Below are 72089 nucleotides of genomic sequence, written 5' to 3'. Positions count from 1 at the left end.
TGGTTGACATGTCTGGTGAGTATGCAGGCCATGGAAAAACTTGGACATTTTCAGCTTCCAGGAATTGTGTACAGATCCTTGTGACATTATCATGCTGAAACATGAGGTGATGGCGGCGGATGAATGGCACGACAATGGGCCTCAGAATCTCGTCAAGGTACACTACCGTTCAAAAGTTTGGGGTCACTTAGAAATGTCCTTGTTTTCGAAAGAAAAGCAATTATTTTGTCCATTCAAATAACATCAAATTGATCAGAAATACAGTGTAGACATTGTTAATGTTGTAAATGGCTATTGTAGCTGGAAACGGCTGATTTTTTAATGGAATATCTACATAGGCGTACAGAGGCCCATTATCAGCAACCATCAGTCCTGTGTTCCAATGGCACGTTGTGTTTGCTAATCCAAGTTTATCATTTTAAAAGGCTGGCCAATAAAAATAAAAGATTAAGGCAGTCTGAGATTTGGCTTTTTCTTTGCAACTCTGCCTAGAAGGTCAGCATCCCGGAGTCGCCTCCACTGTTGATGTTGAGACTGGTGTTTTGCGGGTACTATTTAATGAAGCTGCTAGTTGAGGACCTGTGAGGCGCCAGTTTCTCAAACTAGAAACTCCAATGTATTTGTCCGCTTGCTCAGTTGTACACAGGGGCCTCCCACTCCTCTTTCTATTCTGGTTACAGACAGTTTGCGCTGTTCTGTGAAGGGAGTAGTACACAGCGTTATACGAGATCTTCAGTTTCTTGGCAATTTCTCGCATCGAATAGCCTTCATTTCTCAGAACAAGAATAGACTGACGAGTTTCAGAAGAAAGTGATTTGTTTCTGGCCATTTTGAGCCTGTAATCGAACCCACAATTGCTGATGCTCCAGATACTCAACTAGTCTCAAGGAGGCCAGTTTTATTGCTTCTTTAATCAACACAACAGTTTTCAGCTGTGCTAACATAATTGCAAAAGGGTTTTCTAATGATCAATTAGCCTTTTAAAATGATAAACTTGGATTAGCAAACACAACGTGCCATTAGAACACAGGACTGATGGTTGCTGATAATGGGCCTCTGTACGCCTATGTAGATATTCCATTAAAAATCAGCCGTTTCCAGCTACAATAGCCATTTACAACATTAACAATGTCTAACAACATTAACAATGTCTACACTGTATTTCTGATCAATTTGTTGTTATTTTAATGGACCAAAAAAAATCTGAAAACAAGGACATTTCTAAGTGACCCCAAACTTTTGAACAATAGTATGTGTGTTCGAGAGTAGAGAGTGTTCCAGAGTAGAGCGCAACTGTAATTGAGTACTGGTAGTATCTACTTTCAATGTTCATGTCAAAGTGCATCAAATTCATGCATTTAGCTTATGAAATTCCTTCTTTTTTTTGCTGGGGGAGAATTCCCATGGACCCCCCTACTGGCTTTGGGCTAAGCCCCAAATCTCTTCAATCCTAGAAATGCCCCATGTCAGTATTTGCTAAATGTTTCAGTAGATGTGAGATTCTGATTGTTGTTATGCTAAAAATATGTAACTCAAACTAGCAGAGATGTTTGTTTTTCTTGTCTTTAAACAACAACTGAGACTGAGCGCAGATGGATGGCCACATTTTCTAGTCTAAAAGCTGGGTACCCAATATGTTTGAAAGTTAATAGCATGTTAATAGCACTAATCTTGCTGGTTCTCAGATTGCAATATATACAAAACACTAATTGACCATAGACACTCAATGACAAGGCTGTTTGACAAAATGAAAAAGCTAAGACATTCATTTTAGTTTATATTGGTAAATAATCAATAAATGTGACAAACTTATTCACAGGCCAACTGCAACAACTCTCCTGCTCACTTTGTCCTCTGGAGTGTAAGGTAGAAGTTGCCCCTAACCACTGATACACGATCAGCTATTTTTAATCCTGAAATCGATCGGTTAGATAGGGAGTTTGGGCTCCCGAGTGGCGCAGCGGTCTAAGGCACTGCATCTCAGTGCTTGAAGCGTCACTACAGACCTCCTGGTTCGATTCCAGGCTGTATCACAACCGGCCGTGATTGGGAGTCCCATAGGGTGGCGCACAATTGGCCCAGCGTCGTCCGGGTTTGGCCGGTGTAGGCCAGACATTGTAAATAAGAATTTGTTCTTAACTGACTTGCCTAGTAAAATAAAATACAAAATAAAAATCTAATCCTAGATCTGATGTTAAGGGCAGTTTGCTTGGCTAAAGCCTTCACCTCTCTCCTCATGTAAGACACCTGATCAGCCTGTCCAATTAGAAAGTAAATACAGAAAAACTTGTGGGGCTAAAAAAGGAAAAATAAATGTCAGACTTCTCTGTCACTATCCCCCTCTTACTGAATTAACAAACCAGTCACTGGAGTTCTGCAAACGTTTTGAGTTTTAGTTCAACAATTTTCTTGAGGAGACGTAACCAGTTGTATTTGTCATACCATGATTAAAAGGACATTAGGCTACACGCTTGTCTGATGTTTTCAGACCTCAAAAGTGGTCTTCTGTTGGAGATAGGTCCACGTCCCAGGCAATATGTTTTGTAGCTCCAGTCACGTCCCACAATCCAAAATTAATTTATGCTCATCTTTCCATTCATTTGGGGTTGAGGGGCAATGGGCATATAGCTGGATCTACACAAGGTTGAAGGGCATATACAGTAACTGGATCAACGCAATGGCGTGGGACGTGGATTCATCTTGACATTACACTACTTTAATTATTTAATCTGTTGTCTAATGCAGAATATCTCAATTTCATGGTTGCTCATTTAATCAACCATGAAAATCTGACACACATTTTTTCATTAGATACTAAGTCAGAAAGATAACATTCACTTCATGCAGCTCAATTTTAAAGTGCAATGAAGTCAATGCAATGATTAGGTTCTATCAAGGTGCAATTTAGCTCTATATGCATTCATGAATTAATAATAGGAAAAACTTGTACCCAATTGAATACAGAATAAGGAAAATTTACCTTGAGTCTCAGTGCTACTATGTAGACTTAAAACAGCTAGGCGAGGAAGGCTGTAGGACAGTCTATTTTGGCTTCTGTTGTAGAAGTATTTTGCTGGAGAAGAGTCAAATTGAATGAAGCCTTTGAAGATTGTCCGTCAGAAGGCCAACATAACCTGGCAGTTTTTATAGGCATCTGTTAAATATTCATGACCGGGTAACCACAGCCCCCATAGAAGACAACTTTGAATGTTGTTTGAACACTGTTGCACTTTTTGGCACTGATGGCAGTGGCTTCTCTTTGAATGTGCTCCTCTTTGAATGTGCTCATGTATGTCAATGATGTTTGATGTGCTTCAATACAAAAATGTTGTGCTGTATTGCATTACAACCCTTTGCTTTCACTGTAGATGTTCTCGTACAAATGTATTGTCCTATTTGTTAAATTCCATTTTCAGTTTTAACTTAAGTTGTGATGGGAGTTTACATTACAGTTCTGTTGCTTGGATTTGGTCTGTCTACTGACATACTTTATCGTGTATGTACATACTGCCACCTTGTGGAATTAAGGTAAGAAATTAGACATTTCACATTTCTCAAATTCAGCTGATTTAGAAAATAATCTGGGACCTCATAGTGCTGATAAAATGTACTCACGAATTTGATTTGTTTTTGAATATTCAGTGCCTTGGAAAGTTGCAAAATAGTTTAATATAATGAATTGATCACCAATAAGAGCATATAAATCTACAACAAATCTAAATAGCTCTACACATTTCATAAAATAAATGTATTACGAATGATCATCATTAAAATCATTAAAATTGGCACATCACGATTCTGAATACATAATACGATCAAACAATGAAGTGACATGACCTCTATGATTTCTAAATCGGAGTAAGTAAAAACCAATATGAAGCACAAGGGATAGACAAACTGCTCTGTTTACTTTATACAGCTGTTTCAATACATTTCGGGGGCAAAATTGAAAGGCTATGACATAGTCAATCCATAATACACATGGTACCTATTCTGGTCAATCCATCGTCACACACTGTTGAAAGGTCCACCTTCATTGATAAAGCTTGGGACTGCCAATGCACAGAAAAATAAAAGTTGAAAGGAGTGGAACCAATCAAGTCTCCGCTTTTCAACAGCCGAGTGAAATCCTAGCCTTTAACTGGCCCACCACCTAACGAGATGCAACCAATTAATAACGGAAAGAAAAACAAAACCCGACCCACTCCAAGTTTCAAAACAGCTTCCCTAACAGAGATGGCCAGGGACACGTCTCCGGTTGTCATCTGAAGGACTGACAGCTTGTCACTGGAAGGGGAAAGAAGCGGCTTAGGAGGGTCACATTTGCTTGGACCTTTCAACAGCACATGGGCACATAGGAGCTATGGCCCCAAGTCTCATTGAGACACGCTAATAGCCGAGGCTCAGTGTCACTATAGTGGGGGGGCCCGGCCAGCGGCCACACAAACAAACAAAAGCCCTGGTCAGTACATGAGATCTGATGCCCCGGTGTTCAAGTCCGACTCTTTGGCCTCCTGGAAGGGGAACTGGATGCCGGCCACACGGATCAGCAGGATGTTAAGGCCATGGACGAGGAAGGTGAGGAAGATGAGCCAGAAGGAGTGATCAAATTGCTCTGTGTGCGTCTTGTACACAAACGTGCCCTCGTTGAAGTTGGCGATGTGGTCGGACAGCCGGTGGAGCTTCACCTCAGAGGCAAACAGAATCATCACCAGGCAGCTGCAGAAGCCTATTCAGACAGACAGAATGGCAGACACAGACAGACAGACAGACAGACAGACAGACAGACACGACACACACACACACACACACACACACAACATTATTACATTATTACAGTTGACATCACTTCCCGCCCACGCCACATTAAAAGGAAATATGTGAACGCTACAGTAGTTGCAATCACAAACAGGTTACCAAAACAATTAAGCGTAGGCCATTTACTGCTACGAGAGATTTTAATTATCATGGTGACATGTTTTACATCATTGTAAATATAGGTTCACTGATCAGATGAATCCAATCTTGCATTCTAGTGTAATAACTGTTTTGTTTTGCCCCTGAAACCTGGTAAGCGGTTTTGATTTAATAGGCCCGCTAAAGGTAGGGCCTCAGTTACAGATAACTGAGAAATAACTCCTTTAACTCTGGTGCTGTTTCTTATTTGGATGGGAGGTCAAGTAGCCCACTGTCCTGATTAAATAGTGGGTAACCGGATACTGGTTTTAAAGCTGAAAAAGGCAATAGGAAAGTGGATAATTTTCTCAATGATGTACAGCCGACCACTCATGGCTTGACTGTTGTGTTTGAACGTCTCTGATATGCATTTATAACTAATGTTGAAGTGTTGAAGGACAACTTTGTTGGACCCCAATGTTCTCTACAGCAGTGGTTCTCAACCTTTTTTGGTTACAGTACCACAAAGTACATTTTGGTCTGTCCAGAGTACCCCTGAAGTACCCCTTTCATGTGCATTTTACCAGTAAGCATATGGTCTCATGAGTCTTCTCAAGTACCCCCTGTGGATAGGCCAAGTACCCCCAAGCGGTACGGCTGTCCCGTGTAGCTCAGTTGGTAGAACATGGCGCTTGCAACGCCAGGGTTGTGAGTTTGATTCCCACGGGGGCCCAGTATGAAAATGTATGCACTCACTACTGTAAGTCACTCTGGATAAGAGCGTCTGCTAAATGACTAAAATGTAAATGTAAAATGTACTAATACCCCTGGTTGAGAACCACTGCTCTATTGCCCCATTAATACCTGGGGCTAACATGCGTCCTGACCTTCTCTATTGCCCCATTAATACCTGGGGCTAACATGCGTCCTGATCTTGTCCACATTTTGATTGGGCCCACATTTTCAGAAATTAGTCTACACACTGTGACCAGAATTCCTGGTCCCTTCCTGTATGCAAATTATTTGACAGCTTTTCTTTGAAAATAATATGTATTTATTTTAAGACACAATGGTGCCACCTGTCAATGATTTGAGGGTGGGATAATGATTATTTAAATTATTTCACTGTCCAGATCCGTCTACACTTGTAAGATATCCAGACACATATGCGTGCCTGACTACATCCAGAGGTGGTCAGGAAAATCTGATCACAATCAGATCACAATGCATCTTTTAATCGTCTACACCTTTCAGAAAATGTGGGCACAATCAGAATGTGGACAAGATCCGGACAAAGGATACATGTTAGAACCAATAAACGTGGCTCCATTATCATATTTATATCTGAAGATGGAATGCATGTGTGTAAGAGAGAGCTGTTTGCCTACATCTACCTGTGATGTGAGCGGTATGTTAGATTTTGTGCTTATGTTGCAGAGTATGGGGCCTTGTGCTTAGCCAATGTTCATATGGTAGGCTGCTGGTTCACAGCTTAGAAGGGGATTCGGCTACCACATGAAGGATAGGACAGCACTCTAGAAAGAAAAGGTTAAGATGTTGTTTTTTTATGACACTATTACTTTTATGTGCTTACAGCAGACGAAGTTCCAGAGGTAGAGTCCCAGAGGTCCGTGCAGAGTCTCATAGGGACTACCAAAGGCATTGTACATAAAGAAGCCTGTGGCCACAGAGGAGAAGAGGATGATCACGCCGCAGAAGAAGATCACAGTGACGTGAAGACTAGCTGGGATGACGTCCACCAAGTTCGGAAAAACTACAAGGAGAGGGACAATATAGAGAGGTGTGGGAATGTTCTATAATTATTAAACAGTAAATAGTATTTTTTTCCCCCCCACAACTTTCACATGATGAAACACTTACATGCATCTCTGTATTCTATTTGTTTAATGTGCAAGGCAGATGGAACAAACCGTCAGAGAACAAAAAGGCCTCATCAAGCCTGCTGGTCAAGCGAAAAGAAAAATGTGTGTGCGTGCCAAATCTCATTAGTGAAAAATTGCTGATGATGCATTGCTAATGATTCACTCCATTGTGCTTGTGTAGGATTCTTTTTTACTGCACCCTCAAAACATTTACTGCTATTTAGTGCTACTTGCTGAGTTACAAGAGATGTCCTCTTATGAATAGCCAATGAACCAAGTTGAAGGCAGTTGGGTTTCCTGTAAATGCCTACATGATTTTGATAACGGGGTTTCTATTTACTCCATTTACATTTATCTCACTTTGTTTGATTTGAGTTTGTTGTTAACACTAAATAATAATGGTCTTCTGACATTTCAAAATTGGTCAACTTCATATTCATAATCTCCAGCATCTGAAAACGGCGGAGTTCTGTTTTATAGTCAAAAAGATTAACACCAGATAAAAATAACGTTTCTGTATGTCATCATTTAAGCTTACCGGAAATAGTTTTGACATCACTTTTACATCATCTGGGGTGATTTTAACCAACTATGAGTCGGCAAAGGTTAGTAAAGTATTATGTGATTTTCCTCTATCTTTTTGACTACAAAAAGAAATAGAAATGCTCAATTTTCACATACATTGATGTTGGGGTAGTGATGTAGATGATGAATATGAAGTCACATTTTAAAATACATTCCTTTAAGGTATTTCTACCCCCTGAGAGGGTAGTCTGTGTGCACATTTACACGTGGCCATGTCTCCATGACCCACATTTGTGTTTACTGTATGTGTAGCGTAGTCTAGTCTCAGATGTGACTGTTCAATACATTTTCCAATACCTTGAACAGCTGAGAGGTCGATTTTACAGCAGCGTTATGCATCTCCGCAGCCTGTAAAACCATTATCATAAAACAGGTTGTTTGGATCCAGGATTCTGATTGGTTGATAGCAGGGAGTTATAGCACCACAATCACTCATTCTCCAGGTAATGCCTGTTAACAGTTCCATTAGATAGTCCATTAGATGACACTAGGCTAGCATTTGTGACCAGATTCAGGATCTATTCTTTTTCTCCTACTTGTCTCTAGTGGGTTAACACGTTTATCAAATTTCAAAGAAGCATAACTTTCCCATGTTTCACCCAACAGCAGTTTATGAAATACCATTTTGAAGTCTGCACTTTTATAAAATGTTTGGTTTGCAACACTTGGGGTTTGTCTAAACCTTGCCATCTGCCTCTCCGACCTGTGGAACAATGTTGCTGTTTTTTTAGATTTACACTGTGCCATGCATATAAATGTGACAAGATTGACAGCTTCTCTGAGCCAGGTGAATTCATTTCTCAGGATCATTATAATGGATATATCCAAATAAATGTCAATAGAAACAAAGGTAAAACAAACAAAAGTGCACATAGTTTGCTGTCATTTCAGTTGCTTGATGTGATTGTGCGCATAGTTGGTTAGCTAGCAAAGGAGAAGTAGCTAGCCTGCATAGCTACAGTGGCTTGCTCAAGTATTCACCCCCCTTGGCATTTTTCCTATTTTGTTGCCTTACAACCTGGAATTAAAATGGATTTTTTGGGGGGTTTGAATCATTTGATTTACACAACATGCCTACCACTTTGAAGATGCAAAATATGTTTTATTGTGAAACGAACAAGAAATAAGACAAAAAAACAGAAAACTTGAGCGTGCATAACTATTCACCCCCCCCCAAAGTCAATACTTTGTAGCCACCTTTTGCAGCAATTACAGCTGCAAGTCTCTTGGGGGTATGTCTCTATAAGCTTGGCACATCTAGCCACTGGGATTTTTGCCCATTCTTCAAGGCAAAACTGCTCCAGCTCCTTCAAGTTGGATGGGTTCCGCTGGTGTACAGCAATCTTTAAGTCATACCACAGATTCTTAATTGGATTGAGGTCTGGGCTTTGACTAGCCCATTCCAAGACATTTAAATGTTTCCCATTAAACCACTAGAGTGTTGCTTTAGCAGTATGCTTAGGGTCATTGTCCTGCTGAAAGGTGAACCTCCGTCCCAGTCTCAAATCTCTGGAAGACTGAAACAGGTTTCCCTCAAGAATTTTCCTGTATTTAGCGCCATCCATCATTCCTTTAATTCTGACCAGTTTCCGAGTCCCTGCCAATGAAAAACATTGGTGTTCTCGGGGTGATGAGAGGTGTTGGGTTTGCGCCAGACATAGCGTTTTCCTTGATGGCCAAAAAGCTCAATTTTAGTCTCATCTGACCAGAGTACCTTCTTCCATATGTTTGGGGAGTCTCCCACATGCCTTTTGACCAACACCAAATAATAAGTATTCAACCCCTTTGTTATGGCTAGTCTAAATAACGATCAGGAGTAAAAACGTGCTTAACAAACGGCATAATAAGTTGCATGGACTTATTCCGTGTTCAATAATAATAATAGTGGTAAAAATTATTTTTAATGACTACCCCATCTATGTACCCAACACATACAGATAATTGTAAGGTCCCTCAATCGAGTAGTGAATTACAAGCACAGATTCAACCACAAAGACCAGGGAGATTTTTCAATTACTCGCAAAGAAGGGCACATGCTGATATCCCTTTGAGCATGGTTAAGTTATTAATTAGGCTTTGGATAGTGTATCAATACACCCAGTCACTACAATGATAAAGGCGTCCTTCCTAACTCAGTTGCCGGAGGAAGGAAACCGCTTAGGGAATTCACCATTAAGCCAATGGTGATTTTAAAACAGTTAGAGGTTAATGGTTCTGATATGAGAAAACTGAGGATGGATAAACAACATTGTAGTTACTCAACAATACTAACCTAAATGACAGAGTGAAAAGAAGGAAGCCTGTTTGCAACAAGGCACTTAAGTAATACTGAATACAAAAGCGTTACGTTTGGGGTACCACTCTTCATATTTTCAAGCATGGTGGTGGCTGCATCATGTTATGGGTATGCTGGTCATCGGCAAGGACTAGGTCGTTTCTTTGGATAAAAACAAACAGAATACAGCTATAAGCACAGGCAGGGGTGTGAAACCTTATGTAAATTCATTATATCTGTATTTCATTTAACACATTTGCAAACATTTCTAAAAATGTTTTCACTTTGTCATTATGTGGTATTGTGTGTAGATTGGTGAGAAAATTCAGGCTGTAACAACAAAATGTGCAATAAGTCAAGGGGTATGAATACTTTCTGAAGGCACTGTATAGGTTACTCATTAAAGAGCTAGAGAGAGGGGAAAGAGATAGGCCAGTGCAGTTGCCAGAAGAGAAGACAGATGTGTAAGTTAGAAGTTCATTAATATCGCATCACAAACAAAGTAGCCAACGTTATCACAGATAATGCATCAAATATGAAAATGTGCATTCAAAGTAAGTCAGTGATGACAGTGAAGATGGGGAAACTGGAGGATGTGGGAGGATGTATCATGGGATGAGGAGGAGAACATCGACCTCCTGAGATCCAGACAGCGACTCTCCCATTTTGCTCACTCCCTACAGCTAATGATACATGATGGGATTCCATTAGCCATTGCCAAGACATCAAGGTTCATTCAGTAAACTGCTACATAGTAGCACTCCATTTAAAGACAGGTTAGAGGCTGTGTTTGGCATGGGAAAGTCTGTTCCGGCAGCAAATACTACTCGCTGGAATAGCACGTTCAAACAACTGCAGGCCCTCACAGCTCTTGACCACAAGGCCCTCACAGAAATGTGCAGCATGGACTTCGAGAATGTAGTTTTTACCACTCATGAATGGAACCAACTGAAAGAGTTGAGTGCAGTCCTTGCACCGTTCTCCAAGGCAACGGAGAGAAGTCTGTCACCATCAATCAGTATGGTGCTTCCAACTGTCTTGGATATGAACACTCACCTGCTCCAGATGAAGGAGTCAAGAAGTCAGTGCCGGCCATTAGCAGTGCATGGCCCTTCGACAGTCTCTACTAAAAAGATTCTCAGGAAACTTTGTGAGAACGAAAATGGCCAAGGAGAGTGAGGGAGAGCAACCCTTTGGCCATGACGTGTACTTCCTTGCCGCCATGCTGGATCCACAGTTTGGCCTCAGCTGGGTTGATCTAGATGTTACCAACAATGGGAATGGAACGTCGCAGAAGTAGTTCAGAGATGATCTGAAAAGGATACTAATGGATAAGTACATTATTTTATCCCGTCTTGATTGTAGACTGCTTTTGTGCTCTGAAAAATCAAAAAACTTGAATCATGAGTGGACTATCCTTTTAAATGTATTCAGCATGAAGTCACTCATTTTCAATAGTTACAGGATGATGTTCTGTGATAGTTAATAGATAAAAATAATAATAATAGATAAAATGATAGATAAAGGAATAAAACATTAATTATGTTTTCTAGACACCTTGATCACTGAAGTCAAGACCATGGTGGATGGGGCCACTGGATTTGGTAGCTGGCACCGATCCATCCAATGATTCTCCCCCAATCAAATGTCCTCTGCTCCTAGTCCGTTATCAAGCCTACAGGAACCAGCGCCACTCAGCCCGGGATGCAAGCATCTCAACTCAGAATAGCAAATACTTTGATGTCATCCAGGACTTTAAACACAGATGCTGCACTCATCTTCTGGGCTAAAAACAAGGAGATTCCCACAACTACACACATTGGCAATGAAGGTCTTGTCAATCGCTGCCTCCTCAGCACTGGTAGGGAGGGTTTTTAGTAAAGGGGGTCTCATCATGAGACCCCACCGTGCTCGTTTAGGTCATAGAATGGTCACTGCACTTGTATATCTGAAATGCAATCATGCCATGTTGTAGTTGAGCTCTGGAAAGGCCATACCCATCCATTCACTTTACTCAAGCAATTAAAATTAGGGGCATAAGTTAATGTGCGAGATGCATACAATATCAGTCTCAAACAGTTCGACCTGGTATGAAATGGCTTCATTAATACTGTTAATGTGATTTGAAATGCCAGCAGTATGTATGTACAGTATATACTATCTTGTGAAATTAAAAGATTGGATTTATGATGTGAATATATAAAAATAACATCAGATAAATGTAATATTGAGTTGGTGCTGAAATTACTTGCAAAAATCTTGTTCCACGTGTGTTTTATTGATCATTAATGATATGTCATAGTAGTTCCTTTTTGCCTTATAAATCTATTTAAAATCAGGACTGTTGTTTTTCGATATGATCACTACAAACTGGTCATTCGTGTCACGTATGCCTAGGCTGCGTTTAGACAGGCAGCCCAATTCTGGTCTTTTTTTCCACTAATTGGTCTTTTGACCAATCACATCAGATCTTTTCATATCGGATCTTTTTCAGAGCTGATTTGATTGGTCTAAAGGCCAATTAGTGTAAAAAAGATCCGAATTGGGCTGCCTGTCTAAACGCAGCCTACGTAGCATAGAGGTCTGATGTGACTAAATCAGAGTAAAGGCTCAATTAGTCTGTCCCCCAATTTAAAAGGCACACCAGCTGCCAATGAAGTACTGATGGGGAAATGTTATGTACAGTATGTAGTGGCACTGGAGCAGGTTGAGAGCAGTTCATGACACAAGTCAGTCATTTGAAATGCAATTTACGATAAAAAGGATTGGCTTCTGTCATTTAGTAAACAAATCAGTTTAGTGGATTTAGTGTCTAAAGAATCCATATGTTCTTCTGAAATATTAACACAGAAATACTGTAAATTTTTAGCTCTTATTATGGTGGTGATCTGACAATTACAATCATGGTCTTGAATTGGACTTGCATTGTTCTGGTCTCAGTCTTGACTCGGACTCGCTTTAGGTGGTCTCAAACACAACACTGGAATGGGAACTATATCAAATAAGGAACATGGCATTATCTCGCCCTCAGCTCGCAGGCCTGCTCCTGCCCATGTCAAACATGTAGGTGTACTAGCCCACTAGTCTAGCAAGTAACACAGTGCTGGGCGTGGCCCAGTGAGTGGTGCTTTCCACCCGCTGGTGCTTGATCGAGGTGAGCGCTTTTCTTCATGATGGATCGCATAGCTGTCCATTTGTGCTCAGTTTTAATAGGCACAATCTTAATTACAACACCGCTCTCGTTATCGCTCCCCCTCACACACCCCCCTTGTAATTATGCAGTACAAGAAATATGCACTCTGTTCACAAAAGGTCTATTCCTAGGCGGCACGTGACTTTCAAGTTCTACCGATCTGCGTGCCAGTTATGATTTTCATATGCACATTTTCGGGGAAAAGTTTAATTTCTCTCTCCTATGCCTGTCTGCCTCCCTTTCTATCAGTCTTGATTTGAGCTATCGCTTATGAAGTGCAACATTGTATCAAATCAATCAACTGGGTGGGTCCGGCCCAATGACTGTATATTCTATATGAAGGTCCGGCCCAAAGCAGTCACTAGCGAACTTCCAACATTGTATCAACTAGCCTATTCCGGGCCCTCAGAGTTTCCTGCGCCAGTGAGCTCGGGACAGACAACAGTTTTTTTCGCAAAGGGAAATGTGTTCAGGTTTTTTATGAAGTTTCCACTTGATATATGGGATCCTCAGAGCATGACATTTTGCTCTTTCACACTGAGGCCTGGTAATTATCAAGGGGGAGTGTGTTGGAAGGATTTTTCAAATACTGTGAGGAACTATTATTATTATTATTCACAATGGATTTTAAAAAATGACTGACTTCGTTGACTTACTGAGTGAGGTGAAGAAAAAAAATACTGAGCTCAGCTTATTAGTGGTGGTGAGTTAAGACAATCCGAAATCAGACATCCCCAAATCACCACTTTCCTACATTTGTGTGCAGCAGCAGGCCAGTTAGACTACTTCTATGCATGCTCAGGCACGCACGCTCCATCGACATTAAGAAGACAGAGAAACCAGACACATGCTCATCACTCACATGGAGCGCTCCAAACAAAGCACAATTACCTTTTTCTTTGTAATGATATTTAATAAAACAAAACTTGTTGTGAACTCTGCAAACAACGTTTCCACTCCGAGAATGAGAATGTTAAAAGAATGCAGACCTAATTAATCCATGCATTAACATACATTTATGCAACCAAATGTAACCAAATGTATTACTGGTGACATACTGTATGTAATGGGGAATTGATAAAAATAAACAATCAAAAGGGCAAACAATTAACACAATAAAACTATGAATGTGCAAGAATTGGCGGGAGGCAGCTCAGTGCATTCTGGAGAACTGAGCACATTCTGGAGAGATACACCAATATCTTCGCCACACACCCCTCCCCTTCTTCTCTCAACATTTCAAATTGTACACATTATCTTCACACATATTTTAGATGCATTGCTTTTCACTGAGAGCCGCAAATTGTGGGCTTCCCAACTAGTCATATAGGCCTACACACTTGTGATTTGAAACAATCCACAGCTTTGAAAGAAACTAATGATTCTCTGTGGCTAAGTCATGCTCTCTGGTGAAGTATTTTAAATGACTATTTATTTCTGTATAGGACTTGAGTAATTATAACATTTTGGCAAATGTATTTCAGGCTGCAGTAACTACGGTTACCGAATCTTGTCCTATGCTTAGGTTACTACCCAGTGGGCAAAACCTGGTTGAAAATGTATTTTTAATGACGTCTTTTTCTGGTCGTAAACTGGTTGAAAAAGACTTTTTTTTAAACATATTTTTACTGACCAGAATATGACTTGTTTTTCTGACCACCATACGACCAGTGGCCAAAACCTGGTTGAAAAGACATCAGTATGATGTATTTTTATGACGTCTTATTCTGGTCGCAAACTGGTTGGAAAAGGACGTTTTTTAAACATATTTTTACTGACCATACAACCAGTTGGTCATAACTGTGACTTCTATCTGACCAGCTGGTCATAATTCTGACCACTATATTATGTGCTATATTATGTAGCCTACTGGTCATAGTTAAGGCCTCATCATAACCTGGTAATGACTACCTGACTACAGCTTATTACCTACACTCTTAGAAAAAAGGGTTCCAAAAGGGGTCTTCAGCTGTCCCCATAGGAGAAGCCTTTTTGGTTTAACGTAGAACACTTTTGGTTTCCATGTAGAACCCTTTGTGGAAATGGTCCTACATAGAACCTAAAAGGGTTCTACCTGAAACAAAAACGGTTCTACTTGAAACCAAAAAGGGTTCTTCAAAGGGAACTGCCGAATAACCCTTTTAGGTTCTAGATAGGAAAAAAAAAGGTGTTCTTACATTTAAAATAGATCAAGCAATGTCAAAAACAACTCTACATCACCATTTTTCCTACATCTGCATACAGTAATTGTTTCATAATTCACCCACAGACATTACATGCATAGAAAGACTGGGACGCAGAGTATATAAAGCCCATTGTTTTATTTGATTAATTATTAATAAGAGTGGTGTGATGGGGTAGATCCTCATCAAGGACAGAAGGTGATATGGAGCGTAGTGTTCATTTCCCTCATTAAAACACAAATCAATTTATAACATTTTTTACATGCGTTTTTCTGGATTTCTTTGTTGTTATTCTGTCTCTCACTGTTCACATAAACCTACCATTAAAATTACAGACTGATCATATCTTTGTTAGTGGGCAAACGTACAAAATCAGCAGGGGATCAAATACTTTTTTCCCCTCACTGTACATACTTTGCATCCTCCACCACAGTGGTCAGGGGCATATTTTAGGACTTTCCAGACGGCCCTCAACACATCAACCTCCTGAGTTTTCTGGCTTTTCATGACACTAACTGTAAGCATAAAAAGAGAAGAAAATAAATTAACGATTGGCATAATGTGGGCATGCAGGACACGACAGAACAGTAAAGTATCTTTAACAGTCATAATCTACTAAAAGTGGTAGCAAAGGCATGTTTGCTTCTCTGTCCCTTCATATTGAAGTGGGACGTTAATTAATTGGTCAATCAATCTGAAACATATTAAGAAAGAGGATATCAAAATTAGACAGTGGTTGGATAATTACCATTGTTAACTCATCTCTAAATAGTAAAGTTTTTCTTAATCCTAATACATGTTGTAATATTCAAACAACCATTTATAAAAACACACTGCTCCATAATCCTGAGGACATTGTCCCAGACAGAATTTCCCCCAATTGAGGACAGCTTGCAGTCTTAAAAAAATAAAGCTAAATGCAAAGATTTAAGTATGAGTAAAGAGGCAATAGAGACAATAAAATAGTATATTGTTCAAAAGTTGTGTCTGTCATATAATTCCTGCAACAAACATTGTTAGAAATGGGTGTAATTCGCAAATTGTGAGTTTGAGTGACAGGGAGAATGAGCAAGACAGAAATGGGAGAAACTTTACATGACTCAGGACAAGGGTTTCGCACCTGAAAAAAAAAGGTGAGTTAAAATAGGATTGTATTTGCTTTACAAACTTATATTAGAAGCGGTGCTATTTCAATTGGACCTACTTACAATACACGCTTAGAAAAAAAGGATTCCAAAAGGGTTCTTCGGCTGTCCCCATAGGATAACACTTTTTGGTTCCAGGTAGAACCCTTTTGGGTTCCATGTAGAACCCGCTGTGGAAAGGGTTCTACATACCCAAAATACTTCTACCTGGAACCAGAAAGGGTTATTCAAAGGGTTTTCATATGGGGACATCCGATGAGCCCTTTTAGGTTCTAGATATCACCTTTTTTTCTAAGAGTGAAAGATCAGGCAATAATGGGCAGCTGAATAGCATGTCTCTTGGGGAATCCAGTCTCAGTGAGACCTGATGCAATGAAAAAAGCTAATGATCATCAGCATAGCTAGTACAAACCTAGCTCTTACAAAGCTGGTTAGTAGGAATCAATACACACTGAAGGTCAGAGTATCAATCCCGAAAAAGAACAAAAACATTTTGCACACAACTTACTGTCAATGACTATGGATTTAAGGAGGAGTGGTTCTGCTCTCTCCTTTCCCTGGGATGTGGAAGAATAGGTCACTGGTAACTGGGTGTGGCCAAGCACTACTGTAGAGGCCATGCATCAGGTCTTTGACATGTTTCAGAAGCTGTAAAGACAGACGAATCATGATTAACCATTACCTAAAGTCTTCACAAAGTTAGACTTAGACTAGCAAGTACATTGGCTATGTTGCCCCTCAGCAATCTGGCAGTTAGGCAGACAGATGGAGAGAGATAGACAGCAAAACATAGGCTATTTACATTTCTTACTCAGCAGACTGGATTACATCTATACTCATTCCCTTTGTTTCTTCCTCCATTCTTCCATCCAAGCTAGAAGATTCCTGCAAAAAATGAGAATCAAGAATTGAAAAAGGCAGTTGAGGTGTAACTTTAGAATGAGTGTTGAGGGGGAGCAGGCCAAATGTATTGTATTGTCAAATACAAAATACAAGGACCTCTGATGAATCAAGAAAATCTTCACATCCATATTGGGGGTACACGTTTCAAGTATTAGGCTAGCTTACTGTCTCACACACACACACACTGTTTCCAAATGTGTATTCATTTACCAATCTTTTCTGTAAGTTATTGTGATCATAATCATCATCTCTCTCTCACACAGAACACCGAACACACACACACACACACAGCTAGCATGACAACGTTGACATGACAATGTTTTCAAAGGTTATTGCGATCATCATCATCTCACACGCAGAGAACAAACACATACACACATTTACTATCATTAACTAAACAGATATCAAAATGTCGGCTAGCTAGCTAGAACCAATGCTTACAAAAGGTAAAAATGTAAACTTACCATGTCCATGGAGGATTAGCCAGAGAGCTAACGTTAGCTAGCTAGCTAAAATTAGCCAGCTAAGTTAGCTAGCAAATTTTTCCTTGGAGTTCTTCTCCCCAACAAACCGCTGCTTTACTCACAAAAGTAAAACAAGAATGCAGGAGAACAGGGACTACCACTTAGCAGTCAAATGTTTTCAACGTTTCTTTTGTAAATTGCCTGAAAATGTATTTGTTTCCAGCTGTGTCTGTCCCAACTGCTATGGAATTTTGACCGATGCGCTCGAGCAGGCTGCCTGCACACAGAAATCTATTGCTGCTCGTGAATCACATATTCCAATCCAAGTTTTAGCTGGAACTGATATGCCTAACTCCTAATTTAGCTAATGAAATTAAAATACAATTACTGCATGCATTATGTTAATTACTTAAAAGCTTTAAGGAAAAATATAATAGTCATATTTTCTGGGTGAAATTCAGGTGCAATAATTTCTGACTAATTATTGATGGACATAAATGTGATAAAATAGCATTTGTAAATCCTGGTGGATTGTAGTAGGATATTGAAATAAAATGTTATTTGTTAAATTCTGAAAACAAATTTAGTTAGTCATAATAGAACATCAAAACAGCATTCAGTGGAACAGAAGAAAAAGTGCAGCACAATAATCAGTGCAATTAGCTAACAAAATATTACCATTAGAAAGCAAAGCTACCAGATATAATTAATTAAATAACCATTACTTAATTGTGCTGCAGTTTTACTGCAATTTAACACGTGACATTTTGTAAGGGTATCGTGCATGTTTATCTTACATGCTTGTAGCCTAGAACAAATGTTATGGAAGTGAATGTGCACTTTTCAATTGGGTGGACTGCAACTATGGAAAACATAGCCTGTAGTAAAAGCAAAAGCATTTATAGCATCGGAGATTCTCTAGATTGTGGAGAGGCTAGCTAGAGGGGGAAAATGGAGTCCCTTGAGAAGGCAAGAACACAATGTATGTTAGGAGAAATGCAGTATTATCATAAGGAGACGTATACTTGGATGACGGAGGAGGAATGGAGGGAAAAAGAGAGGCAGAGGAGGTCTAAGAGAGAGAGGGAGGAAGACTGTGAGCTTGAGTTTGTTAATAAATGGCAGAAAAAGGGAGAAGGGTTGTTAAAGAAGAATGGTAGGAAATGTAAGCAAAGTGAGCTGAAGACAGGAGGAGAAATGGAAGTAAAGGAGGGTGAAGTATCGGAGGTGGTAGGTGTGGTGAAGTTCTCGGAGCCAGAGGCTTGCACAGAGGGTCAGGATAAAGATGAGTCAAAAACAGTAGGAGTGACGTTTTTGGAAAAAGTGGACCCTTGCCTTTTGGCTGATCCATTTGTGGTTTCAAGATGGGTAAAAAAAGCATTGGGTATAGTGGAATCGGTGAGGGTAACCAGAAGTGGTCTAGTGATAATTGTTTGTGTTTCTGTTGGGCAGAGGGAGAAGGCGCTCAGAGTTAAACAAATGGGGGAAAGAATTGTGAATTGTTTCGCTCTCAAGAAAAGGGCGCCATTGAAAGGAGTGATTACTGGGGTAGCAGTAAATGTAAAAGTGGACCAACTGAAAGGGAAGATTCCCAGTGTGTGATGCTCGTCGTTTGGTGCGACGCAAACAGGGTGGCGAGAGTGGGGAAACAGAAGTCATTGTCTGTTCTTTTGAGTTTTGAAGTTGAGTCTTTGCCTGACAAAGTGAAGTTAGGATATATAAATTATCCTGTATGAGCTTATGTGCCGAGTACATTACGATGTTACAGGTGTCAAACTTATGGGCATGTGGCAGCAGTATGTAGGAGGGAGGTTCCAAGGTATGAGAAGTGTGCAGAAGGGCATGAGACAAAGGAATGTGAAGCATTGGGGAAAGTAGTGGTATGTGCTAATTGTAGGGGTGGCCATGGGGCCGGGGATCAGACATGTGCGTGCGAGAGAAGCAGGTTGAGGTTTCCAGGGTAAGAGTAGTGAATAAGTTGTCATATGCGGAGGCAGTGAAGAAAGTAGAGGAAAAGGGGTCAAGGGGGGGGGAGTGGTGAGAGTAGTAGATATGTACTAGTACAGAGGGATAGGCAAGCAAGTGATATATGTTTCAGTAAGATTGGATTTTTAGCGTTTATAGCAATGGTTAATAATTATACTGCAGGGATGGAACGCAAGTCGAAGAAAATTGAGTTTGTGGTGGCAGCCGCAGAGAGGTATTTGAGTGTGCGAGACTTGACATCAGAAGAGTTACAGGGAGTGTTAAGTGGTGATGTCCCATCATTTCAGGTTGAGGGCATGAGTTAGGCTTGAATATATTTAAATAGTGGAGAAGGGTGGGGTTAATTATAAGTAATAATTTTGAATTTGTGAGTGTAGTGTTAATAGTGTTAGATGGAGGATATTTATTTGCTTTGGTTTATTGTATTTTTCAAGGAAAGATAAGGGAGTTGAACTCCAGTCTAGTAGGTGGCAGTAATGCAACAAATTGGATACCAACCGCCGTTAAACCTCATTGAAGCTGATTAATTTAAATGATTAATGTAGTTTTTAATTAATTTAGTGGGTGACTGCTTGTCAAATTGCTATTGACTTTTCATAATAGATGCGCAAATGAGAACGATGTTTCAACCCAGCAGTAATCTTTAAATACACAGTTTTTCACAAACTTTTCATGCAATTCACAGGGACTTCTACTCACATGAAAATCTGAAGGGTCTTCCACCAAGTCCACATTGCTTCACTCTCTGTCCGTGAAAGAGACCATAGTTAACACTACCGACAAATTTATCCAGCTCTTGTCCTGTGGCATTTACAAGTTGCGCCCCTGTTGTACACAGCACAGTCCCCTGGACCCAAAACTGCGTCCCCATCGCGGCCGCAACAATGAGGACGCAGCCGAAACTCAACACTCCGGCAACAGAGAATATAATTTTCTTTTGACGATTTGGCATGGTGAGTCTGAATAGTGTGGGAAAATAATTAGTCTGACCAGTCCATGGTGTTCAATTCATCTCCAGTTGGTAGCAAATTCTTTTTGAGGCAAATAATCCAAAACCAATATGCTAAATATCTGTGTTAGGCTATTATGACAAGTGTCATAGCTAAATGTGTATACCGTATTGATGCTGTTCTAAAATGGCCGTTGCGTATTAAGTTACATTGATCGTTTTCCCCCCTTGCTCATTGTCTCCAAGTAACCAAGGTTTTACATTTCCGGAGAGCGCTTCTCGAGGATAGCGAGACATTTCTAGCCCAATTACCTCTCAAAACCCGCCCACAAGGCATGAAGCCTAAACATTTTTTTCGCAGCAAGAGAGGAGTTTCCACATTTATCCAATAAACCCCTTTTCCATAACGTCATCGAGGGAATTAAGAAAGAATATCGACTTCATTTGTAGAGGTAGGAGCCCTATTCGTACGATATTAGTTTTACTGGGGAGGGCGGGTAATGTAATTATGTCCAATATATATATATTTTTTTCATCCAGTCGGATAAACACTCCAACAGCCTACCCGGACTCTGGGAGGCGTCCGCATGGTCATAAAGCACACCACAGCCTAGTTTTGTAACACATTCCAATGATAAAACTGGGGGGGACAAAAATGCAATTTCACAATGTCCCAACCACCACCCCCCTCCCCAGTGAAAGTTGCGCCCCTGCCCAGAATAGCCTACTGTTTTTTGGCAAACTCCAAAGTCCCCTGATAATACTAGTCCCGTGCGAATCGACATCCTTGTGTTTTGAGAGAAATGTCTGTTTGACAGGTGTTGCTTGCGGTTTGTGCAAGAAAACAATAACTGATTCGATCAATTGAACCAAGTGCTGCGCATAGCCTATATGAAGGGCCTACATGTATCAACTTTCACAGTGAATCCTTTTGTTAATACGTTTTGTGCGAATTTATTCAACATCGCCAAATGCAAGTTCAGCAAGTTCACTTTCTCATCCATAGCCTAAAAACGCATATCAAGTGCAAGTGCGCTGTTTGTCTCACATCTGAAGGCTGGGAAGCATTTAGGATGTCTTCTTCTGCGGATCGTTAAAATATCCTAATGATTATGATCACACTTCCTCAATTGAAATATTATGGAGACACTATACCAAAGATGGTTTAGAAACTTGGGAACCAAGCTCGAGTTGTCAGTGTAGCCTGTTATCGCCTGAAATACAGTATCTTCATGCCTAGTCGAAAACCTCCAGGCTTCCATCATAACTGTCAATTTATTGGGGAGAAAAAGAAAGAATTACAGGGGGCAGTTTGGAAAAAAACGAATCCCGTCCGAATCGTCCTCTGGAATAATGGACATTTTGGGGTAAAAATTACATAACAAACGTTCTCTAGTAATACTAGTCCCATGTGAATAGGGCTTTAAGAAGCACATTTCGGTTTTCCATCAAAATAATTATTATTGTGTGCTTAAGAATATGTAGCAAGAAAAAAGATAATGGCCCTTATTAAACTCGCAAGATCATATTCCATCAATGGATGTCCATGTAACTTTTCTTGACCACTGCTATGATTAAGCAATAATGCCCGAGGAGGTGTGGCATGTGGTCAACATACAATAGCTAAGGGCTGTTCTTAGGACACAGCCCTTAGCAGTGGTATAGGCTATGGCTATATACCACAAATACCTGAGGTGCCTTATTGCTATTATGAACTGGTTAGCAACGTAATTAGAACAGTAAAAATAAAAGTTTTGTTATACCCCTGGTACATGGTCTGATATACCATGGCATTCAGCCAATCAGCATTCAGGGCTCGAACCACCCGGTTTATAATTGTTAATAAATCCTGTTTGCGCATGTGCATAACTATAGATAAATCCTAGGATAGAGTTTGAGTGATGAAAGTTGAACAGAGGATCTCGAAATCTCTGTGCAAGAAACACTTGGACGAACTTCAAAAAACGAGTGTAAGGCTATTTTCTGGCAATTTTGCCGTTATTATGTGCCAGATGTTAAGACTACAAACCGTTATAAGTGGCCTATTTGTGAGATTGACTTATTATTTCAATAGGCATAGGCTATTGACTAAAATCTGAGTTTATAATTGCAATTCTACTTTCCCATGGTTTGCTGAGCTAGATACAGGTAGCCTATAGCCCCTAATAGGCCAACATCTAATTTCAGGGAAAAGTCCACACTGAAACTGAGATAAAATGTGGAGAATGATACGTTGAAATCAAATCAAATCAAATTTTAGTTGTCACATGGCCCGAATACAACAAGTGTTGACCTTACCGTGAAATGCTTACTTACAAGCCCTTAACCAACAATGCAGTTCAAGAAATAGAGTTAAGGAAATATTTATTAAATAAAATAAAAAATAAAATGTATCACAATAAAATAACAATAATGAGGATATATGCAGGGGGTACCGGTACTGAGTCAATGTGCGGGGGTACACGTTAGTCGAGGTAATTTGTACATGTAGGTAGTGGTAAAGTGACTATGCATAGATAATAAACAGCGGGCAGCAGCAGTGTAAAAAAAAAGGGGGGGCTTTAATGTAAATAGTCCGGGTGGCCATTTGATTAATTGTTCAGCAGTCTTATGGCTTGGGGGTAGAAGTTGTTAAGGAGCCTTTTGGGGGGGCTTTAATGTAAATAGTCCGGGTGGCCATTTTATTAATTGTTCAGCAGTCTTATGGCTTGGGGGTAGAAGTTGTTAAGGAGCCTTTTGGACCTAGACTTGTTGCTCCGGTACCGCTTGCCGTGCGGTAGAAGAGAGAACAGTCTTTGACTTGGGTGACTGGAGTCTTTGACCATTTTTTGGGCCTTCTTCTGACTGCCTAGTATATACAGTGGGGAGAACAAGTATTTGATACACTGCCGATTTTGCAGGTTTTCCTACTTACAAAGCATGTAGAGGTCTGTAATTTTTATCATAGGTACACTTCAACTGTGAGAGACGGAATCTAAAACAAAAATCCAGAAAATCACATTGTATGATTTTTAAGTAATTAATTTGCATTTTATTGCATGACATAAGTATTTGATCACCTACCAACCAGTACGAATTCCGGGCTCTCACAGACCTGTTAGTTTTTCTTTAAGAATCCCTCCTGTTCTCCACTCATTACCTGTATTAACTGCACCTGTTTGAACTCGTTACCTGTATAAAAGACACCTGTCCACACACTCAATCAAACAGACTCCAACCTCTCCACAATGGCCAAGACCAGAGAGCTGTGTAAGGACATCAGGGATCAAATTGTAGACATGCACAAGGCTGGGATGGGCTACAGGACAATAGGCAAGCAGCTTGGTGAGAAGGCAACAACTGTTGGCGCAATTATTAGAAAATTGAAGAATTTCAAGATGACGGTCAATCACCCTCGGTCTGGGGCTCCATGCAAGATCTCACCTTGTGGGGCATGAATGATCATGAGGAAGGTGAGGGATCAGCCCAGAACTACATGGCAGGACCTGGTCAATGACCTGAAGAGAGCTGGGACTACAGTCTCAAAGAAAACCATTAGTAACACACTACGCCGTCATGGATTAAAATCCTGCAGCGCACGCAAGGTCCCCCTGCTCAAGCCAGCGCATGTCCAGGCCCGTCTGAAGTTTGCCAATGACCATCTGGATGATCCAGAGGAGGAATGGGAGAAAGAAATGTGGTCTAATGAGACAAAAATATAGCTTTTTGGTCTAAACTCCACTCGCCGTGTTTGGAGGAAGAAGAAGGATGAGTACAACCCCAAGAACACCATCCCAACCGAGATGGAAACATCATTCTTTGGGGATGCTTTTCTGCAAAGGGGACAGGACGACTGCACCGTATTGAGGGGAGGATGGATGGGGCCATGTATCGCGAGATCTTGGCCAACAACCTCCTTCCCTCAGTAAGAGCATTGAAGATGGGTCGTAGCTGGGTCTTCCAGCATGACAACGACCCGAAACACACAGCCAGGGCAACTAAGGAGTGGCTTCGTAAGAAGCATCTCAAGGTCCTGGAGTGGCCTAGCCATTCTCCAGACCTGAACCCAATAGAAAATCTTTGGAGGGAGCTGAAAGTCCGTATTGCCCAGCGACAGCCCCGAAACCTGAAGGATCTGGAGAAGGTCTGTATGGAGGAGTGGGCCAAAATCCCTGCTGCAGTGTGTGCAAACCTGGTCAAGACCTACAGGAAACATATGATCTCTGTAATTGCAAACAAAGGTTTCTGTACCAAATATTAAGTTCTGCTTTTCTGATGTATCAAATACTTATGTCATGCAATAAAATGCAAATTAATTACTTACAAATCATACAATGTGATTTTCTGGATTTTTGTTTTAGATTCTGTCTCTCACAGTTGAAGTGTACCTATGATACAAATTACAGACCTCTACATGCTTTGTATGTAGGAAAACCTGCAAAATCGGCAGTGTATCAAATACTTGTTCTCCCCACTGTAGGTCCTGGATGGCAGGAAGCTTGGCCTTATGGTCGGATGCCGAGGAGTTGCCATACCAGGCGGGGATGCAACCGGTCAGGATGCTCTCGATGGTGCAGCTGTAGAACTTTTTGAGGATCTTGGGACCCATGCCAAATGTTTTCAGTCTCCTGAGGGGGAAAAGGTGTTGTCGTGCCCTCTTCACGACTGTCTTCGTGTGTTTGGACCATGATAGTTTGTTGGTTATGTGGACATCAAGGAACTTGAAACTCTCGACCTGCTCCACTACAGCCCTGTCGATGTGATTGAGGGCCTGTTCGGCCCTCCTTTTCCTGTAGTCCACGATCAGCTCCTTTGTCTTGCTCACGTTGAGGGAGAGGTTGTTGTCCTGGCACTACTCTGACCTCCTCCCTAAAGGCTGTCTCATCGTTGTCGGTGATCAGGCCTACCATTGTTGTGTCATCAGCAAACTTAATGAGGGTGTTGGAGTTGTGCTTGGCCACGCAGTCGTGGGTGAACAGGGAGTACAGGATGGGAATAAGCATGCACCCCTGAGGGGCCCATGTTTTGAGGATAAGCGTGGCAGATGTGTTGTTGCCTACCCTTACCACCTGGAGGTGGCCCGTCAGGAAGTCCAGTATCCAATTGCAGAGGGAGGTGTTTAGTCCCAGGGTCCTTATCTTAGTGATGAGCTTTGTGGGCACTATGGTGTTGAACGCTGAGCTAATAGTCAATGAACAGCATTCTCACATACAGTGGGGAAAAAAAGTATTTAGTCAGCCACCAATTGTGCAAGTTCCACTTAAAAAGATGAGGGAGGCCTGTAATTTTCATCATAGGTACACGTCAACTATGACAGACAAATTGAGATAAAAAAATCCAGAAAATCACATTGTAGGATTTTTAATGAATTTATTCAAGAACGGTGAGCAGAAATCCCAGAACCACATGGGGGGACCTAGTGAATGACCTGCAGAGAGCTGGGACCAAAGTAATAATAAATAATAATATGCCATTTAGCAGACGCTTTTATCCAAAGCGACTTACAGTCATGCGTAACAAAGCCTACCATCAGTAACACACTACGCCGCCAGGGACTCAAATCCTGCAGTGCCAGACGTGTCCCCCTGCTTAAGCCAGTACATGTCCAGGCCCGTCTGAAGTTTGCTAGAGTGCATTTGGATGATCCAGAAGAGGATTGGGAGAATGTCATATGGTCAGATGAAACCAAAATAGAACTTTTTGGTAAAAACTCAACTCGTCGTGTTTGGAGGACAAAGAATGCTGAGTTGCATCCAAAGAACACCATACCTACTGTGAAGCATGGGGGTGGAAACATCATGCTTTGGGGCTGTTTTTCTGCAAAGGGACCAGGACGACTGATCCGTGTAAAGGAAAGAATGAATGGGGCCATGTATCGTGAGATTTTGAGTGAAAACCTCCTTCCATCAGCAAGGGCATTGAAGATGAAACGTGGCTGGGTCTTTCAGCATGACAATGATCCCAAACACACCGCCCGGGCAACGAAGGAGTGGCTTCGTAAGAAGCATTTCAAGGTCCTGGAGTGGCCTAGCCATTCTCCAGATCTCAACCCCATAGAAAATCTTTGGAGGGGAGTTGAAAGTCCGTGTTGCCCAGCGACAGCCCCAAAACATCACTGCTCTAGAGGAGATCTGCATGGAGGAATGGGCCAAAATACCAGCAACAGTGTGTGAAAACCTTGTGAAGACTTACAGAAAACGTTTGACCTGTGTCATTGCCAACAAAGGGTATATAACAAAGTATTGAGAAACTTTTGTTATTGACCAAATACTTATTTTCCACCATAATTTGCAAATAAATTCATTAAAAATCCTACAATGTGATTTTCTGGATTTTTTTCCCTCATTTTGTCTGTCATAGTTGATGTGTACCTATGATGAAAATTACAGGCCTCTCTCATCTTTTTAAGTGGGAGAACTTGCACAATTGGTGGCTGACTAAATACTTTTTTCCCCCACTGTAGGTGTTCCTTTTGTCCAGGTGGGAAAGGGCAGCGTGGAGTGCGATTGAGATTGCGTCATCTGTGGATCTGTTGGGGTGGTATGCGAATTGGAGTGGGTCTAGGGTTTCCAGGATAATGGTGTTGATGTGAGCCATGACCAGCCTTTCAAAGCACTTCATGGCTACAGACGTGAGTGCTACGGGTCGGTAGTCATTTAGGCAGGTTATCTTAGTGTTCTTTGGCACAGGGACAATGGTGGTCTGCTTGAAACATGTTGGTAATACAGATTCAGTCAGGGACATGTTGAAAATGTCAGTGGTGTACTCCTCAATGCTATCGGAAGAAGTTTTTTAATGTCCCGTTGGTAGGATAACCTTAATCTTTGGTCGTCCAATTTATTTTCATTGGCTAATAGGATTGATGGAAGAGGCAGTTTACTCGCTCGCTGTCGGATCCTTAAAAGGCACCTCGACCTACGTCCATGATATCTCCGTCTCTCTCATGCGAATGACGGGGATTTGGGCCTTGTCGGGTGTCTGTAGGATATCATTCGCTTCCGACTCGTTGAAGAAAAAATCTTTGTTCAATACGAGTTGAGTAATCGCTGTCCTGATATCCAGAAGCTCTTTTTGGTCATAAGAGACGGTGGGAGAAACATTATGTACAGAATAAATTACAAACTATAGAGAACATACAAACATGATATGGTACAGTGCCTTGTGAAAGTATTCACCCCCCTTGGCATTTTTCCTATTTTGTTGCCTTACAACTTGGAATTAAAATTGATTTTTTTTGGAGGGGGTTTGTATCATTTGATTTACACAACATGCCTACCACTTTGAAGATGCAAAATATTTTTTATTGTGAAACAAACAAGAAATAAGACAAAAAAAAACAGAAAACTTGAGCGTGCATAACTATTCACCCCCCAAAGTCAATACTTTGTAGAGCCACCTTTTGCAGCAATTACAGCTGCAAGTCTGTTGGGGTATCTCTCTATAAGCTTGGAACATCGAGCCACTGGGATTTTTGCCCAGTTTTCAAGGCAAAACTGCTCCAGCTCCTTCAAGTTGGATAGGTTCCACTGGTGTACAGCAATCTTTAAGTCATACCACAGATTCTCAATTGGATTGAGGTGTGGGCTTTGACTAGGCCATTCCAAGACATTTAAATGTTTCCCCTAAAACCACTCGAGTGTTGCTTTAGCAGTGTGCTTAGGGTCATTGTCCTGCTGAAAGGTGAACCTCCGTCCCAGTCTCAAATCTATGGAAGACTGAAACAGGTTTCCCTCAAGAATTTCCCTGTATTTAGCGCCATCCATCATTCCTTCAATTCTGACCAGTTTCCAAGTCCCTGCCAATGAAAAACATCCCCACAGCATGATGCTGGCACCACCATGCTTCACTTTGGGGATGGTGTTCTTGGGGTGATGAGAGGTGTTGGGTTTGCGCCAGACATAGCGTTTTCATTGATGGCCAAAAAGCTCAATTTTAGTCCCATCTGACCAGAGTACCTTCTTCCATATGTTTGGGAAGTCTCCAACATGCCTTTTGGCGAAAACCAAACGTGTTTGCTTATTTTTTTCTTTAAGCAATGGCTTTTTTCTGACCACTCTTCAGTAAAGCCCAGCTCTGTGAAGTGTACGGCTTAAAGTGGTCCTATGGACAGATACTGCAATCTCCGCTGTGGAGCTTTGCAGCTCCTTCAGGGTTATCTTTGGTCTCTTTGTTGCCTCTCTGATTAAAGCCCTCCTTGCCTGGTCGGTGAGTTTTGGTGGGTGGCCCTCTCTTGGCAAGTTTGATGTGGTGCCATATTCTTTCCATTTTTTTATAATGGATTTAATGGTGCTCCGTGGGATGTTCAAAGTTTTCGGATATTTTTTTATAACCCAACTCTGATCTGTACTTCTCCACAACTTTTATCCCTGACCTGTTTGGAGAGCTCCTTGGTCTTCATGGTGCCGCTTGCTTGGTGGTGCCCCTTGCTTAGTTGTGTTGCAGACTCTGGGGCCTTTCAGAACAGGTGTATATATACTGAGATCATGTGACGGATCATGTGACACTTAGATTGCACACAGGTGGACTTTATTTAACTAATTATGTGACTTCTGAAGGTAATTTGTTGCTCCAGATCTTATTTAGGGGCTTCATAGCAAAGGGTGTGAATACATATGCACGCACCACTTCTCCGTTATTTATTTTGTAGAATTTTTTGAAACAAGTTATTATTTTCATTCCACTTCACCAATTTGGACTATTTTGTGTGTGTCCATTACATGAAATCCAAATAAAAATCAATTTCAATTACAGGTTGTAATGCAACAAAATAGGAAAAAACGCCAAAGGGGATGAATACTTTTGCAAGGCACTGTAATACAAAATGTAAGTTTACACACTCCCAGGAATGTCATACATGATGGATCATTAGCTTATACACTAACTTTCACACATCTAGATGGCCGTGTGGGGTGGGTGTGGAGTCAGAGACAGCAGGGGTTCAATCTGTAGAACCCAGTTCGTACATTTGAATATAAAAATGGATTTTATCAAACCAAACTATGCTACATTTGATCTCTGACAAATCAGAGCAAGACTACTGAATGTAAGTACATTATTTACCTTCAGAGGTGAATGTATCAAACCAGTTGCCGTGATACGTTTTGTTGTTGTTGCGCACTCTCCTCAAACAATAGCATGGTCTTTTTTCACTGTAATAGCTACTGTAAATTGGACAGTGCAGTTAGTATTTAAGCTTTCTGTCCATATAAGACATATCCATGTCCTGGAATGTTTGCTGTTACTTACAACAGTCATGCTAATCACATTAGCGCACGTTAGCTCAACCGTCCCGTATACAGGACACCGATCCCGTAGAGGTTAAACAAATGAAAATATATTTTAGATTTTAGATTATTCAAATAGCCACCCTTTGCCTTGATGACTGCTTTGCACACTCTTGGCATTCTCTCAACCAGCTTCACCTGGAATGCTTTTCCAACAGTGTTGAAGGAGTTCCCACATATGCTGAGCACCTGTTGGCTGCTTTTCCTTCACTCTGCTGTCCGACTCATTCCAAACCATCTCAATTTGGTTGAGGTCGGGGGATTGTGGAGGCCAGGTCGTCTGATGCAGCACTCCATCACTCTGGAGGTGTGTTGGGTCATTGTCCTGTTGAAAAACAAATTGTAGTCCCACTACAATTGTAGTCCCACTAAGCCCAAACCAGATGGGATGGCGTATCGCTGCAGAATGCTGTGGTAGCCATGCTGGTTAAGTGTGCCTTGAATTCTAAATAAATCACAGACAGTGTCACTAGCAAATTACCCCCACACCATAACACCTCCTCCTCCATGCTTTACGGTCGGAAATACACATGCGGAGATCATCCGTTCACCCACACCGCGTGTCACAAAGACATGGCGGTTGGAACCAAAAATCTCAAATTTGGACTCCAGACCAAAGGACAAATTTCCACTGGTCTAATGTCCATTGCGCTTGTTTCTTGGCCCAAGCAAGTCTCTTCTTATTATCGGTGTTCTTTAGTAGTGGTTTCTTTGCAGCAATTCGACCATGGAGGCCTGATTCACACAGTCTCCTCTGAACAGTGGATGTTGAGATGTGTCTGTTACTGTCACGATTGTTGAGAGACGGGTCAGACCAAGGTGCAGCGTGGTATGCGTACATGTTTATTAAGACGAATAAACACTTGACAAAATAACAAAACAACGAAACGTGAAGCTCAAACAGTGGCTACACACAACAAGCCAAACACGAGTCAAGATCCCACAACTAAGGTAGGCAACCAGGCTACCTAATTATGATCCCCAATCAGAGACAACGAGCGACAGCTGCCTCTGATTGGGAATCACACCCGGCCAAACATAGAAATACAAAACTAGATCTAAACATAGATATACAATACATAGATCTCAACTGAAACTCACACCCTGACCCAACCAACAAGAGTTCTCTAGCTCATGGCGTGACAGTACCCACCCCCAAAGGTGCGTACTCCGGCCGCACCAACCTGACTCATTAGGGGATGGTCCGGGTGGGCATCCAGCCTCGGAGGCGGCTCCAGCTCCGGGTGTGACGACCTCTCCCTCTCTGCCTCCTCGTTGCACCCCTGGTCTGGTGTGGACCTCGGGGCGATGCTTCCCCTCTCCTTCCTCCCACGATACACCAAGCCCTGTCTGGACCCTTGTGTGGGAGGCCCTGAACCTGGAGAGGGGCTGACGTCTGGGCCTGGATCGGCAATCCTCCCGCGATGCACCAAGCCCTGTCTGGACCCTGGTGTGGGAGGCCCCGACCCTGGAGGGGGGCTGACGTCTGGGCCTGGAGTGGAGCTGGACTGGGCACCGGTGGAGCAGACTGCTCTGGCACCAGCCGTACCGGGCTGGGGACATGCAACACTGGTCTGGTGCGAGGAACAGGCATGGGCCGCACCGGGCTGGGAACACGCACCACTGGTCTGGTGCGAGGAGCAGGCACGGGCGTGCTGGACTGGGAACACGCACCACTGGATTGGTGCGAGGAGCAGGCACGGGCCATGCCGGACTGGGAACACGCACCACTGGTCTGGTGCGAGGAGCAGGTACGGGCCGTACCGGACTGGATAGGCGCACCACTGGTTTGGTGCGGGGAGCAGGTACGGGGCGTACCGGGCTGGCGACACGCACCACTGGTTTGGTGCGGGGAGCAGGTATGGGCCGTACTGGACTGGATACGCGCACCACTGGTTTGGTGCGGGGAGCAGGTACGGGGAGTCCCGGGCTGGCGACATGCACCACTGGTTTGGTGCGGGGAGCAGGTATGGGCTGTACTGGACTGGATACGCGCACCACTGGTTTAGTGTGGGGAGCAGGTACGGGGCGTACCGGGCTGGCGACACACACCACTGGTTTGGTGCGGGGAGCAGGTACGGGCCGTACCGGACTGGATAGGCGCACCACTGGTTTGGTGCGGGGAGCAGGTACAGGGCGTACCGGGCTGGCGACACGCACCACTGGTTTGGTGCGGGGAGTAGGTACGGGCCGTACTGGATTGGATACGCGCACCACTGGTTTGGTGCGGGGAGCAGGTACGGGGAGTACCGGGCTGGCGACACGCACCACTGGTTTGGTGCGGGGAGCAGGTACGGGCTGTACTGGACTGGATACGCGTACCACTGGTTTGGTGCGGGGAGCAGGTACGGGGAGTACCGGGCTGGCGACAAGCACCACTGGTTTGGTGCGGGGAGCAGGTACGGACTGGACTGGATACGCGCACCACTGGTTTAGTGTGGGGAGTAGGTACGGGGCGTACCGGGCTGGCGACACGCACCACTGGTTTAGTGTGGGGAGCAGGTACGGGGCGTACCGGGCTGGCGACACGCACCACTGGTTTGGTGCGGGGAGCAGGTACGGGCCGTACCGGACTGGATAGGCGCACCACTGGTTTGGTGCGGGGAGCAGGTACGGGGCGTACCGGGCTGGCGACACGCACCACTGGTTTGGTGCGGGGAGTAGGTACGGGCCGTACTGGACTGGATACGCGCACCACTGGTTTGGTGCGGGGAGCAGGTACGGGGTGTACCGGGCTGGCGACACGCACCACTGGTTTGGTGCGGGGAGCAGGTACGGGCTGTACTGGACTGGATACGCGTACCACTGGTTTGGTGCGGGGAGCAGGTACGGGGAGTACCGGGCTGGTGACACGCACCACTTGTTTGGTGCGGGGAGCAGGTACGGAATGGACTGGATACGCGCACCACTGGTTTAGTGTGGGGAGCAGGTACGGGGCGTACCGGGCTGGCGACACGCACCACTGGTTTGGTGCGGGGAGCAGGTACGGGCCGTACCGGACTGGATACGCGCAACACTGGTTTGGTGCGGGGAGTAGGTACGGGGCGTACCGGGCTGGCGACAGGCACCACTGGTTTGGTGCGAGTCACCAGCCCGCACTGCCCACGCTGCTCCGAAGGAAGGCGATCCCTCCCCGCCTGGATCTCTTCCCATGTCCATGATCCCTTACCATTTAATATCTCCTCCCAAGTCCATGATTTCTCCTCCTCCTGGGCACGCTTCTTGGTCCTTTTATGGTGGGATCTTCTGTCACGATCGTTGAGAGACGGGTCAGACCAAGGTGCAGCGTGGTATGCGTACATGTTTATTAAGACTAATAAACACTGGCACACAACAAGCCAAACACGAGTCAAGATCCCACAACTAAGGTAGGCAACCTAAGTATGATCCCTAATCAGAGACAACGAGCGACAGCTGCCTCTGATTGGGAATCACACCCGGCCAAACATAGAAATACAAAACTAGATCTAAACATAGATATACAATACATAGATCTCAACTGAAACTCACACCCTGACCCAACCAACAAGAGTTCTCTAGCTCAGGGCGTGACAGTTACTTGAACTGTGAAGCATTTATTTGGGCTGCAATTTCTGAGGCTTGTAACTCTAATTAACTTATCCTCTGCAGCAGAGGTAACTCTGGGTCTTCCATTCCTGTGGCGGTCCTCATGAGTGCTAGTTTCATCATAGTGCTTGTTGGTTTTTGCGACTGCACTTTCAAAGTTCTTGAAATGTTCCGTATTGACTGACCTTCATGTCTTAAAGTAATGATGGACTGTCGTTTCTCTTTGCTTATTTGAGCTGTTCTTGCCATAATATGGACTTGGTCTTTTACCAAATAGGGCTATCTTCTGTATACCACCCCTACCTTGTCACAACACAAGTGATTGGCTCAAACGCATTAAGAAGGAAAGAAATTCCACAAATTAACTTTGAAGAAGGCACACCTGTTAATTGAAATGCATTCCAGGTGACTACCTCATGAAGCTTGTTGAGAGAATGCCAAGAGTGTGCAAAGCTGTCATCAAGGCAAAGGGTGGCTATTTGAAGAATCTCAAATCTCAAATATATTTTGATTTGTGTAATACTTTTTTGGTTAATACATGATTCCATATGTGTTATTTCATAGTTTTGATGTGAAAATAGTCAAAATAAAGAAAAACCCTTGAATGAGTAGGTGTTCTAAAACTTTTGACCATTAGTTCAGTGTGTATGTGTTGCGCTCTTTCACCGAGTTGTAAAAGGAAGCAGAGCAGAAACTGGCAACTCCTTAGTTGACTGATGTAGCTAGCAAGAGAACTGCTGTTTAACTTAACAGATTTTTTTTTAATGGTGTTTATTCGCAGTGCTGAGCTATTGTAACTGACATGTAACGTTAGCTAATGTTTCATCCCTTTTCGACTGAGGTGAATGAATAAGATATGCTAGCTTGTAGCTACCACAGTCAGGTCAGCTCTAGCCTCTAGCTATCTGTCAAATAGCGAGGTGGCTATTATTATTACTACTATCTAACAGCTGTTGTTTGTATGGACACGTTTTGTAGCCATTGTTTTGTCTCATTTCAACAGAAGTAAATTAACTTGGCTAGCTTTCGCCAGTTGATGTACAGTTCGAGAGAGAGCTGGACAAAAGTTGGCAAACGTTAGCTATTATTTTTGTCTCAATCACACTAGACCTGAATCAAACGATGAAACCATCGGCCAAACGATGGAAGATTGATATTGTGACGTTTTTTTCAGTGCAATGTGATTTTTGTAGTAGTTAATGTAACGTTATTGATCAGTCAGTTTCCCTAGTTAATTCCCTACTTTTTACACTGACACAGTAATAAACAGCTCTAACGTTACATAAAATAACGTTAAGAAATAGGTTCAATTACCAAAGATTCTCACATATTAGGCTATCTGCCAATACGCTAGATGTAGTTTGAAGAGAGCAGAGTTGGAGAGACGTGCACTTTCTCTTGAGATATTTTTTATAGCCTACCTTCTAGGAGTGGAAAGATTTTCAGATGGAGAAATATGGGTGATCAATATATAGGCCTTTCTAGGCAATGTAGTAAACGATAGCCTAATCATAGGCCTATTTAGGAAGTACATTTCCTTGGAAAGATAACTGCCCCGTGCTTCTCCACCCATGCATAGGCTATAGCCTACTCTATTTAATTGAGACCACACGCGCACCTGATCGCGCAGTTATGGTTACTGAACTTGAAGCAGCAAGAATGATGCTGCTGCTTCCTTCTTCGATGAGGTTTAATGGCGGTTGGCATCCAATACACTTTGCATTACCGCCACCTACTAGACTGGAGTACAGTATAACTCCCTTATACTTTGCTTGAAAAAACAACAACAAATAAATAAACAAATACCCTACCATCAAACATTACACTCACTAAAAAACAAACAAAGAACAAACACCACCCTACTCCACTATTTAAATCTATTTAGTCCTACTTCAGGCCAACAGCCTGAAATTATGGGACACCACCACTTAGCACACCCTGTAACTCTTCTGACGTCAAGTCTCGCACACTCAAATACCTCTCTGCAACTGCCACCACAACCTCAATTATCGGCGACTTACGTTCCATCCCTGCAGTACAGTTGATAACCACTGCTATAAATACTAAAAAATCCAATCTGATCCAACCTTATTCTAAAATGTATTACATTGTTTTCCCCCCCCATCAATCTACACACCACCCTCTGGAGAGCCCTGCGGTTGCGGGCGGTGCAGTTGCCGTACCAGGCGGTGATACAGCCCGACAGGATGCTCTCAATTGTTTATCTGTAAAGGTTTGTGAGGGTTTTTGGTGCTAAGCCGAATTTCTTCAGCCTCCTGAGGTTGAAGAGGCTCTGTTGCGCCTTCTTCACCACACTGTTTGCGTGGGTGGACCATTTCAGTTTGTCGGTGATGTGTACGCCAAGGAACTTGAAGCTTTCCACATTCTCCACTGCGGTCCCGTCGATGTGGATAGGGGGGTGCACCCTCTGCTGTTTCCTGAGGTACACAATCATCTCCTTTGTTTTGTTGAGTGAGATGTTATTTTCCTGGCACCACACTCCCAGAGCCCTCACCTCCTCCCTGTAGGCAGTCTCGTCATTGTTGGTAATCAAGCCTACTACTGTTGTGTCGTCTGCAAACTTGATGATTGAGTTGGAGGCGTGCTTGGCCACGCAGTCATGGGTGAACAGGGAGTACAGGAAGGGGCTGAGCATGCACCCTTGTGGGGCCCCAGTGTTGAGGATCAGCGAAGTGGAGATGTTCTTTTCTACCTTCACCACCTGAGGGCGGCCCGTCAGGAAGTCCAGGACCCAGTTGCACAGGGCGGGGTTCAGATCCAGGGCTTCGAGCTTAATGATGAACTTGGAGGGTACTATGATGTTGAATGCTGAGCTATAGTCAATGAACAGCATTTTTACATAGGTATTCCTCTTGTCCAGATGGGATAGGGCAGTGTGATGGCGATTGCATCGTCTGTGGATCTATTGGGGCGGTAAGCAAATTGAAGTGGGTCTAGGGTGACAGGTAAGGTAGAGGTGATATGATCCTTGACTAGTCTCTCAAAGCACTTCATGATGACAGAGGTGAGTGCTACAGGGTGATAGTCATTTAGTTCAGTTACCTTTGCTTTCTTGGGTACAGGAACAATGGTGGCCATCTTGAAGCATGTGGGAACAGCAGACTGGGAAAGGGAGAAATTGAATATGTCCATAAACACACTAGCCAGCTGGTCTGCGCATGCTCTGAGGACGCGGCTAGGGATGCCATCTGGGCCGGCAGCCTTGCGGGGGTTAACATGCTTAAATGTCTTAATCACGTCGGCCATGGAGAAGGAGAGGCCACAGTCCTTGGTAGTGGGCCTCGTCAGTGGCACTGTGTTATCCTCAAAGCGGGCGAAGAAGGTGTTTAGCTTGTCTGGAAGCAAGACGTCGGTGTCGGCGACGTGGCTGGTTTTCCTTTTGTAGTCCGTGATTGTCTGTAGACCCTGCCACATACGTCTCGTGTCTGAGCCGTTGAATTGCGACTCCACTTTGTCTCTATACTGATGTTTTGCCATTTTAATTGCCTTGCGGAGTGAGTAGCTACACTGTTTGTTTGTATTCTGCCATATTGCCAGTCACCTTGCCATGGTTGAATGCGGTGGTTCACGCTTTCAGATTTGCGCGAATGCTGCCATCTATCCACGGTTTCTGGTTAGGGTAGGTTTTAATAGTCACAGTGGGCACAACATCAACTATACACTTCCTGTTAAACTCAGTCACCGTTTCAGTGTATTCGTCTAAATTATTTTCGGAAGCAACCTGGAACATATCCCAGTCCGCGTGATCAAAACAATCTTGAAGCGTGGATTCTGATTGGTCAGACCAGCGTTTAATAGTCCTTAGCACGGGTACTTCCTGTTTGAGTTTCTGCCTATAGGAAGGGAGAAGCAAAATGGAGTCGTGGTCAGATTTGCCGAAAGGAGGGCGGGGGAGGGCCTTATAACCATCCCGGAAGTTCGAATAGCAATGGTCGAGGATTTTGGCAGCGCGAGTACAACAGTAAATGCAGCCTCAGGATATGTTGTTTCCAGTTCTTTAAGGGGCGTCGTGGGATCGGCTTGAGGGGGGATATACACGGCCGTGACTATAACCAAAGAAAATTTGTCTTGGGAGATAATACGGTCGGCATTTGATTGTGAGATATTCTAGGTCGGTTGAACAGAAGGACTCGAGTTTATTGTTTGTACTATTGTTTGTACAGATGAACGTGGTACCTTCAGGCATTTGGAAATTGCTCCCAAGGATGAACCAGACTTGTGGAGGTCTCCCAAAAAATGTTTTGGGTCTTGGCTGATTTCTTTTGATTTTCCCATGATGTCAAGCAAAGAGGCACTGAGTTTGAAGGTAGGCCATGAAATACATCCACAGGTACACCTCCAATTGACTCAAATGATGTCCATTAGCCTATCAGAAGCTTCTAAAGCCATGACATCATTTTCTGGAATTTTCCAAGCTGTTTAAAGGCCCAGTCAACTTCGTGTATGTAAACTTCTGACCCACTGGAATTGTGATACAGTGAATTATAAGTAAAATAATCTGTCTGTAAACAATTGTTGGAAAAATGACTTGTGTCATGCACAAAGTAGATGTCCTAACCGACTTGCCAAAACTATAGTTTGTTAACAAGAAATTTGTGGAGTGGTTAAAAAACGAGTTTTAATGACTCCAACCTAAGTGTATGTAAACTTCCGACTTCAACTGTATCTTAGCCTAATGACAAAATGTGTAGAATAGCATTATAAAACTGCACATTTTTCTCTCTGCACTATGGCAAAATGTGTTGAAATGTAGGAAGTTAGCGAAATAAAGAAACAGTCATCTGTTACTTTTATTCAATGTGATCATGCAACAATGAAATGTAAAACAATGCAATCATAACGTCACAACATCATAGGACTGCATAAAACACCTCACTGTGAAGAAAACATTACATTTTTGTCTAGGCCTATAGGCTACTCTATTGGAAAGTGGTTTGTAAAACCAAATTTTTCTAAAGGTGGTCATTCGCTCTTTCTCTCTCTGTTTCTTTCTCTCTCAGTCTCTGTGTCTCTCTCTCCCAGTCTATCTGTTTCTTTCTCTCTGTCACCCCCTCTCTCTCTCCTACTCCTTGGCAGTTATTGGCTGCAGCTTCAAGTCTTCAGCTGCAGGGTCAGGGGTTGGATTGGTGTTCGAATCCCGCCTGCTCCTCCTGCTCCTGAACACCTCCCTGACCTACCTTGGAGAAGTAGTAGTAGAGCACAGGGTCCAGGCAGAGGTGCAGCACCACCAGCAGTAACGTGGACACCTTGGCCAGGAAAAGGTGCCTCTTGGTCTGGCAGTCTGGAGTGATGACCTGGGTCTGGGCTAGCAAATAGGGTATCCGGACCACGTGGTACGGCACGAAGCATGCCACATACGCTGCCGTCACCGCCGCAACATTGACGGTGGCGCGGAGAGCACGTTGCCACTCTTCAGGGTCATTCCTGCTCGCCAGCAGCCTCTTCAGCACCAGACCGTTGGAGACGAGGACAGCCATGGACGCGTAGAGGAACAGGATGGTACAGAGGAAGACGGCGAGGCCGTGCCAGGGGAGTCCCACCTTCTGCTTCAGCTTGGAGCAGCTCAGGAACTCCCTCTCTGGGACGTCCTGGATGGGCAGGGCCATGTTGGGAACCATGATGAGGAGCACAAGTAGCCACACCCCCACTGACATCAGCCTGGCGAAGCCCACTTCCTGGATACGGAACAGTCTGGAGCTCTGGCTGATCAATCAATAAATCAATCAATCACTGTTTAAAATGCCTCTAATCCTAGAAAAACATTTGACAAAAAAATAGCTAATAATCCTTACACAATAATTTACGATAGTACAACATTAAAATAAGTTCAAAGAACCATAATAATACCTGATCTGCATGTAGCAGTCAACGCTGACGAAGGTGAGGAAGAAGATGGACGCATACATGCTGATGTAGATTACCACGGCGCTCACCTGGCAGTGGAAGACCATGAGGCCCCAGGGCGCCACACCCAGGTCTTTGGCCACCTTGAAGGGCAGGGCCAGGGTGAGCAGGAGGTCAACGTTCAGGAGATTGACCAGGTAGACATTGATGCTCTTCATGGCGTTGTAGCTGTGTACGAACACCCACAGAGCTACCAGGTTGGCAGCCATGCTGGTGAGAAAGACCAGGATGTAGAGCACGCTGGAAGGCTCCATCTGATCGTTGATGACGCACTTAGGGAGGGCGTCATGTAAATGTAATGTAAATGTCATCAGTGGAGTTTGTGGGAAGCGTAATCATAAATTGGGGAATAGGAAGTCTAACACAAAATGCACCTATGACAAAAAATGTATAAATCCCCATGTGGTTAGGCCATGCAAATTTGATCAGTTTAGAAAACTGAGGCGAGCCAGCAAAACATAAAAAAGTGTACTGCAGCGATATTAGTACAATACCTATCAACCTTGTTTTTAATAGAAATGAGAACCTTACTTTAAATGTCACTCTTCTGTTGTGTCTGTTTGTTGGTTTTCAGCTGAGTCACCGACATCACTGTCTGTTTAAAATGAGACACTACAGGAAGTGGTGAGCACTGAGTTTCATGTTCAAGTTCTTTAGCGTATACACCCAGACGTCATATCCTAGACAGTCAGTGACCGGTAGAAGGAACCCAAAAATGATTTCCATTCTGAATCTCACCATTTTGTAGTTTGAAAAACAGTCTAACCATTTATTTTTTTGTATCTCACTGTACCTAAGGAATACGTTTCCTTGACAGTATCTCACCATTTGTACAGTAGATTGAAACAAATTCAATTTTTGGTTGAAATGTCCTATATTACAGGTCTATTTAGCATTAGAAACTGAGATATAAGCTAATGCTTTAAAAGAGGATGCACTTTAATAGGTGTTATTATTTGCTACAATAATGTTTTGGCATTCTGTATGTTGGACTTCCTCTTGTAAAAGCGTTCCTCATACCACACAAAAACAAAAAGCTTTTCGCTATATACCAAGTCTATTATGTCATGTTTTGAAGGTTTTACATTTTGAGGACATTACATTCTGTGGTGTGATTCTGCGGTCTGCTCTCTGCTACAGGAACAGATGCCTAGAAGTAAGACGTGCTCAATAGAGAAGTGTCATTTCTGTTCCCTAATCTGTGCTTTTGATCACACATTGAAATTAGGGCAGGGACTCATTTCTAATGTGTATCATTTATTGGAGCTTGCTGTACGTTTAGCCATGATTTGATTGATTGATTGCACAATTATTTAATACTGTACTTTTGTCGACAACAATACTAGAGCCATTGATTAAGAAGACAATGAGTGTGCAGGGAGGTTGAATAGAGAGTTTGGGGACAGAAACAAGGCCAAGCAGTATATTTCTCTGTCTAAATCGCAGAGAAAGGTAAAGGTAAACCGCAGGTTAGATATAGTCAGGTCAAGCTGTGGTCTGAGTTCATCATTAAAGGATAAATTATGTCTGAGGTCTAGGCAAAATAGCAGTACCAGGCAAATGTATGTTCTATCTAGACCAAAGGGTACCCATAGGTAACCCATTTAATATTCTGTATTGAGTAGAGACTTCAAATTTAAAATTAGCAAATCTTTGCTTCAAAATAAGTATTTACGTTCCAGGATGTTCCAGTCTTTTATTTCCCCAATACAAAGTTCTAATCATTTATAGGTATGCAGAAGAGCTGCTTAAAAAATATAGACAGTAGATAGACAATGTACAATATCTACAAAAATAGCTAGAGTAAACAGACTACCAAAGGAAAACAGTTTTACATGTATAGCATCAGATGAATTTGATGCATTAAATGACATACAGTAGTTCCTTTACAACAGCCATTTTCTACAGATTCAACTGTACTGGCACATGGTCCAGAAGGAGGGCAGTGTGGTGTGCCCTAAATTACACTGCCCCGTCTCGACATACTGAACGACGTCCTTGTCTGGGTGTGTGTCAGGGTGGTCAGGTTCCCCTGGCTAATTCTCCTAGCTTCTGGCGGTGGGGCTGTACTGTCTTGCTGTGCCGTCGTCGTCGTCTTACTAAAAACAATCTTCAAGCCCAGCTGGGCCCTGAAGGCCTTACAGAAGATGAAGTAGATGAGTGGGTCCAGGCAGGCGTTGAGGACGGACAGCAGCACGGTCAGCTCCTTCAGGTAGTAGAAGGCCTGCTTCCAGACACACCTGTGCAAGAAGGGCTGGAGGAAGGCGTAGGGCAGGCGCACCAGGTGGTACGGCACGAAGCACACGCAGAACACGGCGACCAGAACTAGCATGTTTCTCTTGGAGCTGCTGAGTTTCCTGCTGGATCCACAGGATGGATGGTTCTGCTGGTTCAGCTGCACCTGCCGCAGCCTGCGGACGGTGGCCCAGTAGAGGAAGAGGAGGGAAAACAGAACGAAGAGGAAGATGGCGGCCGAGAAACTGTGGATGATCTTGTAGAGCAGTAGGAGCTGGGGGCTGTGGAGGGCGTCACAGCCCATGGTCCCGGGGATGGGATCGGTGCCCCAAGTGGTGAGGAGGGACACGGTCAGGTACGCAGATGATAAGGCTAGAAGGGTGACCCAGGTTGCCATGGAGATGTAGTGGGCAGCGCGCACCGTTTGCAGGGCGTGGGTCTCCAGAGGACGGACGATCTTCAGGTACCTGTAGGCAGTAGGATGGCTTAACAGTGGTGACAGGGATTGAGAACTGACTCATTACTGAGTCTTACTGATGTTCTATTCATGAACATGGCTACCAACCTGAATGGTGGAGGTGAAATGTGCACCTTTGAATGTGAAATGTGCAAAACAAACAATACATTTGAAGGGTAGCTAACACTGATGACACTCATACATCATCACAAGAAGACTATTCAACTTGAGTCACATATCCAAATCCAACAAGATTGCTTCTGTAGTTGTGTCACTGGACATGGTAAAGGCATTTGATAGGGTCAGCTGGTCTCTTCTCTTTGCAGTCCAAGAAAATTATGATTTTGGCCAAATTGTATTAATTTGATAAAGATTGTATATTCAACACCTACAGTATCTGTCGTAAACAATGGGAAAATGTCTCAACCATTTATGCTGGCTAGCAGGGGTGCTTGTATGAATTATTTCCACTGCTATCTCCCTCTTTATAGAGCCTCTTGCCTGTGCTGTCAGACAGAACAACCAAATCCATGGTATACAGGCTGACAGACACGGACACTTCAGTTATCAATAAATACCTGTTGGCTGCGATGTAGTCCATGAAGAGGATGCTGGCGTACATGTTGAGGTAGAAGGCAGTGGCTCCAAAGCTGCAGTAGACGTGGCGCATGAGGGCCGAGTTGTGGGTGGCGTAGTTGGCAATGCGGAGCGGCAGACACAGGCTGAGGAAGAAGTCTGCCGCAGCCAGATTCTGCAGATATACCGTCACGCTGGATTGGTGGCGCTGGGCTCGGCAGAAGTAGACCCGCACCGTGAAGCCATTGAGAACCAGGCCCATCAGGAAGACCAGCGAGTAGGTTACGGTGAAGAATGGGTAAGTGTAGACCTCCATCAAGTTGCAAGAGGCCGAACCGGAACCATTCCCCACAGTGTAGTTCATGGTCTGTACAGAGGATGTGTTGAAATAGCTGTCTGTTCCTCCCACTCCTTTCACTGGGTATGCAGCCTGGCTTCCATTTTGTACACAGGTTTATGCACATAGAGCAGAGTAAAGAGGAGTGATTTGTTGTTAGCTTGTCTCTCTAGTATTTGTTGTTTGAAATAATGTTGATCTGCAACACACAGTGTTCTCTCATCAAAGGATACAGACTGTGCTTGCTTTACATTTAAAACAACAGGTGTTCTTTTTAGAGAACTAACTCCTCAGACAATATCCCCCAAAAACCTCTAAAGTACCTGGGTCGTTCCACCAAATGAGCACCTTTTGAGGTTAAATAAAAAATATACTATAGTAAGTGCCTATTAAGTGTCAAATAAAGTAACAGGGTTGACCGTAACAGGGTTGACGATTTCATCTTAAATCAGCCATTAATCCCTTGTGACAGGGGGAATGGAAGCTTGTTGTGTGCAACAGGGAGGGGCAATTGAATGCAAGCTTCATAAAACAATTTGAATTGTTAAAACATTTCTAGCCCGTTTATCTATGGGTAACAGGGTTGACGTGTTATGCTTGACGTGCGCAATTTTCCACCACAAAACACCACAAAATGGCCAAAAAGAGTAGAACCAGGTTTTTATAAAAATATTAATAGTTTCACCATATTAAAATCAGAGTTCAGTTCACGTAACAGGGTTGACCTTAAATTGAGGGACAGACATTTGAAGATTATTATTTATTTTATGTGATTAGTGATTCATCTAATCACATGAATTAAATAATAGTCTTTAGAAATTACTTTGTCAAAGCAACAATACAACTAGGGCTTTACAATGATGGTGAAAATTTGGAGAAAGTCTGGTTTAAGTGGGTAAAAATCTTCCTAGAAGTCACAGAGGGTGCACAGAGGGGCATGTCAAAATGATAAATTTTGGCACTTTAGCAAGTCTTTATTTATATACAAAATTTGATTTATTGAATTTTCCATGTGGTCTATATTAAAATTAATTAAAATATCAAAGGGACGCAAAAGTCTCTCTATTCGTGGAACGACCCTCCTATCTGTTATACGGATCCTCGAATATCAACTTTCTTCTGCCTCACTTCCTTGCAGCATCTTGTCAATCTACAACTATTAATTAATGATATTGGTTAAACTTTGTAGTAATAACTTTAATCAATAAATTATTATAAATGCTTAAGTAATGGTATACATTCGAATAAATGTTAAATGATGAAATACTAATTTATGAATAGACTGTAAACTATTTGTAAGTAGTTTATTCATGCTTATGCATAAAAGTAGTACTACCATGATATGTACAAATACCTTGGTGCATTAACTGACAGGGAAATAGATATGCTCATCTGCATTTCTCCACTATTACTCTCTTAAACTGTTACTTTAAAAAGAATCTATCACTAATTTGTTGCAGAATTATAAAGTTATCACTATGTAATAGAGAATGTTGTTGTGGATATATCTCTTACCTTTTTTTCTGTACAGACAAAGATATAGTATGTCAGCTGGACCGCCTGGTTAGATCAAAGTGTGTTCTCTATTCTCTACAACTTCCTTTTTCATAAGGAAGAACCTCACTGTATTTATATGCGGGAGTGTGAATGCTTATGAATGTGTGTGTGTGTTTGTGATATATGGTGAGAGAGAGTGAGAATGCGTGAATGCACGCGTGAGCCTTGTGTGCATACGTATGTGTGTGTGTGTGTGTGTGTGTGTGTGTGTGTGTGTGAGAGTGTATGTGTAAGAGAGACATAGAAGAAGAGAGCGCATGGAAATATTTTCTCTTGTCAAGAAACAGTGATGTGGTTATGGTTAAATAGGTCACCATTACTCAATACTATAACAGCAGGTCTCAGATATTTTTTTAAATCATTTTAGTCATTTAGCAGATGCTCTTATCCAGATAACAGATTTTTTATGATCCGCCCACCTTTTTGCATCTACTGTAGTTAAAGGCATTCATTTTAATCAAATCACATTCAATTGTATGTATTTTTTAATTGAACAAAACATACATTGCTACAGAATGTAGTAATGCCATGTAATTTGATGTCAACGCATATCAAATGAAGTATTTTGTTTTACTACAATGTAAAAACATTTTTTAATTTTTCATACTGGCCCCCCGTGAGAATCGAAAACACAACCCTGGCATTGCAAGCGCCAGATACTGCATTTGCAAGTCAAATCAAGAGGTCGCTTGTCAAATATGACAAACCGATGCTGGCACCAAGACCGCACACAACGAGCTTTATAAGGCCATAAGCAAACAAGAAAATGCTCATCCAGAACTGGCGCTCCTAGTGGCCGGGGTCTTTAATGCAGGGAAACTTAAATCCGTTTTACCTAATTTCTGCCAGCATTTCACATGGGCAACCAGAGGGAAAAAAAACTCTAGACCACCTTTACTCCACATACAGAGGCGCATACAAAGCTCTCCCTCGCCCTCCATTTGGCAAATCTGACCATAATTCAATCCTCCTGATTCCTGCTTACAAGAAAAACCTAAAGCAGGAGGTACCAGTGATTGACTGGTACCTCCTGCTGGAATATGTTCCGGGATTCATCCAATGGCATTGAGGAGTATACGACTTCAGTCACCGGCTTCATCAATAAGTGCATCGACGATGTCGTCCCCACAGTGACCATACGTACATTTCCCAACCAGAAGCCATGGATTACAGGCAACATCCGCACCGAGCTAAAGGATAGAGCTGCCGTTTTCAAGGAGCGGGACACTAATCCGGATGCTTAAAAGAAATCCCGCTATGCTCTCAGACGAACCATCAAACAGGCAAAGCGTCAATACAGGACTAAGATTGAATCCTACTACACCGACTACAAAGGGAAACCAAGCCACGACTTGCTCAGTGACCCGATCCTACCAGACAAACTAAATGCCTTTCATGCACGCTTTGAGGCAAGCTATACTGAAGCATGCATGAGAGCACCAGCTGTTCCAGATGACTGTGTGATCACGCTCTCCATAGCTGATGTGAACAAGACCTTTAAACAGGTCAACATTCACAAGGCCGCGGGGCCAGACGGATTACCAGGACGTGTCCTCAAAGCATGCGCGGACCAACTGGAAAGTGTCTTCACTGACATTTTCAACCTCTCCCTGACCGAGTCTGGAATACCTACATGTTTCAAACAGACCACCATAGTCCCTGTGCCCAAGAAAGCGAAGGTAACCTGCCTAAATGATTACCGCCCCGTAGCCCTCACGTCGGTAGACATGAAGTGCTTTGAAAGGCTGGTCATGGCTCACATCAACACCATCATGCCGGAAACCATAGACCCACTCCAATTCGCATACCGCCCCAACAGATCCACAGATGACGCAATCTTAATCGCACTCCACACTGCCCTTTCCCACCTGGACAAAAGGAACACCTATGTGAGAATGCTGTTAATTGACTACAGCTCAGCGTTCAACACCATAGTGCCCACAAAGCTCATCACTAAGTTAAGGACCCTGGGACTAAACACCTTCCTCTGCAACTGGATGCTGGACTTCATGACAGGTGGTAAGGGTAGGCAACAACACATCTGCCACGCTGATCCTCAACACTGGGGCCCCTCAGGGGTGCGTGCTTATTCCCCTCCTGTACTCCCTGTTCACCCACAACTGCGTGGCCAAGCACGACTCCAACACCATCATTAAGTTTGCTGACGACACAACAGTGGTAGGCCTGATCACCAACAACGATGGGACAGCCTATAAGGAGGAGGTCAGAGACCTGGCAGTGTTGTGCCAGGACAACAACCTCTCCCTCAATGTGAGCAAGACAAAGGAGCTGATTGTGGACTATAGGAAAAGGAGGGCCGAACAGGCCCCTATTAACAGCGATGGGGCTGAAGTGGAGCGGGTCGAGAGTTTCAAGTTCCTTGGTGTCCACATCACCAACGAACTATCATGGTCCAAACACACCAAGACTGTTGTGAAGAGGGCACGACAACACCTTTCCCCCCTCAGGAGACTGAAAAGATTTGGCATGGGTCCAAAGAGCCTCAAAGCGTTCTACAGCTCTACCATCGAGAGCATCCTGACTGTATCAGGATCACATCTTCTTCTTATATCACAGTTTTTTATTCAACATTTGGAACCACAATAACCAGTATGTTGTTGAAATGTGAGTGGCCATGTCAGTTCCGGCACCACAACCATGAAATGAGGGGCGCTGCCCGTCAGAGCCCTATGGAGGAGTTGGTGGCTGCCTGGTACTCTGGAATGCTGTTGTTCTGGCCTCTAGTTTCCTGAAACATAATCTGTTCTAGACATTCCTCCTCCAGCCATGCAAATGTAGCTCTATCTATTACAACCACAGAGGAGATGTATCTCTGTGTGTGTGTGTGTGTGTTTGTGTGTGCGCATGCACACTCTTGCATGCACACTCTTGAGTACGCTACCCCCATGTGGGGATTAAACAAATTTTCCACTGGCATTTCTTCTCTTTTTTTTTTTGCTGCAAAATATCCACATATTATATATATAATACAGTACTGTTCTCTGGTATGAGTCATAAAACCATTCTGTTCTCTGGTTTGAGTGACAACAATATACTGTATCATCATATGATACAGTGCATTCGGATAGTATACAGACCCCTTGACTATTTTCCACATTTTGTTACGTTAGAGCCTTATTCTAAAATGGATTAAATCGTTTTTTCCCCTCATCAAGCTACACACAATTCCCTATAATGACAAAGCAAAAACAGTATTATTTTTATTATTATTAAAAAGAAAAAAGGGAAATATCACATTTACATAAGTATTCAGACCCTTTACTCAGTACTTTGTTGAAGCACCTTTGACAGCCTTGAGTCTTCTTGGGTGTGACGCTACAAGCTTGGCACACCTGTATTTGGGGAGTTTCTCCCATTCGTCTCTGCAGATCCTCTCAAGCTCTGTCAGGTTGGATGGGGAGTGTCGCTGCACAGCTATTTTCAGGTCTTTCCAGAGATGTTTGATCGGGTTCAAGCCCTTGCTCTGGCTGGGCCACACAAAAACATTCAGAGACTTTTCCCGAAGCCACTCCTGCATTGTCTTGGCTGTGTGCTTAGGGTGGTTGTCCTGTTGGAAGGTGAACCTTCGCCCCAGTCTGAGGTCCTGAGCACTCTGGAGCAGGTTTTCATCAAGGATCTCTCTGTACTTTGCTCCGTTCATTTTTCCCTCGATCCTAACTAGTCTCCCAGTTCCTGCCAATGAAAAACATGCCCACAGCATGATGCTGCCACCACCATGCTTCACCGTAGGGATGGTATTGGCCAAGTGATGAGCGGTGCCAGGTTTCCTCCAGACGTGACGCTTGGCATTCAGGCCAAAGAGTTCAATCTTGGTTTCATCAGACCAAAGAATCTTGTTTCTCATGGTCTGAGAGTCTTTAGGTGCCTTTTGGAAAACTCCAAGCGGGCTGTCATGTGTCTTTTACTGAGGAGTGGCTTCCGTCTGGCCACTCTACCATAAAGGCCTGATTGGTGGAGTGCTGCAGAGATGGTTGTTGTTCTGGAAGGTTCTCCCATCTCCACAGAAGAACTCTAGAGCTCTGTCAGAGTGACCATCAGGTTCTTGGTCACCTCCCTGACCAAGGCCCTTCTCCCCCGATTGCTCAGTTTGGCTGGGCGGCCAAAGGTCTTGGTGGTTCCAAACATCTTCCATTTAAGAATGATGGAGTTCTTGGGGACCTTCAATGCTACAGAAATGTTTTGGTACCCTTCCCCAGATCTGTGCCTCGACACAATCCTGTCTCAGAGCTCTACGGACAATTCATTCGACCTCATGGCTTGGTTTTTGCTCTGACATGCAACTGTGAACTCTGGGACCTTATATAGACAGGTGTGTGCCTTTCCAAATCATATATAATCAATTTAATTTACCACAGGTGGACTCCAATCAAGTTGTAGAAACATCTCAAGGATGATCAATGGAAACAGGATGCACCAGAGCTCAATTTAGAGTCTCATAGCAAATACAGTGGGGAAAAAAAGTATTTAGTCAGCCACCAATTGTGCAAGTTCTCCCACTTAAAAAGATGAGAGAGGCCTGTAATTTTCATCATAGGTACACGTCAACTATGACAGACAAATTGAGATTTATTTCCTCCAGAAAATCACATTGTAGGATTTTTAATGAATTTATTTGCAAATTATGGTGGAAAATAAGTATTTGGTCACCTACAAACAAGCAAGATTTCTGGCTCTCACAGACCTGTAACTTCTTCTTTAAGAGGCTCCTCTGTCCTCCACTCGTTACCTGTATTAATGGCACCTGTTTGAACTTGTTATCAGTATAAAAGACACCTGTCCACAACCTCAAACAGTCACACTCCAAACTCCACTATGGCCAAGACCAAAGAGCTGTCAAAGGACACCAGAAACAAAATTGTAGACCTGCACCAGGCTGGGAAGACTGAATCTGCAATAGGTAAGCAGCTTGGTTTGAAGAAATCAACTGTGGGAGCAATTATTAGGAAATGGAAGACATACAAGACCACTGATAATCTCCCTAGATCTGGGGCTCCACGCAAGATCTCACCCCGTGGGGTCAAAATGATCACAAGAACGGTGAGCAAAAATCCCAGAACCACACGGGGGGACCTAGTGAATGACCTGCAGAGAGCTGGGACCAAAGTATAATATAATAATATAATATGCCATTTAGCAGACGCTTTTATCCAAAGCGACTTACAGTCATGCGTGCATACATTTTTGGGGCCATGTAAAGTAACAAAGCCTACCATCAGTAACACACTACTCCGCCAGGGACTCAAATCCTGCAGTGCCAGACGTGTCCCCCTGCTTAAGCCAGTACATGTCCAGGCCCGTCTGAAGTTTGCTAGAGTGCATTTGGATGATCCAGAAGAGGATTGGGAGAATGTCATATGGTCAGATGAAACCAAAATAGAACCATACCTACTGTGAAGCATGGGGGTGGAAACATCATGCTTTGGGGCTGTTTTTCTGCAAAGGGACCAGCACGACTGATCCGTGTAAAGGAAAGAATGAATGGGGCCATGTATCGTGAGATTTTGAGTGAAAACCTCCTTCCATCAGCAAGGGCATTGAAGATGAAACGTGGCTGGGTTTTTCAGCATGACAATGATCCCAAACACACCGCCCGGGCAACGAAGGAGTGGCTTCGTAAGAAGCATTTCAAGGTCCTGGAGTGGCCTAGCCAGTCTCCAGATCTCAACCCCATAGAAAATCTTTGGAGGGAGTTGAAAGTCTGTGTTGCCCAGCGACAGCCCCAAAACATCACTGCTCTAGAGGAGATCTGCATGGAGGAATGGGCCAAAATACCAGCAACAGTGTGTGAAAACCTTGTGAAGACTTACAGAAAACGTTTGACCTGTGTCATTGCCAACAAAGGGTATATAACAAAGTATTGAGAAACTTTTGTTATTGACCAAATCCTTTTTTTCATCATAATTTGCAAATCAATTCATTAAAAATCCTACAATGTGATTTTCTGGATTTTATTTTCTCATTTTGTCTGTCATAGTTGACGTGTACCTATGATGAAAATTACAGGCCTCTCTCATCTTTTAAGTGGGAGAACTTGCACAATTGGTGGCTGACTAAATACTTTTTTTTCCCCACTGTACATTTGCAAACATTTTTAAAAACCTGTTTTCGCTTTCGTCATTATGGGGTATTTTGTGTAGATTGCTGAGGATTAATTTTTTAATCCATTTTAGAATAAGGCTGTAATGTGACAAAATGTGGAAAAAGTCAAGGGGTCTGAATACTTTCCGAAGGCACTGTAATACTGTACGCTTTCTTGAATTTGTTCTGTATTTGGGGACTGTGAAAAGACCTCAGGTGGCATGTCTGGTGGGGTAAGTGTGTGTGTCAGAGCTGTGTGTAAGTTGACTAAGCAAACAATTTGGGATTTTCAACACATGAACGTTTCTTATAAAAAGAAGAAGTGATGCAGTCAGTCTCTCCTCAACTCTTAGCCAAGAGAGACTGGCATGCATAGTATTTATATCAGCCCTCTGATTACAATGAAGAGCAAGATGTGCCGCTCTGTTCTGGGCCAGCTGCAGCTTAACTAAGTTTTTCCTTGCAGCACTCGACCACACGACTGGACAATAATCAAGATAAGATCAAACTAGAGCCTGCAGGACTTGCTTTTTGGAGTGTGGTGTCAAAAAAGCAGAGCATCTCTTTATTACGGACAGACCTCTCCCCATCGTTACAACCATTGAATCTATCTTTTTTTGACCATGATAGTTTACAATCTAAGGTAACACCAATTAATTTAGTCTCCTCAACTTGTTCAACAGCCACACCATTCATTACCAGATTAAGTCTAGAATTTAGGGAATGATTTGTACCAAATACAATGCTCTTAGTTCTAGAGATGTTCAGGACCAGTTTATTACTGGCCACCCATTCCAAAACAGACTGCAACTATAAGTGTTTCAGTGACTTCATTAGCAGTGGTTGCTGATGTGTATATGGTTGAATCATCAGCATACATGGACACACATGCTTTGTTTAATGCCAATGGCAGGTCATTGGTAAAAATAGAAAAGAGTAGAGGGCCTAGAGAGCTGCCCTGCGGTACACCACACTTTACATGTTTGACATTAGAGAAGCTTCCATTAAAGAAAACACTTTGAGTTCTATTAGATAGATAGCTCTGAATCCACGATATGGCAGAGGTTGAAAAACCATAACACATACAGTACCAGTCAAATGTTTGACACATACAGTGAGGGAAAAAAGTATTTGATCCCCTGCTGATTTTGTACGCTTGCCCACTGACAAAGACATGATCAGTCTATAATTTTAATGGTAGGTTTATTTGAACAGTGAGAGACAGAATAACAACAAAAACATCCAGAAAAACGCATGTCAAAAATGTTATAAATTGATTTGCATTTTAATGAGGGAAATAAGTATTTGACCCCTCTGCAAAACATGACTTAGTACTTGGTGGCAAAACCCTTGTTGGCAATCACAGAGGTCAGACGTTTCTTGTAGTTGGGCACCAGGTTTGCACACATCTCAGGAGGGATTTTGTCCCACTCCTCTTTGCAGATCTTCTCCAAGTCATTAAGGTTTCAAGGCTGACGTTTGGCAACTCGAAACTTCAGCTCCCTCCACAGAATTTCTATGGGATTAAGGTCTGGAGACTGGCTAGGCCACTCCAGGACCTTAATGTGCTTCTTCTTGAGCCACTCCTTTGTTGCCTTGGCTGTGTGTTTTGGGTCATTGTCATGCTGGAATACCCATCCACGACCCATTTTCAATGCCCTGGCTGAGGGAAGGAGGTTCTCACCCAAGATTTGACCGTACATGGCCCCGTCCATCGTCCCTTTGATGCGGTGAAGTTGTCCTGTCCCCTTAGCAGAAAAACACCCCCAAAGCATAATGTTTCCACCTCCATGTTTGATGGTGGGGATGGTGTTCTTGGGGTCATAGGCAGCATTCCTCCTCCTCCAAACACGGCAAGTTGAGTTGATGCCAAAGAACTCCATTTTGGTCTCATCTGACCACAACACTTTCACCCAGTTCTCCTCTGAATCATTCAGATGTTCATTGGAAAACTTCAGATGGGCATGTATATGTGCTTTCTTGAGCAGGGGGACCTTGCGGGCGCTGCAGGATTTCAGTCCTTCACGGCGTAGTGTGTTACCAATTGTTTTCTTGGTGACTATGGTCCCAGCTGCCTTGAGATCATTGACAAGATCCTCCCGTGTAGTTCTGGGCTGATTCCTCACCGTTCTCATGATCATTGCAACTCCACGAGGTGAGATCTTGCATGGAGCCCCAGGCCGAGGGAGATTGACAGTTCTTTTGTGTTTCTTCCATTTGTGAATAATCGCACCAACTGTTGTCACCTTCTCACCAAGCTGCTTGGCAATGGTCTTGTAGCCCATTCCAGCCTTGTGTAGGTCTACAATCTTGTCCCTGACATCCTTGGAGAGCTCTTTGGTCTTGGCCATGGTGGAGAGTTTGGAATCTGATTGATTGATTGCTTCTGTGGACAGGTGTCTTTTATACAGGTAACAAGCTGAGATTAGGAGCCCTCCCTTTAAGAGTGTGCTCCTAATCTCAGCTCGTTACCTGTATAAAAGACACCTGGGAGCCAGAAATCTTTCTGATTGAGAGGGGGTCAAATACTTATTTCCCTCATTATATTTCAATTCATAACATTTTTGACATGCGTTTTTCTGGATGTTTTTGTTGTTATTCTGTCTCTCACTGTTCAAATAAACCTACCATTAAAATTATAGACTGATCATTTCTTTGTCAGTGGGCAAACGTACAAAATCAGCAGGGGATCAAATACTTTCTTCCCTCACTGTATACTAATTCAAGGGTTTTTCTTTATTTTGACTATTTTCTACATTGTAGAATAATAGTGAAGTCATAAAAACAGTGAAATAGCACATATGGAATCATATAATAACCAAAAAAGTGTTAAACAAATAAAAATATATTTTATATTTGAGATTCTTCAAATAGCCACCATTTGCTTTGATGACAGCTTTGCACACTCTTGGCATTCTCTCAACCAGCTTCACCTGGAATGCTTTTCCAAAAGTCTTGAAGGAGTTCCCACATATGCTGAGCTCTTGTTGGCTGCTTTTCCTTCACTCTGCCCTCCGACTCATCCCAAACCATCTCAATTGGGTTGAGGTCGGGGGATTGTTGAGGCCAGGTCATCTGATACAGCACTCCATCACTCTCCTTTCTTGGTAAAATAGCCCTTACCCAGCCTGGAGGTGTGTTTGGTCATTGTCCTGTTGAAATGCCCAAACCAGATGGGAAGGCGTATCGCTGCAGAATGCTGTGGTAGCCATTATGGTTAAGTTTGCCTTGAATTCTAAATAAATCACAGACAGTGTCACCAACAAAGCACCATAGCACCTCCTTCTCAGTGCTTTACGGTGGGAACTACACATGCGGAGAGAATCCTTTCACCCACACCGCATCTCACAAAGACACGGCGGTTGGAACCAAAACTATGCTTCTCCTTTATTTAACCAGGTAAGCCAGTTGAGAACAAGTTCTCATTTACAACTGCGACCTGGCCAAGATAAAGTCTATTGTCCATTGCTCATGTTTCTTGGCCCAAGCAGGTCTCTTCTTATTATTGGTGTCCTTTTAGTAGTTGTTTCTTTGCAGCAATTCGACCATGAAGGCCTGATTCACACAGTCCCCTCTGAACAGTTGATGTTGAGATGTGTCTGTTACTTGAACATTGTGAAGCATTTGGGCTGCAATTTCTGAGGCTAGTAACTCTAATGAACTTATCCTCTGCAGCAGAGGTAACTCTGAGTCTTCCATTCCTGTGGCGGTCCTCATGAGAGCCAGTTTCATCATAGCGCTTGATGGTTTTTGCGACAGCACTTGAAGAAACTTTCAAATTCTTGAAATGTGTTGACCTACCTTCATGTCTTAAAGTAATGATGGGACTGCCGTTTCTCTTTGCTTATTTGAGCTGTTCTTGCCATAATATGGACTTGGTCTTTTACCAAATAGGGCTATCTTCTGTATACCTTGTCACAACACAACTGATTGGCTCAAATTCCACAAATTAACTTCTAACAAGGCACACCTGTTAATTGAAAAGCTGGTTGAGAGAATGCCAATAGTGTGCAAAGCTGTCATCAAGGCAAAGAAGGGCTTTTTGAAGAATCTCCAATATAAAATTCATTTTGATTTGTTTAACACTTTCTTGGTTACTACATGATTCCATATGTGATGTCTTCACTATTATTCTACATTGTAAAAAATAGTAAAAATAAAGAAAAACCCTTGAATGCATGGCGCTTGCATCGCCAGGGTTGTGGGTTCGTTTCCCACGGGGGGCCAGTATGAAAATGTATGCACTCACTAACTGTAAATTGCTCTGGATAAGAGCATCTGCTAAATGACTAAAATTTAAAAAATTTAAAAATGAATGAGTAGTTGTGTCCGAACATTTGACTGGTAGTGTAAATTTTTTCAACAACAGTTTATTGTCAATAATATCAAAGGCTTCACTGAAATCTAACAGTACAGCTCCCACAATCTTCTTATTATCAATTTCTTTCAACCAATAATCAGTCATTTGTGTAAGTGCAGGACATGTTGAGTGCCCTTCTCTATAAGCATGCTAAAAGTCTGTTGTTAATTAGTTTACAGAGAAATAGCATTGTCTTTGGTCAAACACAATTTTTTCCAACAGTTTGCTAAGAGCTGGCAACAAGCTGATAGGTCTGCTTTTAGAACCATTAAAGGCCGCTTTGCCACTCTTGGGTAGAGGAATTACTTTGGCTTCCTTCCAGGCCTGAGGACAAAGACTTTCCTCTAGGCTCAGATTAAAGATATGACAGATAGGAGTGGCTATAGAGTCAGCTACGATGCTCAGTAGCTTTCCATCTGTTGTCAATGCCAGGAGGTTTGTCATTATTGATTGATAACAATAATTCTTCCACCTCTCCCACACTAACTTTACAATCTTCAAACTTGCAATGCTTTTCTTTCATTATTAGTTTTTATATGCATGAATATGATGGCTCACTGTTCGTTGTTGGCATTTCCTTCCTAAGTTTGCCCACTTTGCCATTGAAGTAATCATTAAAATAATTGGCAACATCAAATGTTTTTGTGATGAATAAGCCATCTGATTCGATGAAAGATGGAGTTGAATTTGTCTTTCTGCCCGTAATTTCATTTAAAGTACTTCAATGTTGTTGTTTTTTACATCATTCTTTATATCATTGATCTTGGTTTCATAATACAGTTTATTTTAATTTTTGTTGAGTTTAGTCACATAATTTCTCGATCTGCAGTTAGTCAGCCAGTCAGATGTGCAGCCAGACTTATTAGCCACTCCTTTTGCCCAATCTCTTTCAACCATACAGTTTTTAATTCCTCATCATTCCATGGAGCCTTAACAGTTCTAACAGTCAGTTTCTTAACAGGTGCATGTTTATCAATAATTGGAAGAAGAAATTTCATAAATTCATCAAGTGCAGCGTCTGGATGCTCCTTATTAATCACATCAGACCAACAAATATTTTTAACATCATCCACATAAGACTCTTATACACTATTTTAGGCCCAGCTTTTGAAACTTTGGATTTCACTGCATCCAATGGGTACGGATTCAGCTTTAGAACAAAGTTCTAGAGTATTAGTAAAAATGTGATTGATACATGTGGATGATCTTGTTCCTGCAGTGTTTATAAATACCCTGGTAGGTGGAGTAATAACCTGAACCAGATTACAGGCACTGGTTACAGTGAGAAGCTTCCTCTTGAGTGGACAGCTTGATGAAAACCAGTCAATATTCATGTTCTTGGTCACCTCCCTGACCAAGGCCCTTCTCCCCCGATTGCTCAGTTTTGCCAGGCTGACAGTTCTAGGGAGAGTCTTGGTGGTTCCAAACTTCTTCAATTTTAGAATGTGTTCTTGGGGACCTTCGATGCTGCAGAAATGTTTTGGTACCCTTCCCCAGATCTGTGCCTCGACACAATCCTGTCTCTGAGCTCTACGGCCAATTCCTTCGACCTCATGGCTTGGTTTTTGCTCTGACATATACTGTCAACTGTGGGACCTTTATATAGACAGGCCTTCCCAAATAATTTCCAATCAATTGAATTTACCACAGGTAAAATTTATTGACCCATGCTTAACCCATGTCTTAACATATGCCCTCAGTAGCAATGAAATGTAAGCATTTTAAATACTGTAAAGTTGTTTTCTACAAACAAATGTCAGTTATTATAATTTCTAATGCAGCGCAGACACGTCTTCAGTGTTCTGTACTCTGGTAGACACTCTCTCAGACACATTACAGTATGCAGGGGTGGACAGGCCATCTGGCATGTCTGGCAAATGCCATATGGGCTGTTCCATTTTTAGCCCAGTGGGCCTGTCTAACTTATTTTATTTTTGTTGCAAAAATTATAATTATTTGGCAATAATGGGGGCCTCAAGGAAAAAAAATTGGCAGGTGTCGGGGCCTCAAGGAAAAAAATTGGCCGATGTGTTAGAAATTCCAGGGCCGATTTCCGAATTATGTCATGCAATAAAATGCAAATTAATTACTTAAAAATCATACAATGTGATTTTCTGGATTTTTGTTTTAGATTCCGTCTCTCACAGTTGAAGTGTACCTATGATAAAAATTACAGACCTCTACATGCTTTGTAAGTAGGAAAACCTGCAAAATCGGCAGTGTATCAAATACTTGTTCTCCCCACTGTACATACTATACATACATACATACTACAGTAGAAACGACAACACGATATACAGAAAATAAGGCACGTACTTTGATATGAACACAAACATGTCCAAAGGTATTATTTGTAAGGAAAACAACAATGCAATAATGCAAGCGCCAGCCAGAAAATGTGCCATTTCTTGGAAGACCGCGCAAATGTCTGCATACTTGATGTGCTGAAAAAATGGGGAAGGGCTTTCCTCAAAGATGGAAGTTTGTCCGGCTCAGTAAAGCCTCAAACATAAATTGTCCACAACACTGAAATTGGCTATTAATGAGGAGGCGGAACACACTTAAATTCAAACTGTTGTTAGAAAATACAACTTGTTAGAAAATAATTTGAAATTGACAAGTTGAAACATAGTGTTAACTGTCCTATTGCATAACAATCACATTTTGGAACAATGAGTGCATTCTGACATCACGTGCATAAAACAACTCACGGTGGGGCGACCGTTAGAGACATTTGGAACTCACGTGTGAAAAGGTTCCTATTCCCTCTGTAGTAATGAAATGTAAGCATTTTTAATACTGTAAAGGTGTTTTCTACAAACAAATGTCTGTTATTATAATGTCTAATGCAGCGCAGACATGTCTTCAGAGGAGTTCATTACAAAAGGGTCAGTCTAACTCCCTGCAATATATAAACACATACTGTATCTGCCGTACTGTAACTGCCGTTCTGCTGCCAACAAAGCTGACTTCATCCCCGCCTATGCTAACCTCCAGTCCCTCGACTTCCTGGCGCTGACGGAAACATGGATTACCACTGAAAACACTGCTACTCCTACTGCTCTCTCCTCGTCTGACCATGTGTTCTCGCATACCCCGAGAACATCTGGTCAGAGAGGTGGTGGCACAGGAATCCTCATCTCTACCAAGTGGACATTCTCAATTTTTCCCCTAACCCACCTGTCTATCTCCTCATTTGAATTCCATGCTGTCACAGTCACTAGCCCATTTAAGCTTAATATCCTTGTCATCTATCGCCCTCCAGGTTCCCTTGGAGAGTTCATCAATGAGCTTGACGCCTTGATAAGTTCCTTTCCTGAGGATGGCTCACCCCTCACAGTTTTGGGGGATTTCAACCTCCCTATGTCCACATTTGACTCATTTCTCTCTGCCTCCTTCTTTCCACTCCTCTCCTCTTTTGACCTCACCCTCTCACCGTCCCCCCTACTCACAAGGCAGGCAATACGCTTGACCTCATCTTTACTAGATGCTGCTCTTCTACTAATCTCACTGCAACTCCCCTCCATGTCTCCGACCACTACTTTGTTTCCTTTTCTCTCTCGCTCTCCTCCAACACTACTCACTCTGCCCCTACACAGATGGTAATGCGCCGCCGCAACCTTCGCTCTCTCTCTCCCACTACTCTCTCCTCTTCCATCCTATCATCTCTTCCCTCTGCTCAATCCTTCTCCCTCCAATCTCCTGATTCTGCCTCCTCAACCCTCCTCTCCTCCCTTTCTGCATCCTTTGACTCTCTGTGTCCCCTATCCTCCCGGCCGGCTCGGTCCTCCCCTCCAGCTCCGTGGCTTGATGACTCATTGCGAGCTCACAGAACAGAGCTCCGGGCAGCGGAGCGGAAATGGAAGAAAACTAAACTCCCTGCCGACCTGGCATCTTTTCACTCCCTCCTCTCTACATTTTCTTCATCTGTTTCTGCTGCTAAGGCCACTTTCTACCACTCTAAATTCCAAGCATCTGCCTCTAACCCTAGGAAGCTCTTTGCCACATTTTCCTCCCTCCTGAATCCAGAGTGCGAAGAGCCTTGGCGTGACCCTGGACAACACCCTGTCGTTCTCCGCTAACATCAAGGCAGTGACCCGCTCCTGCAGGTTCATGCTCTACAACATTCGGAGAGTACGACCCTGCCTTACACAGGAAGCGGCACAGGTCCTAATCCAGGCACTTGTCATCTCCCCGTCTGGATTACTGCAACTCGCTGTTGGCTGGCCTCCCTGCCTGTGCCATTAAACCCCTACAACTCATCCAGAATGCCGCAGCCCGTCTGGTGTTCAACCTTCCCAAGTTCTCTCACGTCACCCCCCTCCTCCGCACACTCCACTGGCTTCCAGTTGAAGCTCGCATCCGTTACAAGACCATGGTGCTTGCCTATGGAGCAGTGAGGGGAACGGCACCTCTGTACCTTCGGGCTCTGATCAGTCCCTACACCCAAACGAGGGCATTGCGTTCATCCACCTCTGGCCTGCTGGCTCCCCTTCCTCTGCGGAAGCATAGTTCCCGCTCAGCCCAGTCAAAACTGTTCGCTGCTCTGGCACCCCAATGGTGGAACAAGCTCCCTCACGACGCCAGGACAGCGGAGTCACTCACCACCTTCCGGAGACATTTGAAACCCCACCTCTTTAAGGAATACCTGGGATTGGATAAAGTAATCCTTCTACCCCCCCCCCCCCAAAAAAAAAATTTGTAAAGTGGTTATCCCACTGGCTATAGGGTGAACGCACCAATTTGTGAGTCGCGTCTGCTAAATGACGTAAATGTGCCCTTGAGCAAGGCACTTAACCCTAATTGCTCCTGTAAGTCGCTCTGGATAAGAGCGTCTGCTAAATGACTAAAATGTAAATGTAAAATGTATCTAGTATTAGAATTCTTGCCTTTTGCTGCTTTACTATTTTTCCACATATGCTTCTCCTCTCCTCTCCTCTCCTCTCCTCTCCTCCTCTCCTCTCCTCTCCTCTCCTCTCCTCTCCTCTCCTCTCCTCTCCTCCTGTCATCACATATTACTAATGGTCTGTTCTGTGGTAAGGGAACATCTCCTTGGTCCTCCCCCGGCTCTGGGCAGTTTCTTCAGTAGTGACTCGCGGAATTTAGTGCACATCAAGAAGTAGATGACTGGGTCCAGGCACACGTTGAGCGCCGACAGGAAGAGGGTGACCTCCTTCGCCTGGAACAGCATATAACGGCTGTGCCAGCTGAAGCCGGAGCCGGGTAACTGGCTTTGGGTGTAGGTGACGCGGCAGATGTGGTAGGGCACGAAACAGATGAAGAACACGGCCAGGAGGCTGAAGATGCTGCAGTTGGACTTGCTGTACACCCTGCTGTCGTCCTGGCGCACGCGGCGGTGCGACTTGTAGAAGTGGCGGGCGATGGAAGAGTAGCAGAAGGCTAGCACCAGTACGGTGACCCAGAACAGGGCCACGTTGAAATACGAGGACACCTTGTGCCACTGCTGACCCAGGGGGGTCTTTAGCTGCACACAGTGCCTGGAGCTCTCCTCATCCGCAGGCTTGCTGGTGAGCACGACATTGGGGAGTACAGAGAGTAGCAGCAGACTCCACGTCAGCAGGGCCAGGACCCGGGTGAACCCCACTCGCTGCAGGAGGTGCGTGCAGGACGATGAGTGTCCTACGACCTTGACGTAGCGCTCCAGGCTGATGAGGCCCATTAAGATGATGCCCACGTACATGGAGGAGTAGAAGAGCACGGCGCTGTAGCGGCAAACGGCCACGCGAACGTGCCAGCCGCCCAGGCCGAGCTCGCTGGCCACACGCCAGGGGAAGGTGAGCAGCATCAGCAGGTCAGCCACTACCATGTTTTTCAAGTAGACCACCATGCCTGAGTCGCTGGGCACCCGGAAGAAGATCCAGGCAGCCAAGCTGTTGAGAGCCAAGCCCACGCCACCGATCAGCACATAGAGAACTGGGAGCACCTGGTGGGGAGAAGCAGGATGAGAGTCTGGCTGGAGGATAAGAATAGAGAGGTGGTTGATGCATGAGAATAAGATAAAGCAAGCACATTTGTTGAAGAAGCTTATGCTTAGAAAAAAAAGTGTTTGAAAAGGGTTATTCAGCTGTCCCCATCGGAGAGCCCTTTTTGGTTCCATGTAGAACCCTTTTGGGTTCCATGTATAACATAGAACCAAAAAGGGTTCTACTTGGAACCAAAAAGGGTTCTACCTGGAAGGGTTATCCTATGGGGACAGCTAGATGGGTTCTCTAAGAGTGTATGCATGCCTATACAGTACAAACATTTAAGTGTACGTGTAGCTATCAGTCATTCATATAGTTTTCTTGCACGTAACGTTAGCTTTTTAAAGCAATAGCTGTTTTCTTTGAGCCCGAGCCTCATCGCAGATATGAGAAAAGGAAACAAAAAGAGATCAGACATCAGTTCAACATCTAGTTTTGATTTACATTTGGTTGAGTTTTCAACTAACGTGAATTCAACATGAAAACAACAAAAGATGTCACCATTTAGGTTAAAAGCTGGGTAAAAAAAAAGAGGAAATGCCCTTACGTTGATGACTTTTGCAAATCCAATCAGTTTCTACATTGATTCACCTTCATCACATAGATTTTTGGTGTTTAAATTATGTGGAAACAATGTTAATTCAACCAGTTTTTGCCTAGTGGGAGGTAATCAACCACATACCCCTGCCCTGCCACTCCACATTTCACAACATTTAACATTTTCTATGTGAAAACTAAAAACTTTTGCCTTACATTAGATTAAGGCATCCACTTACCTGACAAATTTGTGCCATGACGATTAGCAAAGCCCACTTGTCAGTATAGACTGACATGTAAACCAAGATAATTTGGACTTGCGGTGGATAGGAGTGGGGGTGGGTAACAGCCTATAATGTCTTATAATGAGTCTTATAATATGTTATGTCCCAATGTTTCAACTTTTCATCTTATATTATAACTGGTATTATTGTTGGTATTTAGTCAGGATCATTATGAGATTATTATGAGACAGCATATAATAATAGGCTTAGGGTGTTATCAAATATTTTCATTTTCAATATCTAAATAATTTCATTGCATTCTTGTGTGGTATGAACATAAAAGCACAGGTGCCTTATGTTATGACATCCTCAGTGCTGTACCTGGTGAGTGAACACGCTGCCGAAGTCTGTTGTCTGATTGGACGGGCCAGTGATCCAGTTGCCGGCCATGCCTGAGAGAGACAGTGTTTATTTCAACATACATACATAACGTATAGTCTCGTAAAATGCTGTCACTAGAATATGGTTACAGATGTGCCTCTTTAGTGCAGAGAAAGTCAATAGCCGTAAATATGGATGACTGGTGGTCAAAGCAAATTTACAAATCATAGGTACAAAATGTTTACATTCTGTAGCATTTGTACAACTTGACCCAAGTATGAACTTATGAACTGCTGAATCCTACTCGTTTTTTGTGTTTGTTTTTTAAAATACATAAAACTTAGAACAATAGGCTTAGTAAGAATGATTCAGCCAAGTTATTCAGCCCACACAGAAGCCTCTTTTACACCCTGCACCAACATGTGTTTCGGGATCTGAACAATATGATCCAATCCATATAGATCCTATTAAATTACTAAAGGGGCTATGTCATAACCATCATAACCAAGTTCCAGAATGTGGTGAAAATGGCAGCCATATTGGTCAAGGAGAAATCCAAACCAGTCTAATTGGAATTAATGGCAGCAGAGGAATAAAATAGTCATATAATTATAAATACAGTTTATATGGGTTTTATACACATTTTCTGTATAAATAGCCTCTAAAATATATGTATACAGACCATAAATGTCTACATGTTTTATTTATTGGGAAGCGGGGAGTGCTATTATATGATACAATATCAGTACCGGTACTTGTTGCATTTACAACTTGTCTAAGTCCTATCATCAACTGATTTCAGCCAGTGTATGGCTGTGGATTGAATGCATTGTTTGAATGGAATGATGGCATATTGCCAGTTAATTTGAACAATTCATGGAATAATTCCTCTAAAGCTGTCTGGCTAGCTAGCTAGCTAGCTAACAAACATGTATTCTTTAAATGCATTAATGTACACAATATCTTATCACAGCACTGGCAAACCATGGTTGATCAACTCCCTGACCAAAATGGCTGACCTTTATCACATCAGAAGGTTCATGTCCATTGTAGTATTCTAATTCCTAATTCTATGATCCAATCACTATCTGATCAAGGTTTGTCGCATCTACACATTGTATTAAAATGTGTGTCTTATCCGTTCAATGTGTCCGCATTGTGACCAGATTGGCTGATGTCTCCCTGTATGCAAATTAATTAAGAATTCTTTATTTTAAGAAAATTACTGATGCCATAAGTCAATAGCGGTACCTGTCAATGATTTTAGATGCCGGTATAACGATGATTTAAATGGTTTGACCATCCAGATTAGTTTGCAATTGATTCATATCCAGACACAATGCGTGCCTGACAAGCTCCGGAGGTGGCTAGGAAGATCTGATCAAAATCAGATCACAATGTGTATTTTAATCGTCTACACCTGTCTAAAAATGTGGACACAAGCAGAATGAAGACAATATCAGGACAAAGGGGGCATGTTAGCACCAGGTATAAATGGGGCTATAGATGAGTAAAACTATGTGAAACAAAGATAAAACATTCTGCACAGTGTCTGTGTGTAATGTTAACGTACAAGGGAACAATCAACACATTCCTTTTTTGCATTTAGCTATGTATCAATTAGCACCTGCATACCTCTGTCATATATACATCAAAGTTATGTGGAATAGTACACATAGACATATCTCCACAAACTATTATCTACAGTAGCTTCTTCTATACAAATAGAAAGGCAGTTCCTATATAATTGTTTAAGTAGTCTGATACAGACTAACCTTCAGCAAGCAGGACAGAGATTCTCTGAGGGGAGAAGTGGTGGAGGTCTCTACCTCCTGGCTGTGTGATGAGGGGACACGGCTCCTGTCCTGTTGGATGGTAGAATATCTCTGTCTGTCTGTCTCTGGGTGGATCTCCCTCACTGCTGACAACACAGGATGCTACTCAGACCTTCCACTGATGTTCCAACAGCGGCCTTGTGTTCAACAGTCTCAAGGGTTACCTTTACAGTCAGACAAATACACACACTAAGTTTTCTCTGTGATGCTCAGGCTTTATTGTCCCCTGTCTCTCTCTCGCTCTCTCTTTCTCTCTCACTCCCCCCCTCTCTGTGCACGTGTCCTCCTCCCACACAGATCCTTCATGAGAATTGGAGGAAGTCAGCGGTGGTGGATTGGGGGGGGGGGGTATTGGGTTTCCGGTGCAGAGATTCTGTATGATTCTGTATTCCCATTTTCACATTTACATTTGAGTCATTTAGTGAAGTTTAGTGGGGGAAATCAATAACATACCACAATAACTGCAAGAGGACCTTTCTTAGAAATATCTTTCTTAGAAAATATCAGCAGAATCAGTACCAGGAAGAAAAAAAACAAGTGCTGGTGTGAGTGCAACAAAGATGTAAAATGTTTCTCTTCACATTCACCGCCTGACACTTTAACACTTCACCTACTAAGGAGAATGATGAACTAGTGTGGAGGTGAGTCAAGTCTCACCTGGGCTGGCGCCAGAACGAATCAGTTGGATGGGCATTTGATTTCCATAGGGGGGCACTTTTTATTTATTTATATGTATGAGTGTTATATTAAAGACCATAGGTGGCGCGTGAGTTTCAAGTTTGGGGAAGCTTACAATTTATCATACCATTTCTACCGATCTGCGTGCCAGTTATGATAATTTTTATATGCACATTTTTATGAAACAGTTTCATTTCAATAATAATGTTTTCGTGTCTCAAAATCATTGTCATGTGGTTAGTCATAGAAATCTGAATTAAAATGAAATCAATTGAAAAGTTAAATTCAACTAATGCGAGAGCACTAGCCTCTGCTCAGTTCGACCTCCCACACTCACAGCCAACCTCCCTTAGACGTTCTAATTGGAAAGCGATCTACTAACGATATACCTCTCTCAGGCCGACATCGGTGAGATGTATGTGTGCTATCTGGGTTTATGGACACATTGATACGCCGTGATCCATTGGTGGCTAAAGACTTGAGCACATGGAACTCAGAGATAGCCTAGCCTAAAGGCCAGTGCAGCAGTAGGCCTATAACTTCCATCATCAACTAAATAAAATACATAGGCCTAAAGCCGACAAATAAAAACAGTAGAAAATATCCTGATGAAAGGGAAGGGTTAGCTAAAAGGGTTAAGGTTAGCGTTAGGGGAAAGGTTAGCTAACATGCTAAGTAGTTGCTAAGTAGTTGCAAAGTAGCTAGAAAGTAGTAAATAGTTTCAAAGTTGCTAATGAACTAGAATGCTAAAGTCCATGATGAGATTCGACCACACAACCTTTGGTTAGCATTATACACCTACCGTCTACACCAACCAACCACCCGCCCTACCTCCTTTCGTTTTTGCCTTACATAAGCTTCTATCTTATGTAACCATACCATACATAACATATCATCCCAATTTGAGTGTCCGGGATTTACATTTACTATGTTACGTATAGCCTATGAGACCAGTTTGTCCATGCGCACTAGATGGTGGGCCAAAGCCAAAAAACGTGAAGTTGATCAATCCCCTTTGAGGGAGGAGCTGATTTTTTGTAATGACAGTAAAACATTTTTATGATGTCTATGAAATTTGTTGGCACCTTCAATTCTTGAACATTTTCTCATAAAAAGTATATTTCAACACTGTCTGCTCAGGCAAATTTGTGCACTGCTAAACATGGAACCAATCAGAACTCCTGTACATACCCCTCATTATGAAGGCAGCCAATGGCCTGCTTCTACCTATGATGTAAACACAGCCTCCTGTGAAAACGCGAGCTGCTGTCTGATGAAGAGGAACATATATGCAGTGCATTCGGAAAGTATTCAGACCCCTTTACTTTTTCCACATTTTGTTACGTTACAGCCCATTCAAAAATGCAATCGTTTTTTTCCCCTTCATCAATCTACACACAATACCCCATAATGACAAAGCAAAAACTGGTTTTTAGAAATGTTGGCATATTTATAAAAGAATATCACATTTACATACACTATAAATCAAAAGTTAGGACACACCTACTCATTCAAGGGTTTCTCTTTATTTTTACTATTTTTTACTATTTTTTACATTCTAGAATAATAGTGAAGACATCTCAACTATGAAATAACACATATGGAATCATGTAGTAACCAAAAAAGTGTTAAACAAATCAAAATATATTTTATATTTGAGACTCTTCAAATAGCCACCCTTTGCCTTGATGACAGCTTTGCACACTCTTGGCATGTTTTTCAGCAGCAGGGACTGGGAGACTAGTCAGGATCGAGGGAAAGATGAACAGAGCAAATTAGACTGAGATCCTTCATGAAAACCTGCTCCTGAGCGCTCAGGGCCGCAGACTGAGGTGAAAGTTCACCTTCCAACAGGACAACGACCCTAAACACACAGCCAAGACAACTCAGGAGTGGCTTCGGGACAAATCTCTGAATGTCCTTGAGCCCGGACTTGAACCCGATCAAACATCTCTGGAGAGACCTGAAAATAGCTGTGCAGCGACACTCCCCATCCAACCTGACAGAGCTTGAGAGGATCTGCAAAGAAGAATGGGAGAAACTCCCCAAATACAGGTGGGCCAAGCTTGTAGAGTCATACCCAAGAAGACTCAAGACTGTAATTGCTGCCAAAGGTGCTTCAACAAAGTACTGAGTAAAGGGTCTGAATACTTATGTAAATGTGATATTTCAGTTTTTTTATTTTTATAAATTTGCTAAATTTTCTAAAAACCTGTTTCTGGTTTGTCATTATGGGGCATTGTAGATTGTGTGACATAGATTTTGCGGTGACGTAGTGTCCCCATGAGTGACAGAACACTGAGCCAATCACGGTGCAACTAGAAAACATTACCAACCTGTACGCTCCGTATTACCGCTGGCTGCCCCACCCCCACAGAAAGCACTGAGCTAATAATATAATATAATAATATGCCATTTAGCAGACGCTTTTATCCAAAGCGACTTACAGTCATGTGTGCATACATTTTTACGTATGGGTGGTCCCGGGGATAAGAAGCTAGGCTGAAACACCTGCATTTTGGAGCTGCCTTACTCAAGAAAGCAAAAGAAAGACCATGTTTGTATGAGGCTTTATTAACTCATTGATTAATAAAAAAATAAATAATTCAAACTGATATGTGGCACTTATTAATGCCAAAATAACATGCAAAACATTCAACAAAAATAAATATATATTTATACTTTTTCTTTTTGCTAAACAAAGCCCCACCTGCCCTGAATTACGGGTCGCCACTGGTCTTAACTCACCATGTAAGGCAGCAATATTTTCTTCGCCTCACACAAGTCAATGAAGTCTGTTTTTTAACATCCATTGCAAATGATAGTTCCTCATTATTTGAAAAACGTCATAAAAAACATTTCTGTCCCGAGCTCACTGGTGCAGGGAACTCAGAGGTCCCGGAATACGCTATTTATACAATGTTGCAAGTTCGCTAGTGACAGCTTCCGGACGGATCAAGTGATGATTTGATACAATGTTGCAATAGCTCAAGTCAAGAGCAATAGAAATGGAAGCACACAGGCGTAGTAGAGAGATTAATGTGTTTGAAAGAACCAGAATTTTCATCAGGATATTTTCTACTGTTTTTATTTGTTGGCTTTAGGCCTATGTATTTTACTTAGTTGACGATGGAAGTTATAGGCCTACTGCTGCATCTCTGAATTCTATGCTCTCTCTCATTTCTTTAGCCATTAATGGATCATAGTGTATCAATGTGTCCATCCATATAGCAGAGCCTAGTGCTCTCACCATAGTTGAATTGTAACTTTTAGATTTTCATAATTTTACTTCAGATTTGTATGATTAACCGCGTGACAATGATTTTGAGAAAGGAAAACGTTATTATTGAAATGAAACTGTTCCACGAAAATGCGCATATAAAAATAATCATAACTGTCAGAAATGGTAGGATGAATTGTAAGCTTCCCAAACTTGAAACTCACGAGCTGCCTATGGTCTTTTACTATTACAGCCATTCAAAAAAATGGTGAACGCGCAAGCGCCTGCACACATAGGAGGTCCCTTAAAAAAACATGGAAATCAAAGGCCTTTCCAACTGATTCGGGTCTGGATAAGAAGAGCGACATGAAAGAGAGAAGAGAGAGAGAAGACAGGAAGGTAGCAGGAGAGAGGAAGGGTGATGCATGATGACATGAGGAAGAGGACACAAGGCAGACAGAACTAACAAACAGAAAAAGCTGAAACAATGGAGAAACTAGTAGATAATAATAGCACACTACTGCAATCTGATGTCTGACGGATTTTGTCTGTCTGTTAACATTTCCAGTGGTAAATGTCTTGCCTTGAGACATTGAGAGGAAACACAGTCTAAGTACTTTCTGAACTCACTTGGAAGGGCTCTGTGTAGTTTTTCCATAATTTCAGCCAGTAGTAGCCAGTTGTAGTGCTCATGAGCTAAAACGGGTCACTGAAGTTTGTGTTGTATGTCATATTAGGCTGTGCATGTGCAGCTCCGCATAAAGGTTCACACAATTGGCACTAACTAGCCCCACTTTCATTAAGCGGATAATGTGCCCGACTTCCAGTTTTACCTTGCAACCTCATTAGACATGATTGCACCTGCCTATGAACATTGTCCGTCAAGTTATGTTGTTGTAGGCTACTATGGACTGAATTTAGAGTCAAAAGTTTAGACACACCTACTCATTCCAGGGTTTTTCTTTATTTTTAAAAATTTTTACATTGTAGAATAATAGTAAAGACATCAAAACTATGAAATAACACATATGGAATCATGTAGTAACCAAAAAAGTGTTAAACAAATCAAAATATATTTTAGATTTTAGATTCTTCAGAGTAGCCACCCTTTGCCTTGATGACAGCTTTGCACACTCTTGGCATTCTCTCAACCAGATTCATGAGGTAGTCACCTGGAATGCATTTCAATTAATAGGTGTGCTTTGTTAAAAGTTAATTTGTGGAATTTCTTTCCTTCTTAATGCGTTTGAGCCAATCAGTTGTGTGACAAGGTAGGGATGGTCTACAGAAGATAGCCCATATTATGGCAAGAACAGCTCAAATAACCAAAGAGAAACAACAGTTCATCATTACTTTAAGACATGAAGGTCAGTCAATCCGGACAATTTCAAGAACTCATTAGAGTTAACTGCACCTCAGATTGCAGCCCAAATAAATGCTTCACAGAGTTCAAGTAACATACATCTCAACATCAACTGTTCAGAGGAGACTGTGTGAATCAGGCCATCGTGGTCGAATTGCTGCAAAGAAACCACTACTAAAGGACGCCAATAAGAAGAAGAGACTTGCTTGAGCCAAGAAACACGAGCAATGGAAATTAGACCGGTGGAAATCTGTCCTTTGGTCTGATGAGTCCAAATGTGAGATTTTTGGTTCCAACCTCGATCTCTTTGTGAGACACAGAGTAGGTAAACAGATGATCTCCGCATGTGTGGTTCCCACCGTGAAGCATGGAGGAGGAGGTGTGATGGTGCTTTGCTGGTGACAGTGTCTGTGATTTATTTAGAATTCAAGGCACACTTAACCAGCATGGTTACCACAGCATTCTGCAGCGATATGCCATCCCATCTGGTTTGCGCTTAGTGGGACTATCATTTGTTTTTCAACAGGACAATGACCCAACACACCTCCAGACTGTGTAAGGGCTATTTGACCAAGGAGAGTGATTGCATGCTGCATCACATGACCTGGCTTTCGTAATCACCCGACCTCAACTCAATTGAGATGGTTTGGGATGAGTTGGACCGCAGGGGTGAAGGTGCTTGTCCTATGTCTTTAAATATGGATGTGGTACACTTCCGGTGAAATGGCCTGACGAAGATCCTTGCAGGATCAAAACGTTGTTTGTTTGTGAATAAAGGTACGTAATGGAGCTTATAAGTGTGCGGGCTCTATTTATACCAACTTTTTTCAGCCCTGCACCCCACTAACGGATGTGCGTTTGATCACACTTGACTAAATGAATAGACTATTACATTAATATAATTAACTAAATGTTAATTAAACAAAATATATATACAGTTGAAGTCGGAAGTTTACATACACTTAGGTTGGAGTCATTAAAACTCATTATTCAACCACTACACACATTTCTTGTTAACAAACTATAATTTTGGCAACTTTGTGCATGACACAAGTAATTTTTCCAACAATTGTGAACAGACAGATTATTTCACTTATAATTCACTGTATCACAATTCCAGTGGGTCAGAAGTTTACATACACTGAGTTGACGGTGCCTTTAAACAGCTTGGAAAATTCCAGAAAATTATGTCATGGCTTTAGAAGCTTCTGATAGGCTAAATGACATCATTTGAGTCAATTGGAGGTGTACCTGTGGATGTATTTCAAGGCCTACCTTCAAACTCTTTGCTTGACATCATGGGAAAATCAGAAGAAATCAGCCAAAAAAGTATGTAGACCTCCACAAGTCTGGTTCATCCTTGGGAGCAATTTCCAAACGCCTGAAGGTACCACGTTCATCTGTACAAACAATAGTACGCAAGTATAAACACCAAGGACCACGCAGCCATCATACCGCTCAGGAAGGAGGCGCGTTCAGTCTCCTAGAGATGAACGTACCTTGGTGCGAAAAGTGCAAATCAATCCCAGAACAACAGCAAAGGACCTTGTGAAGATGCTGGAGGAAACAGGTACAAAAGTATCTATATCCACAGTAAAACGAGTCCTATATCGACATAACCTGAAAGGCCGCTCAGCAAGGAAGAAGCCACTGCTCCAAAACCGCCATAAAAAAGCCAGACTACGGTTTGCAACTGCACATGGGGACAAAGATCGTACTTTTTGGGAGAAATGTCCTCTGGTCTGATGAAACAAAAATCGAACATCGTTATGTTTGGAGGAAAAAGGGGGTACTTGCAAGCCGAAGAACACCATCCTAACCGTGAAGCACGGGGGTGGCAGCATCATGCTGTGGGGGTGCTTTGCTGCAGGAGGGACTGGTGCACTTCACAAAATAGATGGCAACATGAGGAAGGAAGATTATGTGGATATATTGAAGCAACATCTCAAGACATCAGTCAGGAAGTTAAAGCTTGGTCGCAAATGGGTCTTCCAAATGGACAATGACCCCAAGCATACTTCCAAAGTTGTGGCAAAATGGCTTAAGGACAACAAAGTCAAGGTATTGGAGTGGCCATCACAAACCCTGACCTCAATCCTATATAAAATGTGTGGGCAGAACTGAAAAAGCGTGTGTGAGCAAGGAGGCCTACAAACCTGACTCAGTTACACCAGCTCTGTCAGGAGGAATGGGCCAAAATACACCCAACTTATTGTCGGAAGCTTGTGGAAGGCTACCCAAAATGTTTGACCCAAGTTAAACAATTTAAAGGCAATGCTAACAAATACTAATTCAGTGTATGTAAACTTCTGACCCACTGGGAATGTGATTAAATAAATAAAAGCTGAAATAAATCATTCTCTCTACTATTATTCTGACATTTCACATTCTTAAAGTAAAGTGGTGATCCTAACTGACCTAAGACAGGGAATTTTTACTAGGAGTAAATGTCAGGAATTGTGAAAAACTGAGTTTAAATGTTTTTGGCTAAGGTGTATGTAAACTTCCAACTTCAACTGTAAGATCACAGCTTCACTTAAAATGCACTATTGTTTAGCAGTACACACTATGTGCCTAATAAATAATGTTTGCAATATAATAAGGTATACATACTGTCAACAGTAAGAGTGGCAACTAGCAAGCAAAGTGTAGAGACTGCTATCTGAATGGTATCATCTAGGTATATAAAACTTAAAGATGTTATTTTGAAATCCCTCCAAAATAGCTTCTCCCCATCTACCTCCATCTTCTTCTAAATCTGCCTTTTTTGTCTCCCTGTTTCGCTCTGTTAGCTTATCAAAACATAATAAAATCATTAAAAATCATTAAAATAAAAAAAGATATGCATCTCTATGCTATTTTATGATTTTCTCTTTAAAGTGCAAGTGTGGTTCTTAGTTCTTGAAACGCTGACTGGTGGTGACTATATGGCCGGAACCAATGTTTAGCGGTGGTAGAAGCTGCCTGTAGGCATAGATCTAGGATCAGCTAAACCTCCCCAATCCTGACCTCATCCATTAGGGGGAAAT

The 72089-nt window shown here is 42.6% G+C and overlaps 4 protein-coding genes and 1 long non-coding RNA gene across 5 annotated transcripts; all 5 read right to left on the bottom strand.

Moving 5' to 3' along the window:
* Positions 1–3650: 3650 nt before the first annotated feature.
* On the bottom strand, positions 3651–20963 carry LOC121561591 (clarin-1). Its single transcript, XM_041874145.2, has 3 exons — positions 20213–20963; positions 6491–6670; positions 3651–4729 (listed from the first exon to the last, which is right to left on the bottom strand). The coding sequence occupies exons 1-3, from the start codon at positions 20463–20465 to the stop codon at positions 4464–4466; spliced, it is 699 nt and encodes a 232-aa protein (XP_041730079.1). The 5' UTR covers positions 20466–20963; the 3' UTR covers positions 3651–4463.
* On the bottom strand, positions 15368–17034 carry LOC121561598. The gene is made up of 3 exons (XR_005999282.1): positions 16963–17034; positions 16669–16808; positions 15368–15530 (listed from the first exon to the last, which is right to left on the bottom strand). It is a non-coding gene; the product is annotated as an uncharacterized LOC121561598 (long non-coding RNA).
* Positions 20964–38085: 17122 nt separating the features above from the next.
* Positions 38086–40083, bottom strand: LOC121567072 (probable G-protein coupled receptor 171). Its single transcript, XM_041877014.2, has 2 exons — positions 39161–40083; positions 38086–39016 (listed from the first exon to the last, which is right to left on the bottom strand). The coding sequence occupies exons 1-2, from the start codon at positions 39526–39528 to the stop codon at positions 38425–38427; spliced, it is 960 nt and encodes a 319-aa protein (XP_041732948.1). The 5' UTR covers positions 39529–40083; the 3' UTR covers positions 38086–38424.
* Positions 40084–41098: 1015 nt separating this feature from the next.
* Positions 41099–41962, bottom strand: LOC121556979 (P2Y purinoceptor 14-like). Its single transcript, XM_041870869.2, has one exon. It carries the CDS (start codon positions 41847–41849, stop codon positions 41175–41177), a length of 675 nt encoding a protein of 224 aa, XP_041726803.2. The 5' UTR covers positions 41850–41962; the 3' UTR covers positions 41099–41174.
* Positions 41963–59843: 17881 nt separating this feature from the next.
* Positions 59844–62033, bottom strand: LOC121556972 (P2Y purinoceptor 14). The gene is made up of 2 exons (XM_041870862.2): positions 61965–62033; positions 59844–60782 (listed from the first exon to the last, which is right to left on the bottom strand). The coding sequence occupies exons 1-2, from the start codon at positions 62031–62033 to the stop codon at positions 59847–59849; spliced, it is 1005 nt and encodes a 334-aa protein (XP_041726796.1). The 3' UTR covers positions 59844–59846.
* Between the last annotated feature and the right edge of the window lie 10056 nt (positions 62034–72089).

Source organism: Coregonus clupeaformis, unplaced genomic scaffold (assembly GCF_020615455.1).
Source record: "Coregonus clupeaformis isolate EN_2021a unplaced genomic scaffold, ASM2061545v1 scaf1762, whole genome shotgun sequence".
In the NCBI taxonomy this organism is placed as follows: Eukaryota; Metazoa; Chordata; class Actinopteri; order Salmoniformes; family Salmonidae; genus Coregonus; species Coregonus clupeaformis.
The sequence above is the reverse complement of the archived record's forward strand: the minus strand, read 5'-3'. Positions and strand labels throughout refer to the sequence as shown.

Coding starts and splice junctions, on each gene's coding strand:
- LOC121556972 (XM_041870862.2), bottom strand. CDS start 62,033: ATGGCCGGCAACTGGATCACTGGCCCGTCCAATCAGACAACAGACTTC. Junction 60,783..61,964: donor GCAGCGTGTTCACTCACCAG/GTACAGCACTGA, acceptor TCTCCCCACCAG/GTGCTCCCAGTTCTCTATGT.
- LOC121567072 (XM_041877014.2), bottom strand. CDS start 39,528: ATGACATTTACATTACATTTACATGACGCCCTCCCTAAGTGCGTCATC. Junction 39,017..39,160: donor GACTGCTACATGCAGATCAG/GTATTATTATGG, acceptor TTGATTGATCAG/CCAGAGCTCCAGACTGTTCC.
- LOC121556979 (XM_041870869.2), bottom strand. CDS start 41,849: ATGGCAACCTGGGTCACCCTTCTAGCCTTATCATCTGCGTACCTGACC.
- LOC121561591 (XM_041874145.2), bottom strand. CDS start 20,465: ATGCCAAATCGTCAAAAGAAAATTATATTCTCTGTTGCCGGAGTGTTG. Junction 6,671..20,212: donor AAGACCCTTCAGATTTTCAT/GTGAGTAGAAGT, acceptor CTCTCCTTGTAG/TTTTTCCGAACTTGGTGGAC. Junction 4,730..6,490: donor CCTCTGGAACTTCGTCTGCT/GTAAGCACATAA, acceptor CTGTCTGAATAG/GCTTCTGCAGCTGCCTGGTG.